The 72,089-nt window shown below is 41.5% G+C and overlaps 1 long non-coding RNA gene across 3 annotated transcripts; it reads right to left on the bottom strand.

Moving 5' to 3' along the window:
• Nucleotides 1-33,852: 33,852 nt before the first annotated feature.
• Nucleotides 33,853-63,524, bottom strand: LOC140484502 (uncharacterized). Of its 3 annotated transcripts, XR_011962208.1 has the most exons (8): nucleotides 63,401-63,524; nucleotides 53,254-53,477; nucleotides 51,606-51,712; nucleotides 43,732-43,838; nucleotides 40,899-40,981; nucleotides 38,675-38,774; nucleotides 37,622-37,708; nucleotides 33,853-33,907 (listed from the first exon to the last, which is right to left on the bottom strand). It is a non-coding gene; the product is annotated as an uncharacterized lncRNA (long non-coding RNA). The 3 variants fall into 3 exon arrangements; XR_011962206.1 differs by lacking the exons at nucleotides 51,606-51,712; nucleotides 53,254-53,477; nucleotides 63,401-63,524 and adding an exon at nucleotides 44,477-44,530; XR_011962207.1 differs by lacking the exons at nucleotides 38,675-38,774; nucleotides 51,606-51,712; nucleotides 53,254-53,477; nucleotides 63,401-63,524 and adding an exon at nucleotides 44,477-44,530.
• Between the last annotated feature and the right edge of the window lie 8,565 nt (nucleotides 63,525-72,089).

Below are 72,089 nucleotides of genomic sequence, written 5' to 3'. Positions count from 1 at the left end.
CACGCCGTTTCACACAGCAGTGTTCTCCCTGTGAAATGAAACGCTGTGAATTATAATTTGATCAATTTGTTGGAGACAGAATTGTGATACAGGGACAGTTCCGCATTATTAAAACATACATCACCAACAATGAATAACCACAGGGATACACAAGCGGCAGAGATTCGCAATGGATTCGATGGGCTGAACAGCTTCTGTCGGCGCGTGAGTGACTCCACACATTGATGCGGTCCCTCTTCCTGTCTCTGGGACAGAGTGGCTGATTGTGAAACAAAGTCTCATTGTTAACTCTATCTTCTGCGTTAAACTGTCTGCAGCCCCGCAGCTCAGGGACGTGGGGATGGCTCTCAGTGAGTGAGACTTTCACTCGGATTGTCTTTATCTGGGAAAGTTGGGGCTCGGATGTTAACTGCTGCCCGATTGCAGCAAAGAAGCTGATGTTAGTGTTACAAAAACCTTTCTGCAGGATTGCTGTGTGAAGATGGATTTTGAACAGCAAACAGGCTGCACAAAAATGCCCTCACATGAATTTACTTGAGCGTAGAGAGTCCGGAGTACACTTGTGTCTTACCCACCAGCTCAACATCTTTATCGCTTCTCAGATAAATGATATTTGAAGGAAGCTACCAATCAAACTTGCTGATTCCGAGCACTTGAGGGAACTGGCTGTGCCAATGAGAGCGAGGTTTCGAGTGTGTCCGCGCTTGCCTCCCCTCACACTGCTTGTCGCTGGAGGGAAATAGCTGAATACCCTGCCGATGGAGACAACTTAGTGCAAACGGAAGGGATAAACAGCACAAGGAGATGGAATGACAGGGCGATATTCTTTAAATACTAGGATGCTTAGAAATCTGAGAACAAATTGGGATGTAGTTGGACCTGAACGAATCTCAGCTGGTTTGGTGTTGGCAATGTAAGAGTGTCGAGGGCATGATCTTCGCTGAGAAGCTTGTGTTAATACTGGCATGGGAGAATGTCTGACTTCAAATCGCCATCGAGCATTGGTTGTTTGACTTCACTGTTGCTCGGTCGTCCTATCAACTGTTTGATAAAAAGATGTAAATCATTAAGTTGCACCCTTTGAAATACCTTTGAGTATTGGGGTCAGAAGTGTCATTGTAGTGGGCATGGCACAGTACCACATGTGGGTAAAGTGAAACAAGTGTGAGAGGATGTTCACCCACAGAATCTCACTCTGAATAAATCCACCATCTGGATATTCGCACAGTTCTGGGTGAGAAACTTTAGGAAGTGGGGACGTGAAATGATTGAATACAGCGCGGAACAGGTTGATGAGAATGGTGCTGTGTACGAGGAATGTCAACAATAAAGGCCATTTGGAAAGTTGGGACAGGTCTCCTTGGAGAGCAGAAGGCCAAAACCTGGTCTGGTTAAACCTTTCCAAGACATGAGTGGGTTAGACAGAGGGAATAAGGAAGGGGGAATGCTCCCTCCGCCTGAAAGGATCGTGAACGATTCAGCAGAGTTTTAAAGACATTAATAAAAGAACAAAAATGTACATCAGGAGAAATGTTTTCACATAGGGAATGGTTAGGGTCTGACATTGACAAAGACGCAGTTTCAATCGAGTTGTTGAAAAACTAATTCAATGTTCACATTGAAAGTAAAAATGTGTAGAGTTACAGGGAGAAGGCAAGAGAATGATACGAAACGAGAAGCACATTTATCTCTGTAGAGAGCCAGCACAGCTAAGGTGTTTTGTTACACGTTTTTTATTCTGACTGGAATCACAGTTCGACTTACAGGATGGAGGGAGTTAAGCAACGGTGATATTGGCAAAGCCGGGACACATGACACAACAGAATGTTATCCAGCACGTACATGTCACAGGGAGGATGGCGATGTCTGAAACTCCTGCAGGATATACTGCGGATCAGACACAGGAAATTTCACTATTCGAACCGAATCAGCCCTATGAAGGATAACCAAGGAGCCGGAGGATCCAGCTTCAGAACTCAATGACTAAAGAAGCTTATGCTCGAGTCGCCCCCACTGCAGTTTCTGTGGCTGTGGCGTGTTCAAATAAAAAGCAGAACCGGGAGTTTGCTTTGTGGGGGCAGGCGCCAGTGCCCATCTTGTCATGTTCGTTTTTGCCTCCCACACGGTAAATCGCGGGCTCAAGCTGCTTTAGGTTCCAGGCAAGTTGAGGCATAAATAAATTGGGTATGACTCCGACAGAGTTAACTGTGGTGTGGGAGAGTGCAGATTTTCTCAAAGTGTCTGTGCTGTCATGGTAGTGCTCGACTCCCGCAGCTTTATGTTCCAGGAAGGTTAAGTATTTACTGGAACCGAATGGAGACAGTTATTTCATTGATGTTGCGAAACAAAGTCCTGTCGAAGCCGTTCCGCTGCAGGGAAAGTCGTCCCAGCTTATTCCACCTCGCCCTTTTCATGTGACTTTGCATCTGCTGTTATGCAGGGGAACAATTGGAAATGCAAGAAAACGGGCAGCGCGGTCGGCTGGTAGTGTGGCCGAGCGGTCGAAACCGCTGGATCCAGGTTCCAGCCTTGAAAGGGGCGCGGGTTCCATTCCCACCACTGCCATTTAACTCCAATGCTGCAGCATTGTTAAAATGCTGTTTCAGTCCCCACTCTATTGATGTTGCAAACAAAAGGAAAATGGGTTTGCTTCCCGTGGGATAGTGCCACGCGGAAAATCGCAAACAGCTCTGCTGTTCCAGGCAATTTGTGCGTTTACTGGAACCGAATGGAGACGATTATTCCATCGCTGTTGTGATGAAACACTGCAGAAACGAACGACTTCCTTACCTTTGCTCCGACTGACCATACTCCTTGAAATTTTCCCAGACCCTCAGTTGAGGATTTTTGCTGCTGGAAGTTACCTCAGAAACCCTGTTAACGAGTAATGTGGTGACTCGATTCGTCGTTATTTGGTTTTCTGGCCAATGGGAAAATCGATCCAATGAATTTCGATGTCATATGTTCTTGAATTTCTCCCATTTCCTTTATTTCCGTCCTGGAGACATCGGAAGGGAAAGGTAATCTAATCGAGACTGTGATTGGTGAAATTCACTTTTTATGGCCCGTTCTTATTATATTCTTTCGTTCTCTCTTTTCAGCATTGTCTGGGAAGTGTTGGTGCACTAAGGCTGCAGTATGTTTGAAAGAGTAGTTTGGAATTGCCCTGTTGTTAGTTGTGAGATTACTTTATGACTCATGCCCTCGGACTGTCTCGCATTTAGCATTCATGCATCTCTGTGTCTGAAAATGCATTCGGCATGCCAGTTTTGTTTGTGTTCCGTGTTAAATGCTTACTGTTTTGCGATTCGCTCAGTATATTACAAGTTAACAGGGTTTCTGAGGTAACTTCCAGCAGCAAAAATCCTCAACTGAGGGTCTGGGAAAATTTCACGGAGTATGGTCAGTCGGAGCAAAAGTAAGGAAGTCGTTCTTTCTGCAGTGTTTCACAATAATACCTTTCCCGTGAGCAGTCGAACACAGTAAACGAATGTGCCACAGACTGCGACGGCAAGCTCTGCTAAAAAGTAATCCTTTAAAGCCTGTGTAAGCAACACGACGGTATTGGGGTACACCGCGTGGAATCAGAAACTTCGGTGTATCTCGTCCATGCTCACCACATAGCCAAAATTAAACAAGTCCCGTTCCCCAGCATTTGGCCCCAATCCCGCTAAACCCATCCTATCCAGAAACACATCCGATTATCTTTGCAATTTTCTGAGTGTAATAGCCTCCTCCACTTCCTCTGATAGTTCATTCCAAACACGCACAACCTTCTGTGTGGGAAATGTGCCTCAGGCCCTTTGTCAATTTCAGCCCACTCACCTTAAACCTATGCTCTCGAGTTTTCAAATCACCCCAACTTGGGTAAACCACATAAATACTCAGTTTACAACCCTTCCATTAGATCATGTCACAGCCGATATGCTGCGGGGAAAGTCGTGCCAGCTTATTCCACCTCGCCCGACGGTCCAAACATTGACGACATCCTTGTCTATATTTTGTCATCAATTTCACGTGTTTTTTTTTACGTTTTCAAGATGTTAATTACGCTGGACAACAACAAGCTATTGGAAACAGAATGGTGAAACGTAGAATTGCTTCAACCTTCAGTGCTGGATGCCACTGATCTGCAGGGTGGTGGTTTCGGCGGGTTTCTGTAGTGTAGCGGTCATCACATTCGCCTAACATGCAAAAGGTCCCCAGTTCGAAACTATGCCGAAACTGCTTTGTTCTTCAACTGCAGCCTTTCACATGCATAAGAACGGAGCTTCCTTGCTTGCTTTCCCATCTACAAACCCGCCTTCGAATTTGCTTGAACGAATCTGCTCTCGGAGTGAAATGTAAGGCAACTCCATTTAATTACTGTGCAACGCATTATAAAGTATTTCTCCAACCTGGTTCTGATCATATGCCATTCTGTTTGAGAGTGTAGTTGCCGCGTTCTGATCCTTCCACAAAAAGCAGTACCGCATTTGCATTCCTTGCGCAGGCGGCCCGGTTCAAAGGCAGGGAAGAAGCTGATGCGCTGGTGTCACAGCGCATCACGAATTCCTGATCTTGTCTGTCTGTCAAACGTACCCCAAAGTCGTCTCTGAAAGGCGTCATTTGGAAGGTGCCTGTCGTTATTCAACGCGCGAGAGTTGGCACCAGAGATCCTGAATCATGTTTTGGAGCAGTTCGCACGTCAGTGGCTCTTTCAATCAGCAACAGCAATGAAAGAATTTACACTCTCAGAGGACCCTTTGGACTTTCACCAGAGCTGCAACTGTCTCACTTCCCCACTCACCCTCCCCGTTTACATTTTCCTTCTCGTCGATGATTTAAAGAAAACCAAATGAATGCGATGTAATTCTGTAGCCTCTCTGTTGTTTCCTCCGTTTCAAGTCCCAACATGGCTTAGGTCTCGGGGCGCACCTTAATTCTAGCGACGCTATGAAAACACCCCTCTTATTCAGTGTGGTAACAGGCCATTTGTCTGAAAAAAATCACCCTCTAAAGAGTAACCCACCCAAACACTTTTCCCAATCATATTTCTTCTCATTTCCTGCTGACTAATACAAATATCCCTGAACACAATGTGCATTTTAGCATGGCCAGCTCACCTAACCTGCACATCTTTGGATTGTGTGAGGACACCACAGCAAAGTCACATAGACTTGTGGAGAACGTGTAAAGTCCACACAGTCATCCGAGGAGGGAATCAAACCGATGTCCCTGGCGCTGTGAGGCAGGATTGCTAACCACTGAGGTACCGTGTAATCTTATGCAATAAGTAAATTCAGTGAAAGATACGAAAAGACAAGTTTCAAATGAAAACTCTCCGATATTGTCAAAGCATGTCAATCTTTCATTCAATACGAATAGGTGTATGGCAAACAAAAAAAAAAAAAATCCCGGCAATTCATAAATGAACAATAATTAGAAATTTAATTTGATCAAAGGTCATAACAATATTTAGACGAATTGCAATTTTTAAAAACAAATGTAGGGAATTAGCTGACTAATGATTAATTGGAAGTGGCATATATTTATTAACGCTGTAGAAAGCGACTTGTTTTTCCCCTCGGAACACAGCAGAATAACAATTTGTGTGTGTGTGTGCGTGTGTGTGTGTGTGTGTGTGTGTGTGTGTGTTTGTGTTCGAAATGTTTATTTTAAGCTCTTTCTAACAAAATAACTGATGACTTACGATCACTTAGCCTTTTCACCTTTTAGACCACAACATTCCAAATATTTTCCGTGAATTTACGAAAAGCAGAACTAGTTAATTCCTTTTCATAGGAACCCAAAGAGAATAAGTAGCGGATATTGTGAATTAGTGAGTCAATGCAAGCATTCAACTGAAGACAACATCTCTTCTTTCCAAAAATGTTCAAAACTTTAAAAAAATCAAAATGTATTGTCATTGTTGAATGAAAGAATAAAGAGATGCTAATTCTTTTTCATTTGATTTTGTTGCATGAAACATCCATAAATTGTATTATGATTACAAACGCAATAAATGTGAGCCTTGAAGTCAAATATAATTAATTGAATTCAACTATGTTTCAACAGGTAAAATAAAAATTGATATTTACAATGATTGAGATTGTGCACTGCAATATCTATCCAATAATTCATATACTTTACCGTAATTTAACATTTGCACAACCTACTGGATTGAATAATGATTATATATTGTTATAAATCAGCAACAATATATTTATCAAAGTCTGTCAATGCATTTAGGAATAATGAAAAATCTCTTTTTGCAAGTGATTGAGCAATGTCTGGAAATGAACTGGAATTAATTCAGTGAAAAGTAGTTACATTTTCCTGAATTTTAAGGCTGAGATTACCGTGACCATTCAAATGAGAAAACATCAGATATCTAATGACGTTGGATGGGAAGTCATTGGTTCCCTTATATGGCAGTTGACCTGAAAAATAAATGCATTTTCAGACTGTACTATTAGTACTCAGAAATAATGGATTAAATCTAAATGTGAATCTCACTATACTTGTTCAAAAGACTTTCTTAAATAATTGTGCCATTACTGTAATGGCAATGACTTGATAATTAATGCTGTCTTTTGAAGAATTAAAATGATTAAATATTTCAAAAGCACTTTGCTGTGATGTTGATTGGTTATTTATTAAGATCAGTAAACTGAGGAATAAGACATAGTATGTAGCTTTATGGATTGAAGAAAAATGAGCCATTCAGTGATTGTTGAGCAAAATCCTTCTTTTTTTAAGTCAAAAATGTACGTAATACAAGAATTATGAATTTCCATCCACTGGATTCCTTGTAGAGATGTGTTACATCGATTTATATGATTAATATTATGATCAATTTTTAAAGGCTTGTGTCAGAATTAGGAAGAGAATTAGTAGGTCATGAAAGTGAGCGAGAAACTGAACAAACAATGTAGTCAATGACATGTGGTATAAACGCGATTTTAATAATATTGTCATTATCGTACAATGATGAATAATGTTGGAATTGAAATGACAAAAAAATCAACATGGTAAAAGCAGTTTTCTTACAATGAACTGAAAACAATAATCATTTTGTAGCACGCATGGTTTGAAATAGTTTTTTTTTAATGTGATATATTTAGTGAAGACTAACCTTTTTGCAAAAATGTAGGAATTTCACAAATTTAAAATGCAGTGTTTGTTCAATTTGTAATAAAAATGGTTATAATTTGAATTGTCTCTTGTACACGCACAACAAAAACGAGCTTAAAGATTATTAGAATGACAAAAAATTGTTTCCCAATGCTATTGTAGTACAGTCAATATCCGTGATAAAGTTGAATTATTGGTTTAAACAATAAAAATCAACATTAACTACTGAACTGAAACATAACACATCAATTGCATTAATTGCATGCAATAGTAATTAAATGTTTCCTGTTGTCATTTGTCCCAGGAACAATAAGATATTCAGGTTATTCCACTGAAAGGTAATCAGCTGATGATGAATATCTTTGTGTCGCTTTATGTGCACTGTTTTATCTGAACATTGATTACAATAACTTTAGATATTTACATGAATTCGGAACACAGTGATAACTGGGTGTGAAAGATCTGATTTAAGATTAGACAATTTTTAGTATTCACAAGATTTGCTGAACAAAACATACTTAAGACATCATGCAGTAAATGAGATTAGAGAGAAATATGCAAATTCAATTTTCAAATAAATGCACTCGGATAATTTCACAGCATTTCAATCTTACATTCAATATAAATAGGTGAATGGAAAACTAAAAACAAATTTCACACAATTCATAATCATATCAATAACAAAAAAATTATATATAGTAGGAAGAGGCATTTGTTTATTTTACTGAAGAAGAACTTGATTTTTTTCTCACATTTACACCTTTGAAGCATCAAGTTCTATATGCAGTCTGAACCTCAGCTGTTCAGAACAAAAGAAAATCAAAGAATATCTTTACTTTGCATATTTCATCATTGTGACTGCAACATTATCAAATAGTTTGCAAAGAATATTGATTGACTGGAATTAGATACATTGTTATTAGCGAACTGAAGAAAATATTTAGGAAATACTGTGATTATTGGAATGAATAACAAATGGAAGCAAAGCTAATGTTGAATTGAAAGGCAATCATTCGACTCTTAGATATTTTCTAATCAACATTCAGAGCTGCTCTGGCACAGCCCTATGCAAGGTGGGAATTGAAATTGTAAACGCTGATCTGGTAACAGCGACACGACCAGAGTTGCACAAGATTCCTTCATAACATTCCCAACCAAGCTGGGCAGGGCTGAAAACTCATCAGACGTTTATTGTGATAATTGGATTGAAATTAACTGGTTGGATACTGTGTGTAATCTACTGAAAATTCAGTAGTAATTTACAATAATGATGGGAGTTAACAAATGTCTTAATTAAACATGATTTTTATGATCACTTGTGGAACGACAAATTGACAGAATTGTGTGATTATTGTGCATTATAAATAAAAATGAATCCAATTATTCTATATGGTCATAAGTTTCTCATTTTCTGAAATGCAAATAAAATGTTTTTGATCTACACGTAAATTGGAAGAAAATGATCAGTTGGTCAATCAATGTGCCTATTCAGCTGAAGACAACTTTCATTCCTTCTGAAAATGTACGATTTCTAAGATGTTACCATTTCCTGTGATTGTTTAATGAAATAAGAGAGATGTGTGCTTCAAAATATTCATGGGGATTTAAATGATTTTGCACATGAAAAATATTCAACTGCTACTGTGATTAAAAACAGAATAAATGTTAATATTGAAGTGATTTCCAATCAAACCAATTCAAAAGCGTTTCCAAGTTTAAAATGAAAAGCAATATTCAGAATGATTGAGTGATTGTACATTGCAATGTCCTTGCATTGGTTATTATATGAAAACACAGTTCCACATGTACACCCCTTACCGAATTGAACAATTATTAGGTGTTGGCAACAAATCGATTTGAAAACTTTTATTAATGAGTTTAAGAATTATGAGGTATCTCCTCTTACTATTCAACTGAATAATGTTCAAAAACGAAGAGAAATATTGCAGTGTAAAGTAACTGGTGTTCTCTGAATTTCAATGTCTGAGAAGACTGTGATCTTCCAAATGAGCAAAAGTCAGATATTTACAAATGATGCTGCAATGGCAATTCTTGATCTTTTGTGGGTGTATTGGTCTTATGAACCAGGTTCTAATATTGTAGTACTCACACTGAGAAATATGGAAGATATTAAAGGCACATTGTGCTTTTTATAAAGCCTAAGTTGAAGAATTGCATAATTATTGTAACTGATAATTGTTTCTAAAATCCTGATAGATAAATTGACTTAATATTTTGAATGCACTTTACGCTGATGGCGATTGTATATTCATTAAGTTTAATAAACTGAAAATTAAAATATAAAACGTGGCTTTAATAATTAAAAAAAACTCAGCAGCAATTGAACACAGTTCAACATTTTTTTTTGGTCGGTTCATGTCTATTTTATTAATGTAACTTTAATCATGATAAATGTTTAGACAAATATAAGGACTAGGAAGAAAATAATTAGGCCGGGAAAGTGAGTATTATTATGAACAAAACATCGAGTTAATGACATTTGGTACAGGGAGTCTTTTTGTAGCAAATGACTAATAATTGTGTGATTATTGTTCATTGGCAACTAATGTTGGAAGAAAATAAAGCTATCTCAAAATGAAATTAAAATAAATATCATTTTGGATGTCACATGATTTGAAAAACGGAAATTGTCACTTAATGTGACATTTGAGCTGAAGAATTGTTTTTCCCCCACCCCCCAACCCCCGTAGTCTTTTCAATAATTTAAAATTTAGAATTTGTTGAACTAAATGACAAATGGATTGTTTTCTTGCACACAAAAAAATTTTTAAAAATTAACATGGAAATGATATCGCTCTGCAAGTAATCATTTCACAGATAACAAGTGTTTGTATTGAATTTAAATGTTACCATAGCTGTCGGAGTGATTTCCCCTGACAGGGAATGAAGACTGAGGAGATCGGCAGAACTCAGGCAAGTGGAAGATGGCTACTCATGCTGCAATCAGTTAATGCAGGGATCATCCCCCGGAGCCAATCTCGGAAGGGAGATCCATGACACACTGTAACGTGTACAGTAAAAAGCAGTATTTTTACACACTTCCTGTATTACAATGTCCACATGCAATGTGGTTACAGTTCTTCCCTCCTTATCTCGACACCCGATCCTGTAGAACACTTAATCTCAGATGGACATCGCTAAGGATAGCTCCAGCTTCCTATTGGTTCATGTTGTTATACAAATGCTATAATCTCCAGACCTTGGGATCTCTCTGTGCATTTTATTTCCTCAGATTACAAAATTAATTGCTGCAGTCCTTTGGGCCTCTCACTCTGCCTTATTTACGATTCTCATGATTATGTAATTACAAACTTTTTAAATGTTCTGAGCAACTTTAAAATAGTAACTATTTCTGACAATCAACCGCAGTCTGTTTCCCTGATAGCAGCTGTGGAAGTTAGCTGGGCTCTATCCGACAGTTGGTGTTTATTCATTCACTGAGACAATTATTCGTTCATTAAGAAAGTCACTGTTGGTCATTTTTCTGTATGCTGGCATTCTCTTATCACTATCTGGAATATCACTGTCTAGAATGGCATACTTATGGACTTGGAGTAAGATTGTACACAATGTTCTCTTTTTTACTTCAGACTGAAACAGACTGTTAGTCTTATTTATCTCCCTCCACTATTTGTGTTTTAATTCCAAGACAGGCTTCTCGGGGCATCCCTACAGCAGCAAATCAATAAGGATTTCAGCACTAAAATAAAAATCAGCATTAGCTACCATTAGGAAACAGTACCACGCAATATGCTTACGTCACTGAGACTTAATTCCAAACTTCAAGCCAACTATATTGCATTTGATCAATGATTATATATTAGATATAAGTAACAATTAGTGTTAAAACTGGTCACTGTAAACTTAAAATGATTAGAAATGTCATATTATTATTCGTAACATGTAGAATTGAACATTAATTATTGGAGTCCAAAACAATGAGAAGTATCTTCATTTGCAAGGCCGAATATTAATTCAATGATTTCTGTGAACATTCAAATGAGAAGATATCAGATATTTCCTGTCAGTGTTGGATGAGGAATCATTGATTGGTTTGTGGTTGTCTTGGCTTGGAACAAAAGCTCCATTTTTCTTTGTAAAATTGGCAAGACGAAATAATGATTTAAATTGAAATATGAATCTCACGATATTTGTTACAAAACCTAAACTGAATTACTGTGTGATTGTTGGACTAACAATGAATTGGTAATCTATTTTAGAACACTGACACATTAAGTGATTCAATATTTCCAAACGGGTTTGCTGTGATTTTGATAACATAATAATTAGTATCAGTGAACTGAGCATTAGAATGCTGCCATGATGTTTTGGAAAATACATTCGATATGCAGTCATTATTGATTGTGCAACATTCTCAGATATTCCTGCAATCTGTACTTGCTGTCTCAGTTTTTCTTCTGTTAAAATACAATATATAATCCATGCAACTTTTCATGTCATCACGATTCAGACATTTGTGTCAGCATTACAAAGAAAATAATTCAACAAGGAACATGGGTATCATAGCAAAAAATAGTCAACAGCATTTATAGAAGAAATTTTTAAACATTGTCTCTGAGTGAATACATGAAAAAGTTTAATGGGGATCTGTTACAATGTACTGAGCCGCAATTACATTTTTATCATGATGACTGGGGGGGAACCTATCAGACAACTCGCCTATATTTAAAAAAAACATTTTACTATCAGCATCTTTAGTCGTAAATAATGAAGTCTGATTAATTGGGTGGGAAAGATGTGTGTAAATTATAAGAAGGTATCTCTTGCATATATTTGGGATGGTGTGAAAGTGTGATGTTTGCTGTGGTTATTCATCTTGAGAACAATACAATGCTGACAAAAAGTTTTGCACTGAACAGTAATTAGGTGGCCTTGAATCCCATCGTGTGGCTTTATGTGCAGTGATTAATTTATTTCAAGAGCTTTGAGATATTTTCCACGATTTGTATATGATTAATAATTTTGTGACAAACATCCACATGTGGTCATGAGCTGGATTTAAAGAATCTACTGTATTGGTGTGAAAACCCTTCATTATTTACATTTCCAAGAGAGGTGTATAATGCTCAGGCACTGGCTGGAAGTCAAGGTGTAAGAAAATCTGATTCACTCTGGAGCTGATTGATTCTAGCTGCTGTTTCATTGAGTTTGATTAATTTTGTATTTGTCCTGATTCCTCTGCCTGTAGGTGAATTTAGAACATCCAATTTCTGTCCAAGGGTCACTTCACATCACTGGAGAGTTAAAATATAATTCATATATTGTGTTAACAATGACTTTTCAATTAAAGTTCGTGTTTTAACAAACAAAACGATTTGAAGTTTTCCAGGAATTTACACTGATATTGACTGGATATTTATGAAGATAGATAAACTGGGAATTATAATCTAGTTGCAGGATTGTTGAATTGTTCAACCACAAACTTAAGAGTTTTATTTTTTGAATGATTTGGAGGCGCCAGTGTTGGAGTGGGCTGTGCAAAATTAAAAATCAAACACCAGCAGGTTACTAACCAACATGTTTTTTTTGGAAGAACTAGCTTTCAAAGCGCTGCTCGTTCATCAGGTGGTTGAAGGAGCAGCGGTCCGAAAGCCAGTGCTTCCGAATAAACATGTTGGACTGTACCCTGGTGTTGTGTGATTTTTAACTTTGTTTTTTTTTGGAAGGAATGTTTTGTTTCTTCAAATCGACAGGCTATTCAAGAATTCTAACTCGCCTTTCGTGATTTTCTTTTAAAAACCACTCATGTATAAGTCATACAATTTTCACTGTAATCAGTATTACAAATTTCCATCAGATCTAAGATGAAAATGAGGACCAACAAATGAGTACTTCCATGAATGGAAAGCACAATAAATTCACTTTACAGAGGCAAGATTCAAATTTGATCTGAATAAGCAAATAAACAATTTGAATGGAAAATATCTGAAAATGCTTACATTTAAACTTGAATGATGTCAAATTACTTCTTTTTGAAATATATGGCCTGAAAACGTGTTTGAAAACATGAACAAATCAAGACTATCAATATGTCTTGCTGTCAGTAACCTTGGCCAATTGTCATAAAGAATAAATACCACTTTCAGCAACAAGTATAATGTGTAATTACTGAACTGAAAAGTAAGAAGATAGCTCTTGTAATTATTGGCAAGAATGATAACCAGATGTTTACTGTGGTTACTGCACTCAGTAACAATAAGATCAAGATCAATGGCTGTTAGAATCATTGGCCACTCGTAATGAAGAATAGACACTGCTTTGAGCAACAAGTATCATTGATAATTACTGAACAGAAATTTCAGAGGACACCCATTTTATTTATTGGCGGGAATGATGACCAGATGCTTACTGTGATGATTAATCTCAGGAACAATAAAACAATTACTCAGATTATTTCCTGAACAGTAATTAGATGGTCATGAAGACCATTGTGTGGCTTTATGTATCGTGCTTTGTGTGAGCATCCACGATGCATGGATGTTTCAGGTTAGGTGCATTATATTTTGTTAGAGTGGTGCTGGAAAAGCACAGCAGTTCAGGCAGTTTCTGAGAAGCAGTAAAATTGACGTTTCGGACAAATGCCCTTCATTAGGAATACAGCCGGTATTCCTGATGAACAGATTTTGCCCGAAACGTTGATTTTCCTGATCCTCGGATGCTGCCTAAACTGCTGTTCTTTTCCAGCACCACTCTAATCTAAACTCTGGTTTCCAGTGTATGTAGTCATTGTTTTTATCTAGGTTAGGTGCATTAGTCAGGGAAAATGTCGAGTAACACAGCAAGGGAGAGTCTTGGTTGGTTACTCTTTAGATGGTCAGTGTGGACTGTTGGGCCAAATGGCCTGTTTCACAATTGTAGGGATTCTATGATTCTATGATTTTGGATTAAATTGATAAGTGAGTGCTAAACATAATACTTAAAGTCAACAAAATATTTTAAGTTTAGCAAGGTACATTGAAGCCATCACGAATGAAGTGAGATAAGTGAGAGAGAGAAAGACAAATTAAATGTTCAAATGAAAACACGCCAATAGTTTTACAGCATGTCAATCTTACGTTCAATATGAATAGGTGAATGGAAAATAAAAATAAATTCCTGAAAATTCATGAATAAGTAATAAATAAAAATAAATTTGATCTAAGCACATACCACTATTTAGATGAATTGCAATATTTAGTTATAAATGTAGGTGATCAGCTGACCAATGAATAACATGAAGTTCCATTTGGTTATTTTGCTAAAGAAGAATTTCGACTGTTAATATTTTCCTCTTTATACTACCGGAGAATAAGTATTTATGTGCTTGAAACGTTTGAACTTGGTTCCTTTAAACAGTAAAATAAATCATGATTTCCATGTCTTAGACTCTTCCAACTTTAAGGTTGCAACATCATCAACTATTTTTCCAAGGAATATAGAACCAGCAGAATTAGATGCATAATTTTACTAGTGAACTGAAGAAAATAAATAGGAAATATGGTGATGATTGAAATGCAGAACAGATTGAAGAATATCTAATGTTGATTTGAAAAGTAGTTCAATGTATACTCAGATTTTTTCTAATGAAATTTCCGAGTTGCTCTGACACATCTCCGCTGAAGGTGAAAATTGAAATCATTCCTCCTGATCTTGTCGTAGAGACACTGTCAGAGCTCCACAAAGACCCGTCATAATGTTACCATCCGGGAAGGGCAGGTCTCCAGACACCACCTTACGGCGGCAACTCAAATGAAAATTAATCAGATGTTTCTTGTAATTATTTGAATGGGAATTAATTGCGTATTTCCTGTGTGTAATGAACTGACAAAATGAATTAGTAATTTACAGTAATGATGTAACAAAGCAATAATGACTTTAATTAAATATGAATCTCGTGATTATTCATGATAAGAAAAATCCTAATCATTTGATCAGTGTACACTGATGAACGAAACTCAATCAATCAAATAGTTCCATATGTTCAATGCTGTTTGTCACAGAATGAAAAGAAAATTAATATGCATTTGCTACATAAATGATTAGGAAAATAAATGAATCAGTCACTCAATGCGGCTATTCATCTGAAGAAAACTTCCCTTCTTTCCAGAAATATTCAACTTCCCAAAGTAAAAAATGAACTGTGACTATTTCATGAAACAATAAAGAGATGTTAGTTCCTTTTGTTGCACTTCAAACAGTCACAAGAATTTTAAATGATTTTGTTCCATGAAAAGTGATTAACTTGAATTGTGTTTATAAATACAGTCAATGTTAACATTGAAGTTAAACATAATTAAATCAATTCAACTGTTTCCATGGTCAAAACAAAAATTGATATTCACAATGCCCACTGCAAAATCTTTACTTTATTTACTTTATGAGCCATAATTTCGTAGTCATACCCTGAACTATATTGAGCAATGATTAGATAATAGCAACAATTGAATTCGCAAAATTATATCATTTCATTTAAGAATACTGAGAATTCTCAGTTAATTATTTCACCGAGCAATGTGAAGAAACGACCAGGAATTATTCTAATGAAAAGTAATTACAGTTCCCTGAATGTTTCAGGCTGAGATTACCGCAATCATTCAAATGAGGAATCATCAGATATTTACAATGAGGCATCGAACGGGAAGTCATTGGTTCCATTATGGGTTCGTTCACCTGAACAGTAAATTGATTTTTATGTTGTAGTGTTCGTACTAAGAAACAATTAATGCAATTAAAATGCGAATAGCACTATATTTATGAGAAAGACTAACTCCAACAACTGTGCAAATTATTGTCATGGCAGTGACTGGAAAATTACGTTGTAATCTAAAAAAAAATCAATATTTTAAAAGCACTTTGTTGTGATGATGATTGGATATTCATTAAGATTGGTAAACTGAGAAATTTAATATAGTAGCTAGCTTTATGATTCAGAAAAATGAGCCATTCAGTGATTATTCAGCAGAATTGCTTTTGGTTCAAAAATGCAGGATTACAAGAATTACATGTTTCCATCCATTGGTTTGCTTATTGAGATGTAGCTTTAATTTACAACTTTTTGTTCATGACCAATGTTTAGACATTCATGTCAGACGTAGGAAGTAAATAAGTAGATAGTGAAAGTGCATATTGCAGTGAACATAAGATACAGGGAGCTTCCATAATTTTGTGATTATTGCACATTGACAAATAACTCGGGAGTAAAATATAATTAGAAATCAACATGGAAAGCAGTTTTTTTTCTTATAACAAATTGAAAGAAATCCTTATGCGTTGCACATAGTTTGAAAACACATCAGTCACAAAAACACCAGTCAGAAATAAAATCAAGGTCATAAAAATCATCGGTTTATGACAATAAGACCCTTATGAAGAGTATTCTGCTCAACAGTAGTTAGAGGACCTTGAACATCTTCATGTCGTTCTTGCAGAGAAAACTCTTTCATTATGCATAAAGAATTAATATCGTAAATATTTTGACATGTGTATCAGAACTAGTAAGAAAATGAGAAGCAATTCACATGATTGTTTTCATGAAAGAAAGTCAAAATAAATTAAATTTACAGAGCCACCTTTCAGTATTTTCTCTGAATAAGCAGGTAAAGGTTTTTAATGCGCAAAATCGACAGGTTTTCACCTACAGTTGTAGTAAGCCAAAGTTAAATTATTTTGTTTTGCAATACTTCAACTGGAACCTTGATTGGCAAGCTGCAACATATGTTGATATTAGCATCCTCGGTCATTTGTAATAAAGCATGGTTATTGGGTTTAGCTAACATTTGTGTAGCTGTAAGTGCCATATTGTGTGACCATTGATTTCATTGACATTGAGATATTTTGCTTATACAGGAAGGGATTCATAATCGCGTAAAGTTCTTAATTAAAGTCATATTTTCTTTTTTAAAATTATGAGAATTCCTTTGTGAAACAATGATTTAGAGATGCCGGAGTTGGACTGGGGTGAGGAAAGTTAAAAATCACGTGACACTATGTTACAGTCCAACAGGTTTATTGGGAAGCCCTAACTTTCAAGATGCTGCCTCTTCATCAGGCGATCTTCATCTCTTCATCTGCTCGGCCAATAGAAAAAGGATTGGTGTACGTGAGGAGTTGGAATGCACAATAATGATAAATGTTTATTGAAACTCTTCTGCAGAATTAAGTTCACAGAATAAACAATATTTGAACATTCTTGAGCTGACTGGAAGTAAAATCCTGTTGTCCACCATATGAATATTACCCGAATGTATTTTGATTAAATAAAATGAATTTCATTACTTAGATACTTTAAAATTTTAAAAACTGCATTGTCCTCAAATCTAAAATTTGGATATAATGTAATATGATACATAATGTTATTAATGACCTGAAGATAATGAATTGCAGATTAAGATATTAATGGAATGAACAACAGACAGAAGCAGATCCAAAACTGGATTGAAAATCAATTCAAACTCTGCTTAGACATATTCTAATCACCATTCCAAGCTGCTCTGGCATATCTCTGTTGGAGAAGGGAACTGAACCCACACCTCCTCGTCTCATCAGTGTGACACTCTAGAGCTCCACAAGTATCTTTCATTATGTTCCTAACAAGGAAGGGTGGGATAATAATCAAATGTGATAACTCAAATGAAAACTAATCACTATTCATTCCGATAATTGGGCTGGGAATTAATTAGACTATTTCTGTGTGTAATGGACTGAGAATGAAATAGTAATTCCCAATAATGCTGGGACTAAGCATATATGCACTTACTTAAAAATTAAAGTCATGACAATTGAAAGAAAGATAAATGCACATATCATGCACTTATTGTAAATTCATGAAAAACATGATTGCGGAATGTGTTTAAAGCCATTTTTCTTGTAATGAAAAGATAGCTAGAATGCTTAGCAGCAGGATGTAATCGCAAAAAAAAACATTCAATGTGACTATTCAGCTGCAGGCAGCTCCCCTTCCTTACACACATGTATAACTTCCAACAATTCAAAATTTACTCTGATAAAGAAATGAACACCCGCATGTAAATTCTTTTTTCTTGTTGACAAAAAAGTCACAAATTTGAAGTTTTTTAGCTTTAAAGTATTTAACTATTCCTGTGATCAGAAATACAATAAATCTTCATGTTGAAGAAAAATATGATCAAATCAAATCAAATCAAAATAAATATCGATATTCACAACAATTGCGAGAGTGGACACAACAATATCTTTCCATGTACTGAGCCATAATTCCACTTTTATACCCCTTACTGGAATGATCAATTATTAGATATTAGCAATAACCAAATTATTAATATGCTGTCAGTGAACTGAATATTAATGAGAAATCTCACATTGCTGTTTGAACGAGCAATGTGCCGACATAAACAGTAATTCTTAGTGAGATGCCTTAGACATCTCTTAATCAATGAGGCGATGTTTACTTTGATTGTTGAAACGAGTAGCATTCAGTTACTTATAAAGAGCATTGGACGGAATTCACTGCTTTTTGGTGCAGAGCTGAAAGATTTTGTTATTGTAGTATTGGCAGTAAGAAATAATGGATTAAATTATGAGGTGCATCTCACCTTACTGAATATTTTCAAGTTTTCTAACAGGTTTCTGGTCCAATCTTCAGTTTAACAAGGTTCATTTTGGGTCAGAACATCAGTAACTGCAAACATTTTCGACACATCTCCATCAAAGTTATTAATCTGATAATTCAGAACAAATATCAAAAAATTACCTCTGTAAATTTAGTTGACTATATTTTTAGATTGTAGTCAAGTTCGTTCTCTACTTATTCCCTTCCTATTTCTGACACCAGTGGCTAAATATGGATTAGATTAAATGTCATACGAGTTAGACGTTCGTTTTCTCTCACAGATCCGTGCAGCACAGGAATTGGTCATTTGGCCCATAACGTTGTGCTGAACATAATGCAAAAGAAACTCATCCCTTCTGCCAACTCTTGGTCCATATCCTTCCAAATTATCAAAATGAACATTAAAGAGCCTTAATGTATCTGCTTCCACCACCAACCATGGAAGTTCATTCCAGACACCTACCACTCCCCGTGTAAAAACAAATTGCCCGTTACATGCCCCTTGAACTTTCCCCCTAACCTTAAATGCATGTCACATAGTTTTTGATGCTTCAACTCTGGGAAAAACTTTCTGACCGTCAACTCTATCTACGTATCTCATGATTGTAGAGACTTCCATCAAGTCTTCCCCCAGTCTCCGCCACTCCACAAAAAAGCAATCTGAGTTTTTTCTCGCTTCTCTGAATCCAAGCAGCATCCTGGTAAAAGCCCTCTGTACCCTCTCCAAATCCTCCATACCTGACCTGTAATGTGGCGAACAAAAGTGAATACAATACTTCAAGTATGCCTTAACCAAAGTCTTATAAAGTTACAACATGGCTTCCTGACTCTTGTAACCAGTTCTCTGACCAATAAAGGTAAGCATACCATTTGCCTTCCTAACCACTTTCAGGGAGCCATGGTCTTGAACACCAAGATCCCTTTCAATAATAAAGCTGTTAGGGTCCTGCCATTAACTATCTACTTTTCCTTAACATTTGAGCTTCCAAAGTGAAACACCTCACACTTGTATGGATTAAACTTCACCTTTAATTACTCTGCCCATATCTGCAATTTATCTTTTTCCTGCTGCATTAGATGACGACCCTCTACATTGTCCCCAACTGCACTGAACTTATTAACTCCCACAATTCGATTTTAATCCATTTCACTTCTATATAATTGTATCACAAACAGAAGGGTTCCAGTACAGGTACCTGTGGAAAAAAGACAGGTAATGAGGGAAATGCAGAATTCTTGAAGAAATGAGGTCTTTTCAATGACAGAACAATTCTGATGAATAATCTAAGGTGTGATTTTTGTTTTTAATTAACCCAATGTTTTAATTCTCAGTTTACTGATCTTAATGAATATCCAGTACAAACTGCTTTGTTAATATTCAATCATTTTAGGTGTTGAGTTCTAACGTTAATTATTGTTTAATTGTTATTTCAATTCACACACAATCATGAGATTCATATTTTAGTTGAATCCATTATTTCTTAGTGCCAGTATCATAATGAAATATTAACATTCTTTTCAGGTCAACACACCTGCAATCAATCAAAGTTTTCTCATCCAACATCTAACTATCTCATTCTCTTTCATTTAAGTTCTCATATTAATGGAAGGATCATTAAACAATCTTATCAATTAAGAGATGGCTAACTATTTTTCACATAAATATTTCATTTTTTTCCAACATATTGCACAATTACATTGCAAAAAGAGTTTTCTCATCATTCTTAAATTTGTTATCAGCCATTTTAAAACTAATTATTGTCAATATCTAACCAGTAAACATTGTTGAAATCCAATATCTTCAGCTGTCGATGTGGATCTATGGTTCAATACATCAACTGATGTAAACAATATTGCACTCTGCAAACTCTTAATCTTAGCAAAAATAATTTTAAGTGTTTAAACTTAGCTGGATTGAATTGGTTGTGAGCAAAAATGCAGTCTGAAGAAAGGTCACTGGCCCAAAAGTATTTACACTGATTTCTCCCCACAGATGCTGCTAGACCTGCTGAGTTATTTTCCAGTAATTACTGATTTGCTTGTGATTTCCAGCATCCACTGTTTTGTTTACATTCTTGTATTGATTGTATTTCACTTCAATTCTAACATTTCTATATATCTGATTATTACAATAAGAGCTAAGTATTTTTCATGTTAAACATTATTTAAATTTTACGAGTTTCATGTGTAAATAAATCAGAATTAACAAATGTTTGTTCTCTGCTTTTACAAGAAATCTTGTATGCTTAGCAATCACAATTTTTTGAAAATGAGGAAAGTTGTATTTCGCTGAGTATTCACAGTGAATGATTAATGCTTCATTTTCATTTCATGTGCATTACAAAGCGTGTTAATTTTTATTTATCCAGATGAATAACATATTGACTTACTTTTATGTTTATTTAATATCGTTGTTGCTTCGTTCCTTCATTATTAGAAATAATTAATTCTTTTTATCGATCCATTACACTCTGGAACTGTCTAATACAATCCTACTCCAATTATAACAATAAATATCTGAGCAGTTTTCCCTGTGAATAAACACAGTAAGTATGTGATTATAGTCCTGCCCTTCCTGCATGGGAATATTATGGAGGGCTCTGGTAATGTCTGTACTAGTAGACCAGGGGGCATGGGTTCAATTCCCACCTTCAACAGAGATGTGTCAAAACACCTCAGAGTTGATTAGAAAATATCTAAGTGTCGATTGAACTTCTTTTCAACCAACATTGTCTCAACTTGTAAATGTTGTTCATTATACTGATCACAACATCTTGAATTTATTTGCTTCGCATCACTGATTAAAGTATGAAAGTTATTACGCTGCTTCTAAATACCTCTCAGCTTTCAATAACTTTGCAGTCTTAAAGATTCTACAGTATATATAATTTTTAAGGTGAAGGGGAAAGATTTAAAAGGGGTCTGAGGGGCAACTTTTCCACACAGTGTGTTTCACATATTTGGATGAGCTGTGAGAGGAAGGGCAGAGGCTGGTACAATTACAACATCTAAAAGACTTTTGGACAGTTTATTGGATAGAAAACGTCCAAAGGGGTATGGGACAAACACAGGGAAAGGTGACTAGTTTAGTTTCGGAAACCTGGCCGGAATGCCAAGTTACGCTGAATGGCCTGTTTCCGTGTTGTATCAGTCCAGCATTCTACAATTCAAACTTCACTGTGATTGGTAAAGGAAAGAACAAACGGGTGTTAATTCTATTTTGTGTCCATAAAAAAGTGACATGAATTTTAAATAATTTTGTCACATGAAATAGTTCGCTCCTATTGTGATTAGAAATATAATGCATGTGAGCATTGAAGTGAAATATAATTAAATCAATTCAACTGTGTTTCCATGGTTAAAATAAAAATTGATATTCACAATCATTGTGAGTTTGTACATTGCAATATCTTCACATTACTTCATGTACTGAGCCATTATTACACATTTATACCCCCTACTGAACTGAACAATAATTAGATATTAGCAACACTTAGGTTTTAGAAAACCTATCAGTACAGTTAGAAGAAGGAGAAATTTAATTTTGCCACATGACTGTGCAATGCGCAGACATGAACAGGAATTATTGCTTTTAAAAGTAGTTACAGTTCTCTGAATTCATAAGGCTGAGATTACTGTGATTATTCAAATGAGCAAAAGTCAGTTTGCAAAGCGTGTTGGATGCAAAATGATTGGTTCCAATGTGGGACAGTTGACCTGAAAATAATAGCATTGTTGCAATGGATTAAATTAAAATATGGATTAAAATAATATATGGATCTTACGATACACGTTAGGAAGACAAACAAATTATTCTGCAATTATTATAAGGATAATGAATTCATAATAAATGTTGTATTCTGAACAAATAAATTGACTCAATATTTTTAAAACACTTTGCTCTGATGTTGATTAGACATACACTAAGATCGGTAAACTGAAGACTGAATTATAATACCTAGATTGATGGGTTGAGGACAATAAATGAGCTATTCAATAGTTATTGAAAATAATTTATATTTTTGTCAAAATGCAGACAATACAGAAGTAATGCATTTCATTCAATTAGTTTACTTGTAGAAACATGTGTTCTTAATTTATGAAATTTTATTCTGATCGATGTTCAAACATTTGTGTCTGAATTAGGAAGAAAATCAAAAGATAATGAAAGTGAATATGAGAGTGACCACAAGATACAGTCCATGATATTTGATAGAAAAAGGAATTTGCATAATCTCATGACTATTTAATGTTAATAAATAATTAACTCCTCAGGTACTGAAGCAGTCCAAGTCCAAGTACAACAAGATCTGGACAGTATCCAGGCTTGGGCTTACAGGAGGCAAGTAAAATACATGCCACACAAATGCAGGCTATGACCATCACGTGTAAGAAATAACCTAACCACCATCCCTTGACAGTCGATGGTGTTACCATGACTGAACACCCACTATCAACATTACCCTGTGGATAATCATTGATCAGGAACTGAATTGGTCTCACCACATAAACACAGTGGCGACAAGAGTAATTCAAATCCTGGCTCCTGAAATCCTGTCCAAACGCTACCAAGCACAAGTCAGGAGTGTGATGGAATACTCCCCACTTGCCTGGATGAGTGCAGCCCTAACAACACTCAAGAAACTTGATACCATCCGGAATAAAGCAGCCCGCTTGATTGGCACTGCCACTACTGAGCATCAGTGGTGGTGAGGGTGGATGCTTGTGGATGTCCTACCTGCAATCTCTGCCTCTTCTTATTAACAAAGATAAAAGAATCTTACATTGCTCAACTTTCTCATCAAAACCGAGTACTGTATTCACCTCAACCCTCCAACCACAAGGGATGAACTCAGATTTCTCCAGTTTCCTCATTTCTCCTCCCCCTACCTTGTCTCAATCAAATCCCTCGAACTGAGCACCGCCTTCCTAACCTGCAATCTTCTTCCTGACCTCTCCACCCCCACTCCATTCCAGCCTATCACCCTCACCTTGAACTCCCTCCACCTATCGCATTCCCAACGCTCCTCCCCCAAGTCCCTCCTCCCTACCTTTTATCTTAGCCTGCTGGACACACTTTCCTCATTCCTGAAGAAGGGCATATTCCCGAAACGTCGGTTCTCCTGTTCCTTGGATGCTGCCTGACCTGCTGCGCTTTTCCAGCAACACATTTTCAGCTCTGATCTCCAGCATCTGCAGTACTCACTTTCTCCTCCAGCCCTCTATTATACCAACCAGCAGCATTCCCACCACCAATAGCAGCTCCTCTTAAAATATTTTGTCAGTAACTTGTAATAAACTGGTTAATACAATTACAACTGAAAATGTGTTGCTGGAAAAGCGCAGCAGGTCAGGCAGCATCAAAGGAGTAGGAGAATCGACGTTTCGGGCATGAGCCCTGCTTCAGGAATGTCCTGAAGAAGCAGTGAACCACATTTTGAAAAGATCTTTCTAAACATAATATAGATCAGGTTAAAACTGAAGTAGGTGTCTTACATAACTTGCTGCAAGGACACAGACAGTAGAATCTGAGGTGATCATGAGTATATGGAGGTGAATGTGGGAGACAAGCTGGGACTGTATTGGAGTAGTCACGATGAGAGGGAACAAATGCTGGATGCAGGGTTTCAGCAGCTAATGGACTGACGCTGAGGTGGGCCATCGGAAACTGAGCAAGTGACCACCATCTAATAGGACAGAGAAACTGATCCATCAGCCTGAAACTGACTGACCACGTGGCTGTCAGTGACTCCAACACAAGTGAATGGAAACATTGCTCAGAACCTGTTTCTGTAACATTCAACACAACCAGGAAATGGAAAGTGAATAATTAGCTGAAAACAAAGCCACTGCTCTGTTAGGGTCAAAATCATTCAATGTTCAGATACCATTAGACTTATAGATAGAGATTGGAATTCTTTAGAAAAACACTTCACTGCTTATGGTGTGTGGTAGAAACCATTGTCAGTGTGAACTGCCACTTATTTCCTTTGTAAAGAGTCTCTGTTTCCCCTCAGAAAAGCAGGTGTGTCACGCACTTACAGACTGACTACAGACAAAGGAACCCTGATCAGGGAATCGCCGGTTAATTAAGCTATTAGTGACAGTCCATTGCACACAACAAGAGCTTAGACCACAACAGATTCCAGTGAAACCAACAATGCAATGAAAAAGGTGAATTAGTTTTTATAATCATGCAGCCTCTCTCAATCAAATAATCCCAGTCAACTTCCAAACATTTTAAAACTATTAATACAATGTGTACATATTTATTTACTTTCCTAATTTCCTCCAAAATATATCTGATAATTCTCTTCAAAATATATTTTAAATGGTCAATTCATAATCGCAATTCATTTCCAATTATTCTTAGAGCAGAACAAATTGCAAACTAAAATCGTTTTCACGTCAATAATGACACTAGAAAATTTGATCTGTCGTTTAACCATATTTTCAAATATTGTTTTGGTTCATTATTGCAGTGAAGCTAAAATTAAACTCTATTTATTTTCTCTGATATCCTTCCATTACTTTATTCCCTAATAACAATGTCCATGGTGCAATGGGTGACAAACATTAAATGAAATTGAATTTTCATTGCAAGAACTTGTACAAATAACCACATAATATTCAGTTCATTCATTGTCGTTGATTATCAGTTATTTTCACTGTATGATCACGTTAAATTCACTTAAATAATCACAGTACAATTCTCACCTTTATAGATATGTCGAACGAATATCAAATTATTCTTATTTCAAGTAACAATAAATTCACATTTGGATCTGTTTTATTCCAGGAATGACAGGATGTGTTACATTATTAGTGGAAACAGGAACAAGTGAAGGTGGTGGCTCTCAGACGTGAGGCCTTAAAGTCAAAGGGGCAGGTGGAAGTTACAGTGGGGGAGGTACCGAGTGCCCTGCTCTCCTCAGAAGGCAGTGAGGATGGTGACACTGACTGGAACGGGTTAGATGGTGAAGCGCCCACGTATGGACAGAGGGACGGCAATGGGTGGGATCACCCACCACCCTATAAGGCCCAGAAGGCTATGTCCATGGCACCACTGGGCATCAAAGCTCAATGTGGATAGACAATAGGGAGCAACAAAGGGAACTGTCAGAAACCAAACATGAACAGTTAACCCGCTGAACGACAGATGTTGGTGAGTTAACACCCAGCCTGATAGAGAAATGGTAATAATGGGCCTTATTGGGAGAATATGGATGAATTAGTTGATGTACAGTATCACCGATGATGGTGTCAGGCCAAAATCTCTCAGGCCAAGATGCCCCGACATGTACATCAGAATCTGTCCCTGCAATGAGAGGGTGAGGGTGAGAGTCGGTTCCCCCAATGCACAGCCGATCAGTATCTCCAGGCATTTACAGATATTACAGGGACACACTGGGGAGGGGACAGGCTGAATGGGCTCAAATAATCTTGGTGACTCAGGGAACCAAGGGTAATATCGAGGATCATACAGAGAGGAAGCCTGAGGTGTGTAAGGACCACGGGGGATTACCAAACCCCAATCTGTGATGATGATATCATTTTTTTTGTTTTTAAACTGGGATCCTATTTAACTGTAATTATATACATGGGACTCCCAGTGGGAGATCATTCTAACCACTTTCTGAATTGGACCATGAGAGCTGAGGCAAACACAGAAACACAGGGGAATAGCTGCAGTACAGGGAGGGTAACCAGACTGGCAATGTTACAAGTGAAGAAGGAAAGGGCACATAACCAAGGAACGTAGGCACAGAGAGGGAGATTGATGTTCACATTGTGTGTGTGCATGTATTCACGTCGGCACATGAATATTCATTGACGCTGTGTTTGCGAACCAGCGAACAAATATTAATACAGGAGCATCTCTATCAATGACTGATATGAATTTGCCCCTTACCACCTCAATTACTACAATGAGACCAGCCGGAGAAGGAATCAAGGAAGCTGGATGAAATAAACTTCTCCCGACGCAGATCATGCATATGGCAAAATATATTCAGATGTGGGGTGTCCGTTTTGAACAGTTAGGAACAACTATTGATGTAGAGACATAAACTGTAATATGGGAACAACCTGAACAGGCCTGGGACAGGAAGCAAAGGAGAGTCGACATCTCCAGAGTAGTTACCTTGCAGGGAGACTGGAACAGTCAGAGAATCTGGGGAGTTGTAGCTCGGACCCAAGCAGCAGTGTGCGTAACTCAAACAGGAATGTGGGTTATTATTTGTAGATCCTGTAAAGATCAAGGGCCCTCTCACTTCCCACACAAACCGGATCCCATTAAAGCTGAGGAGGCAGTAATTGTGACAGTGTCAGATTGACAAAAGCAGTGAATAGTCAGACCAACAGTATCCCAGACTAACTCACAGAAGCAGGACAGCTCATCCCACCTCACTATTGAGTATACGTCCCTCAGTGAATCTGCCACTAAAGAGTATCCTACATTAGCGATCCACACCACTGTATTTAATGGATTGAAATCGCAACAGGATATAGTCTCAGTCCTTGATGTTGTGAATGGGTTCTGGTCCATACCTGTGGACCTGGAATCCCAGAATAGGCTGGCGTTTACTGGCTGAGGAAAACAGCACACCTGGATCCAGTTACCTCAGGGATCCCACAATATTCCACTATATCCCACTGATATATGGCTGATGGAGTTAGTCATATTGATCTTTCCAACACCTCATTACCAGGTACCATCAGTTACCATCATTACCAGGTACCATAACACAGGTACCATCAGTTTATAGAGAGACAATGAAATTCTTCAGAAAAAACACTTCCCTGTTTATGGTGTGTGGGAGAAAACATTCTCAGTGAGAACTGCCACTTATTTCCTTTGAAAAGAATCTCTGTTTCCCCTCAGAAAAGCAGGTGTGTCGCGCACTTACAGACTGAATTACAATGGAAACCTGATCTGAGACTCACCGGTTAATTAAGCTATTAGTGACAGTCCATTGCACACAACAAGAGCTTAGACCATAACAGATTCTAGTGAAACCAACAATGAAATGAAAAAGGTGAATTAGTCTTAATAATCATGCAGCCTCTCTCGATCAAATAATTCTAGTCAACTTCCAAACATTTTAAAACTATTAATACAAATGTATACATATTTATTTCCTTTCCTAAGTTTCCTCCAAAACTATATATCTGACTATTCTATTCAAAATATATTTTAAATGGTCAATTCATAATCACAATTCATTTCCAATTATTTTTAGAGCAAAGCAACTTGTAAACTAAAATAGTTTTCATGTCAATAATGACACTGGAAACTTTGTTATGTAGTTTAACCATATTTCCAAATATTGTTTTGGTTCATTATTGCAGTGAAGCTAAAATTAAAGTGATTTTATTTTCTCTGATATCCTTCCATTACTTTATTCCCTAATAACAATGCCCACGGTGTAATGGGTGACAAGCATTAAAATAAAATTGAATTTTCAATGCAAGAACTGGTACAAATAATCACATATTATTCAGTTCATTCATTGTCGTTGATTATCAGAGTTATTTCCATTGTATGATCACGTTAAATTCACTTAAATAATCACAGTACAATTCTCACCTCTATAGATATGTCAAAGTGAATGTCAAATTATTTCAAGTAAAATCAAATTTACATTTTGATCTGTTTTATTCCAGGAATGACAGGATGTGTTACATTGTTATGGGAAACAGGAACAAGTGAAGGTGGTGGCTCTCAGACGTGAGGCCTTAAAGCCAAAGGGCCAGGTGGTAGTTAAAGTGGGGGAGGTACCTAGTGCCCCGCTCTCCTCAGAAGGCAGAGAGGATGGTGACACTGACTGGAACGGGTTAGATGACAAAGCGCCCATGTATAGACAGGGGGACGACAATGGGTGGGATGACCCACCGCCCTATAAGGCCCAGAAGGCCCTGTCTATGGCTCTGCTGTGCATCAAAGCTCAAACTTGGACAGACAGTAGGGAGCAACAAGGGGAACTGACAGAAACCAAACTGAACCGTTTATCCAGCTGAACGACAGATGTTGGTGAATGAACACCCAGCCTGATAGAGAAATGGTAATAATGGGCCTTATTGGGACAATATGGATGAATTAGTAGAGGTACACAGTCTCACCGAAGATGATGTATGGACCCTCCCTCGGGCCAAGATGCCCTGAAGTGTACAGCAGAATCTGTCCCTGCAATGAGAGGGTGAGGGTGAGAGTCGGTTCCCCCAATGCACAGCCGATCAGTGTCTCCAGGCATTTACAGATATTACAGGGACACACACTGGGGAGGGGACAGGCTGAATGGGCTGAAATAACCTTGATGTCTCAGGGACAAAAGGGTAATATCAAGGATCATACAGACAGGAAGCCTGATGTGTATAAGGACCACGGGGGATTACCAAACCACAACCTGTGATGATGAAATCGGTTTGATGTATTTAAAATATGACATGGGACCCTATTTAACTGTAATTATAAACATGGGACTCCCAGTGGGAGATAATTCTAACCACATTCTGAATTGGGCCATGAGAGCTGAGGTAAACTTAGAAACACAGGGGATTAGCTGCAGTACAGGGAGGGTAACCAGACCCACAATGTTACAAGGGAAGCAGGAAAGGGCACACAGACAAGGAATGTAGGCACAGAGAGGGAGATAGGTGTTCATATTGTGAGTGGCCTGTGTTCATGGAGGTATATGCATAGCCCATGAATATTTATTGATGTGCTGTTAAGGGGCCAACACTTTCATGATTCTAACACCGGAGCATCTTTGCCTTTTATGCCTCACCCTACAGCTCAAATCCTCCAACCATAACAACATCGTTGTAAATCTTTTTTGAAACCTTTCAAGTTTCACAGCACCCTTCTGATAGGAGGCAGGCCAGAATTGCACACAATATTCCAAAAGTGGCCTAAGGAATGTCCTGTCCAGCAACATGACCTCCCACATCCTATACTCAATGCTCAAACCAATAAAGGAAAACATACTGAACACCTTCTTCATCATCCTATCTGCCTGCAACTTGACTTGCAAGGACTATGAACCAGAAGTCCAAGCTCTCTTTGTTGCGCAAACGTCTTCAGGGCCTTGCCATTCAGTGTACCAGTCCTGCCCTGATTTGCTTTTCCAAAACGCAGCACATCACATTTACCTAAATTAAACCCCATCTGATCAATATCTTACTGTAATCTGAGGGAACCTTCTTCATTATCCACACCCCTCCAATTTTGTATGACCTGTAAACTCATTTACGATACCAAATTATTTAAATGAATGACGAAACAAATCCAGAAATAGACATCCATTTCTCAGAGTTTGAATGTGCTCTGTGTAAATCCTGCCCAATGACTCTGTACCAGAGAAAGGCTGCACATGCGCCTGGCTGCACCTTGCCCCCTACAAAGCTGGTGGCTCCGCACGTGTCCAGTGAATTTTTGCCCCAAATAAAGATGGCGGCGCACACTCATGCCTGCAGCCACACTGAGGCAATTCCCCGATTACTGAAAACACGAGACTGGGACGTTCTAATTTGTGTTTTCTGACGTGCACATTTTGTTTGTAAAATCTCTCCGCTCATACAGAATCGCTCTCACCTCCTCCTGATGATTTTTGCGGGTACCTATTCTCTGCCTGTTTACTCGTTTGTCCTTAGTGTATTTGTACAATCACTCTGGATTCTCCTTAAGCCTATTTCCTAAAGCTATCTCATGTCCCCTTTTTGCCCTCCTGGTTTACCTCGAGAATACTCCTACTGCCCCTATACTCCTCTAGGGATTCACACAAACACAGCTCTCTATACCTGCCATACGCCTACTTCATTTTCTTGACCAGGCCCACAATATCTTTTGTCAGGCAGCATTCTTTACACCTACCAGCCTTGGCCTTAACAGGAACATTCTATCTATATACTCTCATTGTCGCAGGCCTATGGAGGCAATGGCAGATGAGGATACAGAAGCATTCATTCTCAGTAAAGAGGTAATGTTGGGAAAGATAACAGCCTAAAGGTAGATGGGTCTCCTGGCTCTGATGGAATGCATCCCAGGGACTAAAGGAGATGGTGGGGAGGTGGGGAGGGAAATAACAAATAGACCTCGTGAAAATTCAATAAAATTTGTTGGATTCTGGGATGGATTTGACAGACTGGAAGCTGCAAATGGGGTGCCACTATTTTTCAAAAAGGACCCGTTAGCTTAAGCGTTTTCTCCCCTACAGAAGTTGAATCTCTCAAGGAAGTAGTGGTGAGATATCCGGGTAGAAATTGTCTCATTGAGCAGACAAAGCATGGATTCATGAAAGGCAGGTCAAGTTTAACGCATTTACTGGAAATATTTGAGGATACGACGAGTGCGTTGGACAAGGTGGACTCGGTGGATGTGGTGTACCTGGATTTCCAGAAGGCATTCTGTAAGTTGCCACATAAAAGGCTGCTGTATAAGGTAAAGATGCATGGCATTATGGGTAATTATCATTGATACAGAATGGGTTAACCAACAAAAAATAAAGAATGGGGATAAATGGGTGTTTGGATTAGTGTTGGCACTACAACTGTTTGCAATTTACACAAATGTTTTGGAGTTGAGGACCAAGTGTATGGTGTCAGAGTTCACATTTGATACAAAGATGAGATAGAGCAATGTCTGCAGAGGCCATTGTCAGTCTGCCCAGGGATACAGATCAGTTACGTGAGTGGGTAAGGGTCTGGCAGATGGAGGTCAATGTTGGGAAATGTGAGGTCATCCAATGTGGTCAGACTAACAGCTAACTGATGATGAAATGGTGAAAACTTGCAGCACGCTGCGGTACAGAGGGAGCTGGGTGTCCTTGTGCATGAATCACAGCAAGTTGGTTTGCAGGTGCAGCAGGTAATTAAGACAGTGAAGGGAATATTGTCCTTCTTTGCTAGAGGGATGGTTATGCTGCAGCTGTACAGGGTGCTGGGGAGACCACACCTGGAGTACTGTGTACAGGTTTGGTCCCCTTACATCAGGAAGGATGTACTGGCATTGGAGGGAGTACAGAGTAGGGTCATTAGTTTGAGTCAGGAGTTGAGGGTTGGTGTATGTGGAGAGATTGAGAAAACAGTCATTGTAATTTCGAAGAATGGGAAGTTGGATAGGAAACAATAAAATTATGAAGGGAGTAGATAAGACAGAAGCAGGGAGGCTATTTCCACTGGGGGCGGGTCAAACTACAGAGCATAACCTCAAAATAAGGGGGAGCAGATTTAGGACTGAGTTCAGGAGGAGCTTCTTCAGCTAAAGGGTTGTGAATCTGTGGAATTCCCTGCCGAGTGCAGCATTTGACGTTATCAACTTGAATGCCTTTAAGGCAAAATGTAGATTTGTGAACAGGAAAAAAATTAAGGGTTATAGTGAGAGAGCAGGAATGTGGAGCTGAGGCCATGAAAATCTCAGGCCTGATCTTATTGAATGGTAGAGCAGGCTTGAGGGGTCAGATGAAAGTTCTTGCCTTGTGCCATCAAAATTGGCCTTTGTCCAATTCAGAACCTTAATGTTTAGATCTGGTATATTATTTTCTGTAACTATTTTAAAACTATTAGAATTATCAGAGACTCCCAACAGTGTGGAAGCAGGTCATTCAGCCCATCACATTGATACTGACCTGGAGAGCCTCCTAACCTCCCATTGTAACATTGCATTTCCCAGGGCCAGCCAACCTACACATCCCTGAACACTGTGGGCAACTCAGCCTGGATAATCCACCAGTCCTGTACATCCCTGAATTCTGTGGGCAATTCAGCCTGGACAATCCACCCAACCTACACATCCCAGAACACTGTGGGCAATTCAGCCTGGACAATCCACCCAACCTACACATCCCAGAACACTGTGGGCAATTCAAACTGGATAATCCACCCAACCTACACATCTTTGGACTATGGGACGAAACCAGAGCACCCGGACGAAATCCATGCAGAAAACCCCAATAAGGTGATCATCCCTTTCTTATTTCCCAGTTCCACCTAAATAACTTCACGGGGCATACTCCCAGGAATACCTTCCCTAAGCAAAAACATAATGCTATCCCGAATCAATAATGCCACTCCCCTCTCCTCTCTTATCCCCCTTTCTATTCTTCCTATAGCATCTATACCCTGGGAACATTAAGCTGCCAGTCCTATCCATCCCTGAGTGATGCCTCTGTAATTGCTATAATATCCCAGTGCCATGTTCAAAACCATACCCTGAGCTCATCTGCCTTCCCCGTCAGGCCTCTTCTATTGAAGTAAATGCAGTGCAACTGCTCAGTCCGACTTCATTCTGTGCCTTGCCCTTGCCTGCCTTGACTATTTGACTTCTGAACTGTACCAGCCTCAGACATACCTCTATTTTCACTATCTTCTTGGGTTTACACCCACTCCCTCACTGGTTTAATGCCTCCCGAGTATCACTAGCAAGTCTCCCTGCCTAGATATTTGACACCTTCCAATTCAGGTACAATCCATCCTTCTTATGCAGGTCAACTCTACTCCAGAGGAGATCAAAATGATCCAAAAAACGTGATTCCTTTTCCCCTGCACCAGCTCCTTAGCCACTCATTGAGCACCTCCTCCTCCTCTGTAATATGGACATTTTTCAAGATGTGACCATTTATTTCTCCACATTCTATATCTCCCATGTACTTCTTCACAGTAAACACTGATGCAAAATACTTGTTTCCTATACTGCCCATCGCCTGCAGCTCCACACAATGGCTGCCTTGCTGATCTTTGAGGGTCTCTATTTTCTCCCTAGTTAGCCTTTTGTTCCTCATGTATTTACAAAAGCCCTTTGGATTATCCTGAACCCAATTCGCCAAAGCTATCTCACGCCCCTTTTTTGCCTCCTGATTTCCCTCTTAATTATACTCCCACTGCCTTTATACTCAAAAATTTTTTGGATTGGAATAAATGCAAAATATAACATCCTGACAAAATAAACGAGGGTAGGACTTACACTCAATAAAAGTAGGGCCTTGAGTAGTGATATGGGAACAAAGAGACCGAGGGCTTCACGTCTTTGAAGTGTGTGTTCCATGTAGACAGGGTGGTTAAGAATGTGCTTAGCACACTTACCTTCATTGTTCAGACCTTTGAGTCCAGGAGTTGGGACGTTGCATTGAGGATTTACAGCACGTTGGGGAGGCCTCTTCTGGAATACTCTGTCCAGTTCAGGTGGTGCTGTTATAGGAAGGATATCATTAAATTGGAGCAGGTTCAGAAGAGATTTTCCAGCATGTTGCCATGAATGGAGGGATTGTGTTGTAAGGAGAGGCTGGATAGGCTGGGAATTTTTTTCACTGGCGTGCACGAGGTTGAGGGGTGACCTTATTAGAGGTTTATAAAATCAGAAAGAGTGTAGATAAGGTGAATAGCCAGGAGAGAGGGGGATTCAAAACTGGGGTGCATTCATTTTGAGAAGAAATGAGAAAGATTTGAGGGGAAAGACATTAGGGTTTTTTTTTTAAAAATTACACACGTGGAATGAACTTCCAGAGGAAGTGGTAGCTGTGAATACAATTACAATATTTAAAAGACATTCAGATAAGTACATAAATAGGAAATATTTGGATGGATGTGGACCAATCAGAGGCAGGTATAATTAGTTCAGTTTGGAATTATGGTTGGCATGGACTGGTTGGATCACAGGGCCTGTTTCCTTGCTGTATAACGTTATGACTCTAATCCTCACTAACTCTAAATTCCTCCATCCTCACAACTCTCCCGATCACTGTCACTTCATCCAGCCTCACAACTCTTCCTTATTTATAGAATTCCTCACCAGCCACAGAACGCTCTCTATCTCATGTCCTCCAGTATCTCAAATCTCTGCGATATGTGCCTTTCTTTAGTTCCAGCCTTGAGGATGCCCTCATTCACTCCGATTGGTTGGAGGACAAACTGGTACGACCTGGTCTTCCAGTACTGCTCTCTGCCCCCTATTGGCCCGCGCTGACATCAATCATCGGGGCCCATTGTGAGGTGAGTGGTGGGATCCTCCCTTTCTCTGCCCTGGGATGAGCTTCGACATTCACAGTCAATGGGGCAGTATCACAGAGCACAGGGGCTGGGGCTATTCAGCCCATTTGGGATGTACCCTCTCCCTCTGGAGATGCTGCAAATCTGTCCCATTTCCCTTCCCATTTGCCCATAGCCCCCCAAATCTTCCCTTAAAAAGTAAAATTCCAAATCTGTTTATGAATAACTGCTGAGTCTGTGTCCAGCTGCCATTCAGACTGTTCCAGATACTCAGAACTTACTGAATAAAATAATGTTCACATATTCACATTATTTGTCAATTACCTGAAAATAGTTATGAAAATTGTGACTTTGTTAACAATTCCCCTCTCTCTGCAGATTAGATATCCTAGAAACAAATTTGCACCTGGTCAAAATCACTGCTTAACCTTCTCAGCTCCAAGGACAATTATCTGTGCTTCTGCTAGCTCTCCACAAAAGAGGAACACATCTTATTTTCATTTATTAGTGTCATAGAGATGTACAGCACAGAAACAGACCTTTTGTCCAATTTGTCCATGACAACGAGGAATCCTCAACAAATGGAGCCCCATTTGCCAGCTATTGGTCCGTGTCATTGGAAACTCTTCCTATTCACGTACCCAATCGGATGCCTTTCAAATGTTGTAATTGTATCAGCCTCCACTACTTCATCCGGCAGCTCATTCCACACATACACCACACACAGCTTGAAAACTTTGCCCCTCAGATCCATTTTAAATCCTTGCCCTCTCAACTTTACTCCATGTGATCTTGTTTTGAACCCACATAACTGGGGGGGAAATGACCCTGGCTGTTCACCTTATCCGTGCTCCTTATGATTTTATAAATCTCCATGAAGTCACCTCTCAGTCTTTGACTCTCTAGGGAAATTACCCCTAGCCTATTCACCCTCTCCCTGGATCCCACATCCTCCAACCCTATCAAAGTCTTTGTAAATCTTGTCTGAACTCTTTCAAGATTCACAACATCCTTTCCAGAACAGGGAATTTCAAACTTAAAACATAATTCCTGAAATGGCTTAATCAATGTCCTGTCCAGTCACAATTTGATGTCCCAGCTTCTGTAGTCAATGCATTGACCAATAAATATAAGCATACCAAACACCACCTTCACTAGTCTGCCTACCTGCGACTCTACTTTCAAGGAACAATGAACCTGCACTCCATGGTCTCTATGTTCCGCAACATTCCCAAGGACTGTACTATTAAGTGTACAAGTCCTGCTCTGATTTGCCTTTCCAAAATCCAACAGCTTACATTTGTCTAAATTGAGCCCGGTCTGCCATTCCTCGCTCCAATGGCCCATCTGGTCAAGAGTCTGTTGCATTCTGAACTAACCTTCTTCATTGTCCACTACACCTCCAATTTTGGTGTCTCCTGTAAACCCACTGACCATAACTCATATATTCACATCCAAGTCATTTATTTAAGGACCCAATATCCATTCCAGCAGGACAATGCTGCTCACAGGCCTCCAGTCCGCAAAGCAAGCCTCCATCACCACCCTCTGCCTCCTACTTTCAAGCCAGTTTTGTATCCAAATGGCTAGTTCTCCCAACATTTCATGTTATCTAACCTTGCTAACCAGTCTACTTTGTGGAACATCATTCAATGTCCATAGAGACAACGTCCACAGTCTGCCTTCATCAATCATCTTTGTCACATCTTCAAAGAAACTCAATCAAGTTAGAGAGAGAGAATTTCCCACACACAAAGCCATGTTAACTAGCCCTAATCAATCCTTGTCTTTCCAAATACATGTAAATCCTGTCCCTCAGAATCCCTTCCAACAACTTACCTACCACTGACGTTAGGTTGACTGTTCTCTTGTTCCCTGGCCTTTCCTTACCACCTTTTTTAAATAATGGCACCCATCTTCCAGCACCTCACCTGTCACAAACAATGATATAAATACCTCAGGGAGGGGCACTGCCATCACCTTCCTAGCTTTCCACAAATTTCTGGGATACACCTGATCAGGTCCCAGGGATTTATCCACCTTGCTACTGTTTAAGACATCCAGGACTTCCTCCTCTGTAATATAGACACTTTTCAAGTTATCACTATTTATTTCCCCAAACTCTCTAGAATAGAATAGCATAGTATTTCTCCCACCTCCTGTTGTTCCATAGATGGCCTTGTTGATCATTAAGGGGTCCTATTCTCTGTCTGGGTATTATTTTATCCTTAATGTATTTGTAGAATCTCTTTGGATTCTCCTTAAACTATTTCCTAGAGATATTTCAAGTCCCCTTTTTTCTCTCCTGATTACCCTGTACTCCCAATTCCTCCGCCTCTGCCATATCTGCTCCCAGGAGAAGCAAATCCACTCCAGGACATCCCAGAAAGGTTTCCTCTTTCAAGGACTGGATTTCCCTCCCACTTGATCAACAATGCACTCCAACGCATATCCTCCACTTCCTGTACCTCCGCCTCCCCCCCACCCCTCCAACCACAATAAGAATATAATCCCCGGTCCTCACCTGCTACCCACTAATCTCCATTAACCTCTGCTATGTCCGCTACCTACAGTCAGACCCCACCACCAGGGATATATCTCCCTCTCCAGCCCTTTCTATCTTCCACAGAGACCATGGGATCTTTGGTGCTGATGAGCTGCCCCACGGATACCTCAGTCACTCACCCTGCCAAATGGCCGAGTGAGATTACCACTAGATGGATAATCCAGACACCCAGATAATGTTCTGGGGCCCAGGGTTTGGATCCCATCACGGCAGACAGTGGAATGTGAATTCAATAAAAATTTGGAATTAAGAATCTATTAAAGACCATGAATCCATTGTTGATTATTGCTAAAAAAAAAACCTCATCAGATTCGCTAATATCCTTCAGGGAAGGAATCTGCCATCCCTACCTGGTCTGGCCTACATGTGACTCCAGACGCACAGCAATGTAGTTGACTCTTTACTGCCCTTTGGGCCCAGTCAGTGATACCCTCATCCTGTGAATGAATAACAAAGAAGATCAAGTCTTGTACACAACCATACTGCTTTTACAGATAAGTGATCTCTGAGTAAATTTGCTTTTCAACTCCCTGCTGACTATTGGGGAAGTGGGGGGTGGGGGGTCAATAGTACCATCCCAATAAGGAGATCATCCCTTTCTTATGTCTCAGTTCCACCTGTATAACCTGCCTGGATGTACTCCCAGGAATACCCTCTTGAAGCCCAGCTGTAATGTTATCCCTTATCAAAAATACCTCCCCCCCCCCCCCCTGCTCTGTTGCCCCCTTTCTATCTTTGCTATAGCATCTGTACACTGGAACATTAAGCTGCTGGTCCTATCCATCATTAGGGCATGCCTCTGTAATTGCTCTAATATCCCAGTGCGATGTTCAAAACCATACCCTGAGCTCCTCTGCCCGACCTATCGGGCCTCCTGCGTTGAAATAAATGCAGTGTAACTGCTCATTCTGTGCCTTGCCCTTGTCTGCCTCGACTGTTTGACGTCTGAACTGTACCAGTGTCAGACTTAGCTCTTCCCTCACTCTCTCTCTGGGTTTACCCACATTCCTTCACTGGTTTAATGCCTCCTGAATAGCACTAGCAACTGTTCCCTTCCAGTGCCAGTACAATCCATCCTTCTGATGGACGTCAATTCTACCCCACAAGAGATTCCAATGATCCAATAATGTGAACTCTTCTATTCCTATGTCATTGATACCAAGAAACAACAGCCTCCCCTCAAAATGGCTATTCTCCCCTTTAAGAATATTCTGCTCCCTCTCTGAGAAATCCTTATACAAAAATTACACATTCGAATAATAAACCTTACACTCACCAGGTCATCATAAAAGGATTACATGACACATTGTAGGTTTGGGGAGACCTTTTGAGAGAATGCGATGATTCAAAGGAGAATTTTTAAGCAGCAAATGGGATTGATCTGGAACACAATACTCACACACACACAATGCGAATATCCATATCCTGATATACTGAGTAATTCAATTAGAGTTTAGCAGAATATTTACTGAGATTACCATCTGAATGTCCACCTGTAATATCCTGTAATATAAGTTTATAAAATCTGTCACTATCAGTTCAAGTTAGAAACTCACACCATCCCCTCCTCGTGGCCCAGGATTACTGTACATATTACCCTTGAGGACATCAGCAGTCAACTCAGAGGGAAATCTGTGGGTTTCTAGGAGATTCAAACTTGAGATCTCATGTGACTGAACACAGCAGTTCTTTGACACATTGGAGAAAATGATCCAAGGGTCAGTGAGATATGGGGAACAAGAATTACTTTCTTTTCTTTCATTCCGTGCTGCCGCTCTGCCTCATCAATAAGACATGGGTGTGAAAGGCTAATGCCTAACGATGGGCAAGTTGTCTCCATCCTGACCAATGGGTAGGAAGATCCTCTCAATCACTCCAAAGCGTATCCCTAAAAAGTTAGCAACTCTGTCTGCTTCCCACTGCCCAGTGCTCCCAGTAAATGTTTGGAAGAATGGGAAGGGGGGGGGGGTATATCTCCTAGAAAAGGCATAACTGTAAAGGTCTAAGAGGATTATGAAAAGAGAGAGATGCACAGGATAAGGGGGCAACAAGTTGCCAGATGGGGTGTAACTTGGGAAAAATGGGAAGTCGCTCATTTTGGAAGAGATAATAAAAGAACAAAGTACTATTTAAATGGTGGAAACTGTAGAAAGCTTTACCACAAAGGGACCAGGGGTAATTGTTCAGGAAACACAGAAAGCTACCACACAGTTACAACAGGGAATCAGGAAGGGGAATTGAATGTTTTCTTTCAAAGGTTTTCAGTATTAGAGTTTGGAGTATATACCAGAGAGTAACGTATGGAAGTGCTGGTGAGACCACCATATCTGCAGTAATGAGAGCAGTTTTGGTCCCTTTAGAGAAGGAAATGTGTCACTTTATTGGAGTCATTTCAGGGAAGATTCAATGAGATGATCCCTGGTTTGGAAGGATTATCTTTTAGATAAAGGCTGAAAAGTTTGGAACTCTACTCACTGGATTTTGGAGAAAGAGAGGTGATCTCATTGAGACAGATGGGATTCTTAAGGGGTTTGACAGGATAAATACTGAGAGGATGTGTCTGAAGGTAAATACTGAGAGGGGAGTCTGAAACCAGATTCTGAGTCACGGAATCAAGGATTCTGTTTTGGATTCAAGTTTAAGGCAACACAGACGTGGGTAAGGGGTTTCAGTAACAATAGAGCTGGGGTGAGGTGGAGAAAAGCAACGTTTAAGAGATTGGAATTCCTGGTGTTGTGATTGTGTGGATGTCTGATCAGAAGGTCACCTTGGGGTCAGATATAACAGCAATCTTGTGAAGAGTGTCGTTCTGCTTCAGAGAGTTCCCAGTGGGAGGGAGGGGCTCAGCAGAAAGGTAAAGGTAGGGCAATGGGCTTAACCATGACAATGTTTCATTGGCTGAAATTACAGCTAATCGAGTAGTGGGAATGTGATAAGCAGTTTGATAACTGAGTAACAGTGGAGTAATGGAGAGGGATGATGGGGAGGGCGAGCTGGGCATCGTCAGTGTACATGTCAAACCTAACACAGTGTTTTTGGATGATATCACCTCCTGGCACTATGTACGTGAGATACAGGAGAGACCAAGGATAGATCGTTGAGGGACACCAAATGCAAGGAATTCAGAAAGGAAAAGGAGAATGGAGATGGAGCAGGATTTTCCAACAACGGTGAGGTCAAATATCAGTTTTTCACAAAATGGGAGAGAAGGACATAACCAATAAAAGACCAACAGACAGAACAAGGAACAATATCCATGAATTGGTGTGTGTGTGGGGGGGGGGGGGGGGGTGAGTGATGAGGCGGCAGCGGAGGAAAGAGAGTTGGAAAGTGAGTTTAGCGAGATTAGGGTAAAGGGTCAAGGTGAGCTCTGATGAGGCTTCAAAAGACACTGGAGAAAGATGTAGGTTTAGGACAAAACCAGGAACACCACGTGAGTCAGTTTGGCTCAGTGGGCTAGTGGGAGGGAGAGAAACAGCAGATCGGATTATCTCAGTCTTAGTGACAGAGAAACGCCATGTGCTCCTCACTCGTTGTTGGAGGGAGGATGGAGGAGACAGGATGATGGGCAGTGTTTTACAAAGAAACAAAACCAGGGTTAGTGATATTTAAAATGAATGAACAAACCTGATGTATTTAGCTTTTACCTAGAATTTTAAAACAAATGGCTGAAGTCCTGGTTCGAATCCCATCTTGGCAGATGGTGGAATCTGAATTCAAGAAAAAAAACGTATTAGGAATCTGCTGATCTCCATGAAACCATTGTCAATGGCGAATAAAATTCTGCCAACCTGATAGCGGCCCAGCCAGCTACTCACTGTATTAATCACTGCAAAGTCTCAACACAGGAATGAAACTGGATGGACCAGTTGGCAACTAACAAGGCACCAGAAATTACAACCACAGAATCAGCCCTCTCGATGGTGCAACGTCCTCCTCACTAACATAGGGTTTTTGGTGCCAAAATGTGCAGAGCTGTCTCACAGACTAGTCAAGGAACAGCCTGACATAGTCATACTCATGGAATCATCCCTTACAAACAATGAATAGACACCACCAAGACCATCCCTAGATATCGAGAGTGTGGTGCTGGAAAAGCACAACAGTCAGGTAGCATCCGAGCAGGAGAATCCACGTTTCTAGCCTAAGCCCTTCATCAGCCTGACCTGCTGTGCTTTTCCAGCACCAAACTCTTGACTCTGATCTCCAGCATCTGCAGTCTCCACTTTCTCCTGAAATCTCTGGATATGTCCTGTCCCACTGGCAGGACAGACCAGGCAGAGGTGGTGGCACAGTGGTGTACAGACAGGGGGGATTTGCCCTGGGAGTACACAGCATTGGCTCCGGAGTCCAGGAAGTCTCATGGCTCCTGCTGATTACCACGTCCCGTCCTCCCTTGGCTGATGAATCACTTCTCCTTCATGTTGAATAACATTTGGAGGAAGCACTGAGGCAATAAAATGGTGTCAATTGTACTCTGGGTACAGGATTTCAATGTCCACAATCGAGACTAGCTCTGCAATAGAATTACTGACTGAGCTGGCCAGGTCCTAAAGGATATAGCTGCTCAACGGAGTCTGCAGCAGGTGGTGAGGGAACCAACAAGAGTGTAAAACATACTTGATCTCATTGTTATGAATTGACCAGCTGCAGATACATCTGTCCATGACAGTATCAGTACGAGCGACCATCACACATTCCTTTTGGAGACAGAAGTCTTGCCTTAAAGTTGAGATAAACCTCCATCGTGTTGAGTGACATTATCACCGTTCTAAATGGGACAGACTTTGAAGAGATGTAGGATCTCAAACTGGGTATCTCTGAGGCACTGTGGGACATCAACAGGAGCAGAACTGTACTCCAGCACAATCTGTAATCTCATGGGTTTGTACATCCCGCACTCACCCATCACAATGGACAGGAAAGGAGGGCATGCCATGAGCAGCACCAGGCAGACTTAAAAATGAAGTGCCAGCCTGGTGAAGCGACCAAGCAGGACTATCTGCATTTCAAACAGCATCAGCAGCAAGTAACAGAGCTAAGTGATCCTCCATCCAATGGAACAGATCGGAGCTCTGCAGTTCTGCCACACCCAGTTGTGAGCGGTGATGGGCAATTAAACAACTACCTGGAGGAAACATCACAGATATCCCCACCCTTACTGATGGAGGGGCCTCACTCATCCATGCACCAGATAAGATGACAGCATTTGCAGCAATCTGCAGCCAGAAGTGTAAAGTGTGATGATCCATCTCAGCCTTCTCCAGTGGTTTCCAACATCACAGATGTGAGTTTTAAAGCAGTTCAGTTGAGTTTGAATAACATCAAGAAATGGTTAAGTAGTGCAAAGGCTACGGGCCCGAGCAATATTCTGGCCATAATACTGATGGTTTGTGCTCCAGAACTTGCCACCCACCAAGCCAAGTACCGCTCCAGCACTGGCATCTACCGACAATGTGGAACATTGCCCAGGGATGTTCAATACAAAAACACAGGGCAATCCAACCCAGGCAATTTCCATCTATCAGTCCACACTCGATCAGCAGTAAAGTGATGGAAGATGTCATCAATAGGGCTACCAAGCAGCAGCTGCTCAGCAACAGTCAGATCAGCGACACTCATTTTAGGCTCCACCAGGGCCACTCAGCTCCCGATTGTGTTACCGCCCTGATTCACAATCTGGCAACTAACTGAATCCCAGAGGCGAGGTGAGGTGAGTGTGATAACTCAGTCCCACTCCAAGACCACTATTTCCAGCTGATTCCACCCTTGTCTCAGCTCATATACTTTCATCCACCTTGTGTTATCTCCAGACTTCATTTTCCAAACACACTCAGGGCCAGCTTGCCACATTCAACCTCCCTGTAATCTCAAGAAAGTCTAAATCTCTGCTTGTTGATTCATCAAAAGGCTCCTAATTATACTCAACATACAGCCAGAGAGATGTACAGTAAAAAAACAGACCCTTCAGTCCAACCCGTCCATGCCGACCAGATAACCCAACCCAATCTAGTCTCACCTGCCAGCACCTGGCCAATGTCCCTCAATTTAAAATTCTCACACTTGATTTAATTCCTGGCTGTGATAATCCCTAGCTCCCTGCACCACACACACTGAGACCTCGACAACCCATTTTCTTGAAGACTCCCAACCATTTGTTAAGTCATTAGTTCACCTGTGTGGCTGTTTCTACAGTTCCTGAAGCAGCTTGGTCTGAAATTCGCAGCCAAAACCTCTCAGGTCTGCTTTCCACCTTTGCGACATCCCTCAAAACCTGCTTTTTGGTAATGCTTTTGGTCACCTGACCTAATATCTCCATCTCTGGCCTTATGTCTAAAGTTCTCAATAGTATTTTTGAGAAATTATAAGCATGATAATAAAACTACAAACCGTTCTTTATTTTGACATTATCTTCAAATATTCACTGTTGCTGTAATGAATACTCTGTAATGTCTCTTACCCAACCACATTGTGGGAGCACCTTCACCACACAAACTGCAGCTGTACAAGAAAGTCAAACATCACCCTCTCCACAAGCAACAGGGCTTTGGCATTAATCACTGGTATCTGTGGAAGGAGCAACACAGTTGATGTTTCAGGGAGTGCAAAATGGATTACAGGGAATGAAAATGGTGCAGAATTTGATCGTCAGAAATGGAAGGAAAATACACTTGCTTGTTGGAAAAAAGAATTCTTGACTGTCAAAAATATTCAAGAAAAAAGTAATCTGATAATAGAGCAGTACATGGTCAGGGGCTGGGCCTCAGTGAAAAACTCATTTGCAAAGGGTCTATAAAAGTAATAATACAGGAGTAAACAGACCAAAAATACACCCATGTTTCGAGACTGAGGAAGCGAGATATTGACAAAGTGGTCATGAGGGAGCCCAGAGGTGAATCAGAGCAGTATTGGTTGTTATGATCCCCGTGACTCTATACTGGAGAAAGGCTGCACATGCGCCTTGCTGCACCTTGCCCCCTACAAATATGGCGGCTCCGCACGTGTCCAGTGAATCGTTGTCCCGAATAAAGATGGCGGCGCTCACTCAGGCGTGCAGCCGCACTGAGGCCATTCCTAATTTACTGCAAACACGGGACTGAGACGTTCAAATTTGTGTTTTCCGACGTGTACAATTTGTTTGTAAAACCTCTCCGCTCATAGCAACACAGTTTTTCTCCCGTTTCCCTGTTTATTTCTTTACTTACCGTATCCTTTCTCTCCATAACTTCCCGAGCATTCATTACGGCGACTCTGCGCCGGGCGCGGGGGTGATCACATGGTTTAGTTTAGCTCCGCCCTTCATTTACTTTGATTGGCTGGAGGACCAACATCCCGCTAGGTCATCCAGCTCCGCCCACCGTCCTTTCATTGGTCCGGTGCTGACATCAATCACCCGCGGGTCACTATGTTGGCTAAAGCATGCGCAGTGTGTCCTGCTTTTGCTGATATGTTGGGTAATGTGATGGGAGAGTTTACTGAGGGTAAGAATTCCCTTTGTGTGAGCACTGCAGTAGATTTCCTTTATTCTTGGAGGGAATTGCCTTCCCACTCATGACTGTATAGCTGTGATTTATGAATCAATACCATCTGAACCAGTACATAAACACCCCATTTTCACAACATCTGTGATCTTTAGCACATTGTATCACACTCTTCTTTGGAAACAAAAAAAAACATGAAACGGAGCCTCAAGGAATCGGAGCAGGAGTAGGGCATTCATCGCCTTCAGCTTGTTCCCCCATTCTATCAGATCATGGCTGGGTCAACCCAGATCTCAACACCTCTTTTATGCTTGATCCGCATAGCCCTCAACTGCTCAATATTTCAAAAATCTATCTGCCCTCTTTTAAAATAATTTGAGACAGAATCACAGATTCCCTACTATGTGGAAACAGGCCCTTCAACCCAACAAGCCAGAACAACCCTCCAAAGAGTAACCCAACTATTCCCCTCCCACATTTAACTTTCACAATTGTTTGGGCGAGAAAATTCTAGCCATTCACTGAGAGAAAAATATTATTTACTTTTTCTAAAATGAATTTTCCCTTCTGTCATGTCCCCTGGTTTGAGACTTCACTGGTGCTAGAAGATCTAGTCAACATCTACCCTGTCAAGCTCCTCAGAATCTTGTTTCCATAAGATCACCCCCGCTTATCTATTCTTGATAGGTCAACCCTTTTGTCCTCAGAGCAGCTAAGTAAATCTTTTTTGAATGGTCTCCGATGTTAGTTTATCCTTTATTAAATATGGGAGCTAACACTGTATAAAGCACTGCAAGTGAGGACTCAGCAACAGCCAGTGAGGTTAACCAATCCTCAGTCCATGCTAATACATTTCGCCGATACAATGAGCTCCTAAATTGTGCAATTAACTTTTATGTAGCACCTTATCATTTGCATTTTCAAAATCCAAATACAGAACATCATTGGATTGCCCTTTATCAGCCCTGCTTGTTATGTCCTCAATGAACTGTCGCAAATTTGTCAAATATAGTTTCTCTTTCACAAAACCCAGTCTACCATGTTTAATGATAAGCTTTTCTAAATATCCTGCAATTTCTTACTTTAATATTCGACTCTGTAGATTCTTTCAGTAGATTTGCTAAGTATGATTCGCCTCTCTTAAATCCATGTGGACTCTGTCCAATCCTGTCACTGTTCAGTAAGAAACTTGACTGTACTCCAATATAGTTAGTAAATGTATCTATATTTATTTTAAAAAATTGATTACTTATAAATGCTGGACCCATGCAATATCAATGAATTAGTGACTCTGAATTTGGGTTATAATGTTTTTTCTATTAATTCCTTTTCGTACTGTGTTATGCAGACAGCACCAAGTGACCACTCTTAATTGTGAGTAACTTTGAAAATAATATATTTTAAAAATGACATCCCAAAATGCTGCCTCATTATTGTGCAAGGAGGATTTTGCATTCAATAGTTTGCAGATAAAATTGAACAGATTTTTGCTGCAATTTGGCCAGACTGCAGGTTACACCAAAGTGGCAACTCTGCTCTCAAATTCTTACTTGACACTGCCCAAGGCGATACTGATGGGACTTCACTTTGCCATTCTGGGTCACCAGCTTTATTTCCAGGTTTAATCCTATAATCATCCTAGAGCTTGTAATTTTAGACAACTTCTCTTTTAGGTACATATGTAAATATCATACTGAAATGTTGCACTGAATGGTACCAAATCTGAAATTAGTCTCTAATCTGACCATTCTACAAATGTATTGGCATAAGTCTATGCCAGTTATTTTTCTGAAGCCTGTGATTCCTGATGAAGGGCTTATGCCTGAAACATCAACGCTCCTGCTTCTTGGATGCTGCCTGACTTGCTGTGCTTTTCCAGCATGACACTTTTCGACTCTGATATCCAGCTTCTTTGGTCGTCACTTTCTCTTTTGAGAAGTTTAAACCAAGAATAACTTTTATTGATCAAAGTGCAATAGGAACCAATTCATGAAATTCAGATATCTCACATTTACCTTAACTATGGGAAGGCTAAGTCATGACTAAATTATTGTCAGTAATTGAAACCATGCTGACAAACTTGTGCAGTATTAGTGCCTCACCTTTACAGTGTTCCCAGATATTGCACAGCTGCAGTATTTTGTTTTGCACTGAGCTATATGTTGTTCTCACTTTTTTCTTTGTGAAAGATTACAAAATTAACTTGGATGAATGAACTTATAACTTCTTTAACCAATGTTGGGAGAAAAAAAATGTCAGTATTTCAAGTGCTGATAAAGTAAAATAAACTAAATCAGTAGAAAGGGTTTAAGATGGATATGGAACAAATGCTGGCAAATGGGACTAGATTAATTTTGGATATCTGGTCAGCATTGGCAAGTTGGACTGAAGGGTCTGATTTTGTGTTGTACAACTGTGACTTCATTCTCTCAATTATTCAAGAAGTTGAATACTTTGAGGAGGAAAAGGAGAATTTATTCAGAGAATGCACGTGAAATGATGATTGAGGTATATCAAACTCACATTGTTTCATGACCTTTTCCTCTGGGTTCTTCAATGAACAAACTTGTTTTGTTACCTGAATAACTATGTATCATGTGATTTGTTTCACATAAAATATTTCATTAGGATCTTGCGAACTATTAAGAAGTGTTCATTTTTAAAATTTAGGTAGCTTGATTATTAAGCAAGAAAAGGTTAGCGTTTTACTCCCACTGAATCATTCCTCTATAAAAGGTAACAAGCTTTTTATTTTTTCTGGACTTTGAATATATGGAAGTCAATTCTGAAAGAAAAAAATCCTCGTTGGTAATGTTCCCACATATGTGGAGTAATTGCTTCTGGTCACTCTTCAGGTTATAGAGGCTCGGAAAGAAATGAGTTGGCCAAAGTTAGCAACATCATTTGGATGGACTCTACTCATTGGGGAAACTTGCAGGATCTGTAGAAGGAACACGTGTTTCAGAGTGTATGCAATAAACCTGAACATTGTTATTTTTTTCACAGAGCTTGTGAACCGAGTGGAGCAGCAATGAAGCTCGATTTGTTTTTAAATTTCCGATCTTGCCAATTATTGTCGGTAAATGCAGGTGACTTTATCAAAGCACATTTCACACTCCCCAGCCAGGAATTTGGTCCCAATTCTGTCGGTCCATCCATTCCTATGGATAACAGGTATTTTAAATGTGAGCACTCCATTTAACTATTTGAATTGAATACTTCAGTGGTTACATCCTCTTGGATTCTTAATTTCAAATTACTCAATGTGATTTTTTTGTCCCCCCTGAATTTGCCAAGCACTGGGCAATTCTGGAATACTCCAAACATTTACAATAGATGCATTCACACTATTGAAGGCAACCTGGCAGATTTGAATACCATTCAGGTAGTCAACAACAATACATAAGTAACTTTATGAATTGCTTACTATACACCAACAACGCAAGCCAAGTATTAGTGAAATCACAGATTCTCTCCCAAGGATTCCAAAATCTAAACAGTGCATTCCAAATATGCTCACTATCACCATCTGGGAGCAGTCTCCCAAAGTGCACCCAGAATTTAGAAAGCACATACACTACCCTCCATAGCTAAATCTGCTGTCACAGGCTTCACTCTTATTGCATACAATGACGTTTATTGTTCAGTTCTTTAACGTGACAAATGATTTTACAAACAATTTATAAAATACTTTAAATCCTGAAGAAATGTGATGTCAGCCCTTTGTAGAAGTGAATGGAAAGTGTGATGTTTGCTTGACCTTTGGCTCTATGTATCAGACTGAACTGAACCTTTAGCAAGATGTGGGATGTTTCCCACACACTTTGTTTAAAAAAGCAAAGATTATACTCTGAGATTTAAATGTTCAATCAGGTTTAATAAAAATCCTTCCAAAAACTGAGTTTGACTTCAGCTCCTTTAAAGAGACATGCTCTTGTCCTTCAATTTTGTGACATGTGATCATTCTTTGGTAAAGGTGGCTGTGTGTAACACTGCAGGATATTGTGCTGAAGTGCCTCATTGGGTGGAGGAGCTTTATTACTGGTGTAACTTGGCTAATTTTGAGATGGAATATTATTGAGAGTTAAATCTTGTTTTTAAACCGAGACGTGCTTGTGTAACTCAAGTGTGGAAACTATGCTCACGTTTGCAATGAACCTTTCACTTTTGGAGATTAGTATTTTTCTGATCGGTTTTGTAAATAAAGTTCACTATAGAAAGCACAGTGCTGCAGAACTGCAGGTCCAGCAGCATCTCTGAGGGGAATAAAACATTGGAAACTCCAAGTCTCATGACCATTTGTCCGTTCAGACGAAGAGTCACTGAAATTGAAATGTAACATTATTTTTCTCTTCACCGATGCCCTCAGAACTGCTGAGTTTCTCCAGCACTTTGTTTCTGGGATTCAGATCTCCAGCACCTGCAGTTTATTGTTTTGTTATAGATCCAATGACTTGACTTGGGGAGCGAGAGGCAGCAACTGTGATCAACTCGGATAAAACTCTCCAACAATGGAAAACAAACACATAGTTCTTTATACTTTGCAAAACACGACTGTAAATAAGAAATGCAATTAAGCTAAGTGCAAGGCGGCATACCACCTGCCTTGTCTCAAACTTGCTGCTCATCTTTGAGAACTAATCTGTCAGAATTGTATTTGCTCCCTTCCTTTGAGATCACAGTCCACAAATGTCCCAGTTTCAATTCCTGGGCCGGGCCCAGTTACCACATTGCAGTGGGGTGGGGAGCTTTGTGTCAGCCTGAAGTTTTTGTTAAGAGCAACATAGCGGGTTGAAGTTGACGGTTTTGGCGAATATTGCGTCATCAAACTTGGAGGAAATCCTTCTTCCGAATATATTGATTAACTGGATTGAGCCTGTTTACATGCTGCCCTGTTAGTAGTGCGGTCATATTCTCAGTTAATAATCACACAACACCAGGTTATAGTCCAACAGATTTAATTGGAAGCACACTAGCTTTCGGAGCACCGCTCCTTCATCAGGTGATTGTGGAGGGCACAATTCTAACGCACAGAATTTATGGCAAAAATTTAGTGTGATGTAACTGAAATTATCCATTGAAAAATACCTTGATTGTCTGTTGAGTCTTTCATCTGTTCGAATACCATGATAGTTTCACTTCTTTCATGTGGAAATAACAAAACCTTTTTTTAAAAGTTGCATTCCTGACAGTGGCCCATCAAATCACTCATTGTATTAATCACTGCACAGTCTCAACAAAGGAATGAAACTGGATGGACCACATTACATCTACCAATGCACTGGAAAATACAACACAATCAGCCCTCTTGACCCTTCTGTCTCACTGTGGGCCAAAACAGCAGCAGAACTGTACTCCAGCCCAATCTGAAATCTCATGGCCTGGTATATTCCCCACTCAACCATTAACATCAAGGCAGGGGATCAACCCTAGTTCAATGGAGAGTTCTGCAGGGCATGCCAGGAGCAATACCAGGCATAACTAAAAATGTGGTGCCAACCTGGTGAAGCTACCCAACCTGCATGCCAAACAGCGTAAGCAACACCAAATAGAACTATGTGATCCAACAACCAATTGTTCAGATCTGAGCTCTGCAGTTCTGCCACACCTAGTCAGGAATGGTGATGGACAATTAAACAACTCACTGCAGGAAGCATCACAGATATCCCCACCCTTACTGATGGAGGGGTCTCACACATCCATGCAACAGACAAGACAACAGCATTTGCAGCAATCTTCAGCCAGCAGTGCCAAGTAGATGAGCCTTCTACATTGGTCCCTGACATCAGAGACATGAATCAACTTGGTTGAAAACTTATTTCAAATCAGATCAAGAAATGGAGAAGTAGTGTAAAGACTGTCAGCCCTACCAAAATTGTGGCAATAATACTGATGGCTGTGCTCCAGAAATTGCTGCCCACCAAGACAAGTCCAGCACTGGCACGGACCGACATTGTGGAACATTTCCCAGGGATGTTCAACACAAAAACGCAGGACAGAGCCAACCCAGCCAATTTCCCTCCATCAGTCGACACTCTCTCAGCAGTGAAGTGATGGAAGGTGTCATCAACAGTGCTGTCTCACAGCTGCTCAGCAATAACCTTCTGTGAGACCCAGTTTGGGTTCTGCCAGAGCCACTCAGTTCCTGATCTTGTTACAGACTTGATTCACAAACTGACATACAGCTAAATTCCAGAGGTGAGGTGAGGGTGATAGTCCAGTCCCACACCAAGACCACTATTTCGACTTCAGTGATATCACCGGACCTCACCACAGTCTCAGCTCATTTACTGAAACTCTCATTCATTTATTTTGTTAACTCTAGATTTCATTATCTAAACCCACTCGTGGCCAGCATCCCACAATCACCCTCCCTATAATCTCCAGAATATTGAGAACTCTACCGCCCAAGTGCTCACTTGTACCAGAACTTGCTGATCCATCAAAAGGCTCCCATTTATAAGCAACAACAATTTACTTTCACACCCTTGACTTAATTCCTGGCTGTAATCATTCCTATCTTCCTGCACCACACACCCTTTCATATCTCAATAACTTAGTTCAGACTCCCAATGATGTGTTTATTTTTGAGTTCAGCTGTGTGACTGTTTCTATTTTTTCCAAGGCAACGTGGTCTGGAATTCCCACCCTCTAAGATCTGTTTTCTTCCTTTAAGGCATTCCTGAAAAATTGCTTATTTGGCAAATGGTTTGGTCACCGGACATAATATTCTCCAGCTGTGGCCTTATGTCAAAAGTTCTCAATATTTTTGTGAAATTAAAAACATGTTGAGTTGTACAGATATCTTCTACTTTTCACTATCATTGAGTGAATAATCTGTAATGTCTCTTACCCGACCACATTGTGGGAGCACCTTCACCATTCAAACTGCAGCTGTACAAGGAAGTCAAACATCACCCTCTCCACAGGCAACAGGGCTTTGGCAATGATCACTGGTATCTGTGGGAGAAATACACATGATGTTTCAGGGAGTGCAATATGAATTATATGGATTGAAAATGGTGCAGAATTTGACTGTCAGAAATGGAAGAAAAATCCACTCACTATTGAAAAAAAAGAATTCTTGACTGTCAAAGATATTGTGGAAAAAATAACCTGATAATGGAGCAGCATACGGTCAGGAGTTGGGCAGCATTGGACAATCCATTTACAAAAAGGTCTGTGAACGTAATAGTAAAAGACTAAACATGAGACTGAGGAAGCTAGATAATGAACAACTGGACATCAAGGAGCCCAGAGGTGAATCAGAGCAGTGTTCAATTTTATGATCCCACAGTCAGAGATGTCGAGCACAAAAACAGAATCTTCAGTCCAACCCATTTATGCAAACCACATATTCTAACCTGAACTATTCCCATTTGCCAGCACTTGACTGACATCCCTCTGAACCCTTCCTATTCAAATGCCTTTTAAATGTTACAATTTTGGTTGACCTTTAGGCTCCTTTTGAATTTTCCCCCCTCACCCTAAATCTATATCCTCTAGTTCTGGGCTCCACCACCCCAGGATAAACACCTTGTCTATTTACGCTATCCATGCCCCTCACGATTTTAGAAACCTCTTCAACATCACACCTCAGCATATGACACTCCAGGGAAAATGGCCCCAGCCTATTATGCCTCTCCCTGCAACTCAAATCCTCCAACCCTGGCAATATCCTTAAAAAATCAATTCTCAAACCTTCCATGTTTCAGTGCCTCTTTCTGATAAGAGGGAGACCAGAATTCCACACAATATTCCAAAAGTGGCCTAACCAATGTCCTGTACAGCTCCTTTACTCAATGCTCTGACCAACGAAGGGAAGAATCCCAAACAATTTCTTCACTGTCCTATCTACCTGTGACTCAACTTTCAACGAACTATGAACCTGCATTCCAAGGTCTCTTTGTTCAGCAAGACTCTCCAAGACCTTACAATTCAGTGTGAGTCCTGTTCTGATTTGCTTTTCTAAAGTGCAGCACCTCACATTTATCTAAACTAAACCCCATCTGCCACTCCGCAGCCCATTGGCCCATCTGATCAATATCCCATTGTATTCTGAGACAACTTTTATCACTGTCCACAATACCTCCAATTTTGCTGTCATCTGCAAATTTACAAACCGTACCGGCTCTATTCACATCCAAATCATTTAAATGGATGAAGAAACAAATCCAAGAAAACAAAACATCCATTTCTCTGGGTTTGAATGTGCACTGGGTAAATCCTGCCCTATGACTCTCTACCAGGGAGGGCTGCCCATACACACCACTGAACTTTGCCCCCAACAATGCTGGCAGCCGCGCACGTGTCCAGTGAATCTTTGCCCCGAATAAAGATGGCAGCGATCACACAATGAGGTTATTTTCCAGTTTACTGCAAAAACAGGACTGTAAGTTTCAAATTTGTATTTTCCGATGTGCACCAAATGTTTGTAAAACCTCTCAGCCCATACCAACACCATTTCCCTCCCACTTCCTGCTGTTTATTTCTTTCCTTACCAACAGCTCTCCATCCACACGTCCCGCACATCCACGCCCACTGTGAGGATGATCACGTGGTATAGTCTAGTCCCGTCCCTCATTTGCTCTGATTGGTCGGAGGACCAAATGCCCCACCAGGTCCTCCAGCTGTGCCCCTGCCTTTCCATTGGTCTTCCGCTGACATCAACCACCAGGGGCCCATTGTTGCCTGGAGCATGCGCACTGCTTCGTGGCTTTTGTTTCTGTTCATCAGTTACAAGAGTGAGACACAAATTTAAAAATCACACAACCACCTGATGAAGAAGCTGCAAAGCTAGTCCTTCCAAATAAACCTGTTGGACTATAACCTGGTGTTCTGTGAATTTTAATTTTGTCCATCCTAATCTAACACCAGCACCTGAAAGTCAAGAGTGTGGGAGGAATGCAAAATATAACAACAAAAGAACTAGGAACAGGAGAAGGCCGTCCTGCCCTTTGAGCTTGCTCTGCCATTCATTAAGATCATGGCTGATCATTTTGTGGACGCAGAACCATTTACGTTCTCACCATATCCCTTAATTAATTAATTCTTTTTAAAAAAGCTACCTTAGCTTTAAAAACGTTTACTGAACTAGCATCAACGACTTCCCTGGGCAATGAATTCCACAGAGGTCACGAAGTTCTTCTCAATTCAGTCCTAAATTTGCTGCCTCTCGTCTTATGGTGATGCCCTCTTGTCCTAGCTTCACCTGCCAGTGGAAACATTCTCTCTACTTCTGTTTTATCTATTCCATTCATTATTTTATATGTTTCCCATTCTTCTGATTTCCAATGAATATAATCCCAATCTACTCAGTCTCTGTTAAGCTAACCCCCTCAACTCCGGAATCAACCTAGTTAACCTCCTCTGCACCCCCTCTAGTGCCGGTACATCCTTGAGCAAGTAAGGAGACAGAAACTGCATGCAGTACTCCAGGTGTGGCCTCACCAGCACCCAATACAGCTGGGACATAACCTCTGCTTTTAAACACAATCCCTTCAGCAATGAAGGCCAAAATTCCATTTGCTTTCTGAGTTGATTGTTGTACCTGGTGACCAACCTTCATGCAGAAGGTTACTCAGGTGCCCCTGCATAGCAAATGATGCAACTTTTTAAAATTCAAGTAATAATCTCTTTTTTAATGTTACTCCAACCAAACAGTAGGACTTTACATTTATGAACATTATATTCCAAATGCCAGACGATTGCCCACTCACTCAATGTATTAATGTTCCTCTGCAAAGTTTCACAGTCCCCGCACACTTTGTTCTGCTACTCATCTTAGTGTCATATGCAAACTTTGACACCCTACATGTGGTCGCCAACTCCAAATCATCTGTATCAATTCTAAATAATCGCAGTCCCAACACTGATCCCTGAGGCACACTATTAGTCACTGATTGCCAGCCGGAATAGTACTGATTTATCCCCACACTTTGCTTCCTGTTAGTCAACCAATCTTCTATCCATGCTAATACTCTACTCCTAACACCATGCACCTTTATATTATGCAACAGCCTCTTGCACAGCACCTTGTTGAAGGCCTTTTGGAAATCCGGGTACACCACATCCACTGGGTCCTTGTTGTCCACCTTGCTCGAAATGTCTTCATAGAATTCCAAAAGATTTGTGAAGCATGACCTGCCCTACATGAACCCATGCTCTGTTGTCCAATGGGACAATTTCTATTAAGATTCCCTGCTATTTCTTCCTTGATAATCGACCCAAGCATCTTTCCCACTACAGAGAATAAGCTAACTTGTGTATAATTCCCCACCTTTTGTCCACCTCCTTTTTAAAAACGTGGCATCACTTTTGCTGCTTTCCAATCTGCTGGGACTGCCACAGAGTCCAGCGAATTTTGGAAAATTACTGCCAGTGTATTTGCTATTTCTCCTGGCATCTCCTTTAGTCCCCTGGGATGCATTCCATCAGGGTCAGAAGAATTTTCTGTCATTAACTCAATTAACTCCAACACTAGCTGTTCCGTAATAATGATGGTTTCCAAATCCTCACCTATCATTGTCTCTTTGCTAATCATTGGCAGGATATTGGTTTCCTCCACTGTGATATCCCATAATGAAATGTTCCTTATCATTTTCCAAAGAACCAACATTTACTTTAGCTACTCTTTTCTCATTCAAAATTTTGCTATCTGTCTTTATAGTCTGTGCGAGTTTATTTTTCTCATGTTCTAACTTACGTTTCTTCATAGCTCTTCTGTGGCTTTCTGTTGACATTTAAAGTTTTACCAGTTCTAGTTTCAGGTTGTTTTTGGCCATTTTGCATGCCATCTCTTTCAATTTGATCGCTTTCCTTCGATACCCATCGCAGAGTATGCCTTTTCTTACAGTCCTTCCTTTTCACTGGAATATGCAATTGTTGAGCACTTACAATAGATAGAACAATAGAACAATAGAATAATACAGCACAGAACAGGCCCTTCGGCCCACGATGTTGTGCCGAACTTCTATCCTAGATTAAGCACCCATCCATGTACCTATCCAAATGCCGCTTAAAGGTCGCCAATGATTCTGACTCTACCACTCCCACGGGCAGCACATTCCATGCCCCCACCACTCTCTGGGTAATGAACCCACCCCTGACATTCCCCTATACCTTCCACCCTTCACCTTAAATTTATGTCCCCTTGTAACACTCTGTTGTACCCGGGGAAAAAGTTTCTGACTGTCTACTCTATCTATTCCTCTGATCATCTTATAAACCTCTATCAAGTCACCCCTCATCCTTCACCGTTCCAATGAGAAAAGGCCAAGAACTCTCAACCTATCCGCGTACGACCTATTCTCCATTCCAGGCAACATCCTGGTAAATCTTCTCTGCACCCTCTCCAAAGCTTCCACATCTTTCCTAAAGTGAGGCGACCAGAACTGCACACAGTACTCCAAATGTGGCCTAACCAAAGTCCTGTACAGCTGCAACATCACCTCACGACTCTTGAATTCAATCCCTCTGCTAATGAACGATAATACTCCATAGGCCTTCTTACAAACTCTATCCACCTGAGTGGCAACTTTCAACGATCTATGTACATAGACCCCAAGATCCCTCTGTTCCTCCACCTGACTAAGAACCCTACAATTAACCCTGTATTCCGCATTCTTATTTGTTCTTCCAAAATGGACAACCTCACACTTGGCAGGGTTGAACTCCATCTGCCACTCCTCAGCCCAGCTCTGCATCATATCTAAGTCCCTTTGCAAACGACAAATTCCCTCCTCACTGTCCACAACTCCACCTGTCTTCGTATCATCTGCAAATTTACTGGCCCACCCTTCGACTCCCTCATCCAAGTCATTAATAAAAATTACAAACAGCAGAGGACCCAGAACTGATCCCTGCGGAACTCCACTTGTAACTGGGCTCCAGGCTGAATATTTACCATCTACCACCACTCTCTGACTTCGACCGGTTAGCCAGTTTTCTATCCAATTGGCCAAATTTCCCTCTATCCCATGCCTCCTGACTTTCCGCATAAGCCTACCATGGGGGACCTTACTAAAATCCATGTACACTACATCCACTGCTCTACCCTCATCCACATGCTTGGTCACCTGCACGAAGAATTCAATAAGACTTGTAAGGCAAGACCTACCCTTCACAAATCCCTGCTGGCTGTCCCTAATCAAGCAGTGTCTTTCCAGATACTCATAAATCCTATCCTTCAGTACCCTTTCCATTACTTTGCCTACCACAGAAGTAAGACTAACTGGCCTGTAATTCCCGGGGTTATCCCTATTCCCTTTTTTGAACAGGGGCACAACATTCGCTACTCTCCAGTCCCCTGGTACCACCCCCGTTGACAGTGAAGACGAGAAGATCATTGCCAACGGTACTGCAATTTCCTCTCTTGCTTCCCACATAATCCTAGGATATATCCCGTCAGGCCCGGGGGACTTGTCTATCCTCAAGTTGTTCAAAATGTCCAACACATCTTCCTTCCTAACAAGTATCTCTTCTAGCTTACCAGTCCGTTTCACACTCTCCTCTTCAACAATACGGTCCCTTTCGTTCGTAAATACTGTTCGTAAAGTGCCTTTGAAAATCTTCCACTGCTTATCAACTGTCCCACCATAAAATCTTTGTTTCCAGTCTACTTTATCCAGGTTCTCCCTTATTCTATTGTAGTTCCCCGTGTTGAAGCACAGGACCCAGGTGTTAGATTTTATGTTCACACTCTCCATATGTATTCTAAATTCAACCATACAGTGATCACTTCTTTCAAGAGGATCCCTAACTCTGAGGTCATTAATTATTCCTGTCTCATTGCACAGGGCCAGATGCTGGATAGATTGCTCCCTTGTCAGTCCCATTTCATACTGTTCAAGAATACTATCATGGATACACTTAATAAACTCACCGCTACGCTGACTGAGCTGGTTCGATCAATCTACATGTAGATTAAAATCCCCTATGATAATAGCTGTGCAATTTTTACAGGCAATAGTTATTTCTTTGTTTATTGCCCATCCCAATGTGATGTTATTATTTGGTGGCCTGCACACTACACCTGTCAGTGACTTTCTTGTTAGAATTTTGAAAGCATCATTCCTGTTTCTCCTACTGTACAGCAATAACAACAACTACTTGCATTATATGGAATCTTTTACAATGGCAAATCTCCTAAGGTGCTTCATGGATGATCAAAACATTGATTAAAGAGAATGATTTTAAAATACATCTTAAAGGAGGATAGAGAAGGTTAGGGAGGGTATTCCACAGACTTCTGCCCTTGACAGCACCATTCATGGAGCGATGCAGGTGGGGTGGGTTGGAAAGGGAACGTGCAAAGGGGAAATGGAGGAGCACAGGCAGTGCATAAGGTCTTAAGGACAGAGGAGGTTCCAGACTGAGTCTGTCTGTCTGAGGGTATGGCTGCCTCATGGAGTTTGAAGCACTGCAATGGGCCCATGCATGTCACATTAGTCGAGGAGAGTATAACGGTGGCTGAGAGAACTTTTTATGAGGACTAGTCTCCTGAGGTAGCGTGGGCTGAGGTTAGAAACAGAAGAGGAGAGGTCACACTGCTTGGAGTTTTTTTTTTTAAAATAGGCCTCTGCAGAGTACCAGGGAGGTGGAAGAGAGGATTAGCAAAGTTATTCTGGATAGGAGTGAAAGTAACAGGGTGGTCATTATGGGGGACTTTAACTTCCCCAAAATTGACTGGAAATGCTATAACTCTAATACGTTGGATGAATCGGTTTTTATCCAATGTGTACAGGAGGGTTTCCTGACACAGTATGTTGAAGGGCCGACAAGAGGGGAGGCCACATTGGATCTGGTCCTTGGTAATGAACCAGAATAGGTGTTTGATTTAGTTGTAGGTGAGCACTTTGGAGAGAGTGACCATAATTCAGTTAAGTTTAGTTTAGCGATGGAAAGGAATACATACATGCCACAGTTCAAGAGTTATTGATGGTTCAAGGGCAATTATAATGCTATTAGGCAAGAATTAGATGCACAGAATGGGGTAGCAAAATGCAGGGTATGCAGACAATGGAAATGTGGAGCTGGTTTAAGGAACAGATATTGCGTGTCCTTGATGGGTATGTCCCTGTCAGGCAGGAGGAAGTGATAAGGTAAGGGAACCTTGGTTTACTGCAGAAACTGCATCTCTTGTTACGAGGAATAAGGAGGCTTAGGTGTTGATGAGGCAAGATGGTTCAGATGAGGAGATGGAGAATTACAGATCAGCTAAGAAGGATTTAAAAAGAGAGTTTAAAAGAGCAAAGAGAGGACACGACCAGTCTTTAACACATAGAATAAAGCAGAAACCAAAGCTTTCTATAGGTATGTGAGGATTAACAAGATGATTAGGGTAGGAATAGGGCCAATCACAGACAGAATGGGAAGTTGAGTGTGACCCTGTGGAAATCGGAGAGATGCTAAATGAACATTTCTCATTGGGTTTTACTCAGGAAAAGGAGACTATTGTAGAGGAGGAGAATGAAGTATGAGATATTAGATTAGAAATTATCAAAGTTAGTTACGAACAGGTATTATCAAAGCTGGAAGGCGTGACAAGTCCCCAGGGCTGGATGGGATTTATCCAAGGATACTCTGAGAATCTAGGGAGAAGGTAGCATAGCCTTTGGATTGGATATTTAAGTTGTCATTGTCTGCAGATTTGGGACCAGAGCACTGGAAGATTGCAAATGTTGTGCCTTGTTTAAGAAGGGCAGTAGAGATGATCCAGGTAATTATAGACCAGTGAGCCTTACTTCTGTTGTAGGAAAGGTTTAGGAAAGGATTATAAGAGATAAGATTTAAAATCATCTGGCAAACATCAATTTGATTTCAGATAGTCAACTTGGCTTTGTCAAAGACAGGTCATGTCTCACAAACCTCATTGAGTTTTTTGAGAAGGTCACCAAGCTTGTAGATGAGGGTAGGGCATTTGACGTGGTACACATGGACAAAAGTAAAGCCTTTGACAAGGTTCCACATAGTACACTGTTGGAGAAAATGCAGAGGCATAGAAGCAAGCCTCACTACGAGAGCAGATTTGTTCAAGCAACTTCGAAGGCAGGTTTGCAGATGGGAAAGCAAGCAAGAAAGCTCCATTCTTGTCCATGTAAAAGGCTGCAGTTGAAGAACAAAGGAGTTTCTGCCCAGTTTCAAACTGGGACCTTTTGCGTATGAGGCGAACGTGATGAGTCCAGTTACTAGTCATGTGCCACCAGGATCTGTTTTGGGACCACTGTACGTATAGGTGAATGGATTAGGAAATTTGCAGACGACACTAAAGTCAGTGTAGTAGTGGACAGTGTGGAAGAACGTTACAGGTTGCAAGGGGACTTGGATACACTGCAGAATTGGGCTGAGAGGTGGCAAATAGAGTTCAATGCAACTAAATGTGAGGTGATGCACTTTGAGAATACAGGAAGGCTGAATACTGGGTCAATGGAAAACATCTTGGTAGTGTGGTGTGCAGAGGGATCTTTGAGTCCATGTACATAGATCCCTGAAAGTTGCCACCCAGGTTGATAGTGCTGTTAAGAAGGCAAACGGTGTGTTAGGTTTCATTCATGGAGGGATTGAGTTCCGAAGTTGAAATACCATACTGCAACTATACAAAACGCTGGTGCAGCCACACTTGGAATATTGTGTTCAGTTCTGGTGCCCATATTTCCGGAAGGATCTGGAAACATTGGAAAAAGGTGCAGACGAGATTTATCAGAACATTGCCTGGTCTGGAGAGAAGGTCTTGTGAGGAAAGGCTGAGAGACTTGAAACTCTTCTCATTGGCAAGAATAAGGCGAGAGGGGATTTGATAGAGACATCCAAGATGATCAGAGGATTAGAAAGGTAGACAATGGAAGTATTTTTCCTAGGATGATGACGTCAGCGTGGGGGGAATGGGGGTGGAACCCTGCTCATGACTCCACCTTCCTCCCCCCACTCCAGTTACAGGCTCCGCCCCCACTCCCAGCTCCACACCGACACCAGATCCCAGCTCCCAGCCCTGCCGAGTTTTCACCATCCCTCCAGACCTTCACATCACTGAGGACGAACGATCAGTCCTCAGCAAAGGACTCATCTTCATCCCCCTCCGTCCACGCATTAATGCATTTAATACACGCCATGACATCAAACAATTCTTCCGTTGCCTCCGTCTCCGAGCTTACTTTCACAATCAGGACTCCTGCCCACCTTCCGAGGACTTCTTCGCCCACGTCCAACACACTGCATCCACCTGGCCACCCCGCGCTGGCCTATTACCTGCCCTCGACATCTTCATTTCCAACTGCCGCCGGGACATTAACCGCCTCAACCTGTCTACCCCCCTCCCCCACTCCAACATCTCACCCTCACAACGCACAGCCGATCCAATCCTTCTGCTCCAATGCCAACCTCACCATTTCGCCAGCAGATAAAGGGGGTGCAGTGGTAGTCTGGGGCACTAACCTTTACACCACTGAAGCCAAACGCCAACTCGAGGACACCTCTTCCTCCTGCCCCCTCGACCATGACCCCACCCCCCATCACCAAACCATCATCTCCCAGACCATACAGAATCTTATCACCTCAGGAGATCTCCCACCCACAGCTTCCAACCTCACAGTCTGGGAGCCCCGCACTGCCCGGTTCTAACTCCTTCCCAAGATCCACAAGCCTGACCACCCTGGCCGACCCATTGTCTCAGCATGCTCCTTCCCCACTGAACTCATCTCTACCTACCACGACACTGTCCTATCCCCCCAGTCCAGGAACGCCCAAAACTTCAGTGCCCCCGGCCCCTAAAGCCTCATCTTCACGATGGATATTCAATCCCTCTACACCTCCATCCACCATGACCAGGGCCTCCAAGCCCTCTGTTTTTCCCTCTCCCGAAGTCCCCAACAGTACCCTTCCACCGACACTCTCATTCGTTTGGCCGAACTGGTCCTCACCCTTAACAATTTCTCCTTTGAATCCTCCCACTTCCTCCAGACCAAAGCGGTAGCCATGGGAACATGTATGGGCCCCAGATGTGCCTGTCTCTTTGTTGGCTATGTAGAACAGTTGACCTTCTGTAATTACACCGGCACCGCTCCCCAACTCTTCCTCCGCTACATTGATGACCGCATTGGCGCCACCTTATCAACTTCACCAACACATTCCACCCTGACCTTAAATTTACCTGGACCATCTCTGACAACACCCTCCCTTTCCTGGTCCTCTCCATCTCCATTAATGATGATCGACTTGACACTGATATTTTTTACAAACCCACAGCTAACTGGATTACACCTCTTCCCACACGAGCTCTTGCAAAAATGCCATCCCGTATTCCCAAATCCTCCGCCTCTGCCGTATCTGCTCCCAGGAGGATCAGTTCCACCACAGAACACACCAGGTGGCCTCCTTCTTTAGAGACCGCAATTTCCCTTCCCACGTGGTTAAAGATGCCCTCCAATGCATCTGGTCCACAACCCGCAACTCCGCACTCAGACCCCACCCCTCCAAACGTAACAAGGACAGAACGCTCCTGGTGCTCACCTTCTACCCCACTAACCTTCGCATAAACCAAATCATCGGCCGACATTTCCGCCACCTCGAAACAGACTCTACCACCAGGGATATATTTCCCTTCCCACCCCCTTCTGACTTCCGCAAAGACCGTTCCCTCCATGACTATGTGGTCAGGTCCACGTCCCCCACAACCCACCCTTCCAACCTGGCACCTTCCAATGCCACCGCAGGAATTGCAAAACCTGTACCCACACCTCCTCCCTCACCTCTATCCAAGGCTCGAAAGGAGCCTTCCAATTCCATCAAAGTTTTACCTGAACATCCAGTAATATCATTTCTTGTATCCGTTGCTCCCGATGTGGTCTCCTCTACATTGGGGAGACTGGACGCCTCCGAGCAGCGCGCTTTAGGGAACATCTCCGGGACACGTGCATCAATCAACCCCACTGCCCTGTGGCCCAAAATTTCAACTCTCCCTCCCACTCTACCGAGGACATAGAGGTCCTGGCCTCCTTCACCGCCGCTCCCTCACCACCAGACGCCTGGAGGAAGAACGCCTCATCTTCCGCCTCACAACACTTCAACCCCAGGGCAACCTTCAACAGTTTCCTCATTTCCCCTTCCCCCACCTCATCCCAGTTCCAAACCTCCAGCTCAGCACTGTCCCAGTGACTTGTCCTGACTTGTTCTACCTGCCTATCTTCTTTTCCACCTATCCACTCCATCCTCCGACTGCTCCCGACCTATCACCTTCATCCCCTCCCCACTCACTTATTGTACTCTATGGTACGTTCGCCCCAACCCCACCATCCTCTAGATTATCTCTCCATGCTTCAGGCTCTCTGCCTTTATTCCTGATGAAGGGCTTGTGCCCGAAACGTCGATTTTACTGCTCCTCAGATTGTCCCTGAAGTGCTGTGTTCTTCCAGCACCACTAATCCAGAATCCGTACCCCACCACATCACTTTGCCCCACAATCGTGGAATCTGGCTGTGCACAAGGAGAAGTGGCACTGTCTGTACTGGGATGCACTGGGGCCCTGAAACACATGGTAAAGACTAAAATCACCAGAGCATTGAGAGCCCCACCACATTGTTTGCATGTTCTATTGTTTTTACACTGTTCCTGCCTTCCCTTGTTTTTTCTTAATAAAGTCGTTATTACACGCACCTGCACAAGCTGTGAAATGAACTCAGGCCTCTCGATCCAATATTCGGGATATTTTCACCACATCACAAGGCAACGACTCTAACTTCCCTTGTCCCTTAGCCTGCTGAGTCGCGCCTGAATCAACTCCGCAATTGGGAGGAAGGGGCGGAACAGGAGGACTCAGCAGCGGCCGCTCGTCTAACCAGAGTGAGTGAGGAGCGGGGCCAAAGCATTCTCAGAGAGTGAACACTTCAGGATTGATCATTCTCAATATATAATGGAGCGTTAAGCCTCTGGAGTGGAGAATTCTGTTGGCTCATGATCTCGAGTCGCTTCAAGAGTGAGAGACGCTGACAGAGGCAGCAATTAGATCCACACAGTGAGGGATAGCACATGGAGTCACATCACCAGAGTGCTGGGTCAAACAAGTGTGCAGGAAGAAAGGATTTTGATTCATGTTGCACTGGGACGTACACTGGAAGTTTGAAGAGCACAGGTCAGGAATGGAGACTGGGATCTTCCAGATCTCTGTGGGCTCAGTGCCATTCTATATGTGTAACCCTCAAAGCATTAGTCTAATTTCCCATTCTGTCTATTTCTGTGTCTTCTACAGGTACTCATGGAGTTTCTGACTCAATAGACTTGCCTACTGCTGGTTGGGACGAAGGTTGGTCAGCCAGAAAGACAAAGTCAGGGAGCCTTCAATAAATCCTGCTGCCAGGTAAGATCATTCCAGTGCACAGAGCAGAAAGTAATAAGGGGAATCCAAACATCAGCTAACAAGACGTGACATAAAGTGCTGGAGGGGGAGCACAGTACAGACACAACCCAGGCTCAATCACCATGCCTGCTGCAAGTTTTGTTGTAATGAGACAGCATCGGGAGTTCCCAGTTATCAGTCCAGGCCTGTGCTTTCTTAGGGAGCATCAGAACAACTGAGGGGAAAGCAGGCCTCCCACGAGAGGATGGTAATGCTGCCTGGGATCTTTCTGTTCCCTATTCCCTCTCCAACACTGTATCTATGGCTTGTATTGAGGACCAGTGTCTTCAATCATTCTAACTCCTATAACAGTTCCTATCTCTGTCATCTCCTCCCCCTCTCACCAATTATTTCACATATTTGAAACCTCTAGTTCAGAATACCATCCGTATCGCTGTAACTTGCTTCAGTCTCTACAACATGCCTTGTCTCGATAGTCTCCTCCTCCAATAAATGGAGACATCGGATCTGTTTTTGTGCTGCATGACTCTTCGGCCGAGGTTTCCTAAATGGAATGAGTCGGGTTTGGCTGTGTTTGACCCATATCCCTTCAAACCTTCTCCTCTCCATGTACCTGCCCGAGTGTCTTTTCCATGTTGTAATTGTACTTGTTTTTACCATTTCCTCTGGCAGTCCATTCCGTCTCTGCACCATCCTCTGTGCAAAATGTTGCCCCTCAACTCCGTCTTTAAATCCTTATTGTCACACCTCACGTTTATGCCTCCTGCTATGGACTCACCTACCCTTGGCAATTCACCTTACTTTGGCCCGACATGGTTTCATAAATCTTTATAACGTCACCCCGTGGCCTCCCCTGCCCAGGAGAAATATAGACTGCAATGTTACCAATATCTCCAACTCATGTACTCAATGCTCTGACCAATGAAGACAAGTGTGCCAATTCCCGCTTTCAACACCCTGTCACCCTGTGATACCAGTCCAAGGAACAATGTAACTGCACCCCTTGGTCTCTCCCTTTTCTACAACACTGTCCAGGTCCCAACCATTACCTGTGTTAGTCCTCCTTGGTTTGTTTGATCTAAATCCAACACCTGAATAAAATTCCATCTTTCATTCCTTGGCCCACTGGCCCAGTTGATTAACATCCCCTTTGATAACTATATTCCCTGCCCACTCTTCCACGAATCTTGGTATTCACAAACATACGAACAGGGACTCCTATATTTTCACTCAGATTGTTAATGTAAATGGTGCACAACAGTGGTCCCAGCACCAATCCTTCCAGCACACTGCTGGTCAGAGGCCTCCAGTCTGAACAACAACCCTCTCCCACCACCCTCTGTCTCCCACTGTCATCCCATTTTGTATCCAGTTTGGCTAGCTCTCCCTGATCCCTTGTGATCTACCCTTACTAACCAATGTATCATGCTACACCCTGAACAAGGGTTTGTGGAAGCCAGAAACAACGTCTGTTGTTCTGCCTTCTGAGCAAACTCCAGTCAAGTATGTGGGACATGTTTTCCCACGCACAAAGTCATGCTGGCTGTCCGTAATCAGGCCTTATCTTTCCAAATTCATGTAAGGCCTACCTCTCAGAATGACCTCCAACAACTGACCCACCCTGATGTCTGGCTCAATAGTCTGTAGTTTCCTGGCTTTCTCTTGCAGCCTTTCTTAATTAATGACACAACATTATAATCATAGTCAGAAAGTCATACCACACTGTTTGGTTAACGCTAACCATACTCTAAAACGGATCTCATCCCACCTGCCTGTTCCTGGATCATATCTCTTCAAACCTTTCCTATTCTTGTACTAATCCAAATGTCTTTTGAACATTGTAATTATCCCCATGTTCACCCCTTCCTTGGGAAGTTCATTCTACACACAACCCACCCTCTGTGTAACAATGTGCCTCATGTCTTTTCTTTTTATATGTCACTCCTCTAAACTTAAAAATGTAGTGCCTTGTCTTGAAACTCCCCTGTCCATGGGAAAAGACAACTCCCATTGACTCTATCTATCCCCCTCATGATTTTATAAACGTCTATGAGGTCATCTGTCACCATTCAGGTTTCAGTGAAAAATACCAACGTTTTCAGCCTTTCTTTATACTGAAGCCTTTCGTACCCAGCAACATCCCAGTAAATCTCCTCCCAACCTTTTCCAGCTTAAGAATATCCTTCCTGTAACTGGGCGGCCAGAACTGGACACAGTATTCCAGAAGAGGACTCACCAATGGCCTGTGTAATCTCAATGCGACTTCCCAACTCCGATATCCAAAGGACTGAGCAATGAAAGCAAGTGAGGCCAGCACCTTTTTTAAAACTATCCTGTCTCTCCATGTTGCAAACTTCAAAGAAATATGTAGCTGAACCCTGAGGTCCCTCTGTTCAACAACATTACTGAAGGTCCTACCATTAATTGTATAAGTCCTGCACATGTTTGTTGTACCAAATGCATTACCTCACATTTATTCTGATCGAACTCCATCTTCAGTTTATAAGCCATTCACACATTTCATCAGGATCACATTGTAATCTTAGAAAACCTTCTTCACTGTCCTCAATGCCACCCTCCAGTCTACCAGCCTATCACATGCAGCTCTCGATGGTACAAATATCTCTGTTGAAGGCCCTACAATTTCTTCACCAGCTTCCCACAATTTCCTGAGATCCATTTGATCAGGTCCTGGGGATTTATCTAAATTTGTGTTTTAAAACCTCCAGCTCCTCCTTTTCTATAATGTGGACTCATTTCAAGACATTGAGTCATAGAGATGTACAGCACGGAAACAGGCCCTTCGGACCAACTCCTGCATGATGTTTCTAGTCACATTTGCCACAATTTTGCCAATATCCCTCTGAACCCTTGCTATTCATACATCCATCCACATGCCTTTGAAATGTATTTCTATCAGCCTCCACTATTTGCTCTGGCAGCTTATTCCATCCACTCTTCGGGAGCCAGTTGTCCTTTAGACCCCTTTGAAATGTTTCCCTCGCCTGGGGAAATGACCTTGTCTATTGACCCTGTCGATGCCCACCATGATTTTAAACACCTTTTATCGGTTAACTCCTCAGCTTCCCATGTTCAAGTGAAAACAGCCCCAGCCCATTCAGGCTTTTCCCTGAAGCACAAACCCTCCAACCCTGGCAACATCTTTGGTCATTTCTTCTGAACCCTTTCATGTTCCACGACATCCTTCCAATGGCATTGAGACCAGAATTATACACAGTATTCCAGTAGTAGTCAGGCCAAACACTGTTTGTTTCCCTGAGCAGCCCAGTCTTTATCCACAGTAAGTTCCAAAGTGAAATATTTGTTTCGGATCTTGTAGTTTCACACATCGTTACCTTCATTGATCATTAAGGAGACCGGGTTTGTGTCGAGCTCTTCTTTTGCTCTTAATAAACTTGTCGAGTCTCTTTGGATTCTCCTTAACTTTCTCTGCCAAAGCTATCTCGTGTTCCCTTTTTACATTCCTGATTTCCATCCTAAGCGTATTTCTTCAGCCCCGATTGTCCTGAAGGGATTCCCTTGAGTCAGCCAATTATATCTGACATGTGACCCCTTTTTTCTTGACCACAGCCTCAAAACTCAGCCAGTGTTTCCTAATTCAGTCAGCATTGAGCTGCACACTAACAGGAACACGCTGGCGCTGAACGCTCCTTTTATCTCGGGTTTAAAATATTCCTACTTGCCAGACTTCCCTTTATCTGCAAATAGCCTCCCCAGATCTGCTTTAGAAATTCATGTCTAACACTATCTTGCTCCATTGAATAACTTTAACTTGTGGACCAGGCCTGTCCTTTTCCATCGCTATTTTCAAACTAATACAATTGTGGTAACTTTCCAAAGTGCTCCCCCACTAACACCTCAGTTCCGTTCCTGACCTTGTTTCCCAAGGGGAGGTCAGGTTTAGCCCCATTCTCCAGTTGGGCCACTTACATAATGACTGGGAGTTTTCGGAACACACTTAACAAATTCCTTCCATCTAAATGCTTAGCTTAGTAACAATCCCAGTCCAGGTTTGGAACGGTTAAGATCCCCTATCATTACAACCCTATTACTCTAAGAGATATCTGAAATCTCCTGACATATTTGCTCCTCCATCTCCCATTGCCTATTGCTGTAGTCCGACCGTAGAAAACTAATGACCAATTTTTATTTCTCAGTTCCACTAATATCGTTTAACTGGGCGATCCTACGTGAATACTCCCTCTAGGTACTACTGGGATGTTTCACCCAATCAAAACCACAGGCTCTCCTCCTCTTTTGCCTCCTGTTCTATCCTTCCTGTCGCATCTGTCTCTGGAACATTGAGCTGCTGCTCCTGTTGCTCCCTCAGCTGTGTTTCTGTAAAATCTATGCGATCCCAATCCAATGTTCCCATCCATGCTCTGGGTTCATCTACTTTATCTGTCTGGCCCTTTGTATTGAAATAACTGCAGTTTAATCCACCAATTTTCCATAATTGTCTGCTATGTTCTTGCCTGCCTTGTCTACTTATATTCCTCTCTTGAACCTTTGTACCAGCCTCAACTTTCTTTCTGGCCTTACGAGTCTTTGGGGTCACACAGCCTTGCCAGATGAGTTTAAATCCTCTCGAGCAGCTCCAGCAACGTTCCCCACCAGGATGTGGGTCCACCTCCAGCTCCCAGTTCAGATCTATTCCCCACCCTGTCTACCTGTGCTGACACCTTCAGACATCCAGGGACTTGCCCACCAATGTCCCTGTTTTCGTCAGTACTCCAGGAGGACCTACCATTCATGACGTATATCATTCGTTTATTAGACTTCCCACAGTGCATCACCTCACAGTGATCAGAAGTAAACTCCATCTGCCATTACTCTGCTTAGTTTATCATCTGATCGATATCGGACAGCAAACTGAGTCCATCCCCCTCACTGTGGACAACACCCTCACCTTTCATGTTATCTGCAAACCTACTAATGTTACCTTCTGCTTTCACATCCGAGTGATTAATGTCCATAATGAACAGCAATGGCTCCTGCACAGATCCCTGTGGTACACCCGCTGGGCAAAGGCTTTCAATCACAAAACCAACCCTCCACCAATTGTGGACCCAATTCACCAACTTACCTTGGATCCCATGGGATCTTCCCTTTTTGACCAGCCTTCCGTGTGGGATCTTGTCAAAGAGCTTAATGAACTCCATATAAACCACATCATCTGCACTGCCCTCATAAATATCAGAGGACAGTCGTCTAGCAAATCCATACAGATAATCCCTCATGAAATTGTGGGGGTATGCGTTTTTGGCGAATACGTTGTATAGGTGTTCTTCTTCCTCTTTTGCAATTCTGGTGTACTGCAGTGTGTTGTGGCCCTTTTGAACAGTGTCCTGAAGCAATTTCTTTTGTGTGTGTTCGGGTGGTTGCTTTCGTAGTTCAGGACTTGATCTGTGTGCGTGGATTTCCTGTAAACCTTTGTGGTGAATTCTCCGTTCGGTGTTCTCTGTATCGTCACGTCTAGGAATGGGAGTTCTAGTGAATCGGATTCCTGTGAGTGTGGCGTTGATGATCCGGTGTGTGTTCTCTATTTCTCTATTTCTCTATTTCTGTGTTTTTAATGATTACAAAGGTGGCATCTACATATCTGACCCAGAGTTTGGGTTGAATTTGTGGTAAGAGTGTTTGTGCTAATCTTTGCATTACCGCTTCTGCTATGAGTCCAGAGATCGGTGAGCCCGTGGGTTCATCTATTTGGTTGTTGAATGTGAAGTGTGTTGTGAGGCAAAAGGTTGAGTAGTGTGAGAATGACGTCTTTGTTGATAGGTCCAACGTCCTGTTGTCTGTTCTGTATGTCCAGCAGGTTGGTTATTGTTTCTCTGGCTAGGGCTTTGTCAATAGAGGTGAACAGTGCCGTGACATCGAATGAGACCATAGTTTCTTCCTTGTCTATGTGTGTATTTCTGATGATGTCCAAGAATTCCTGTGTTGACTGTACAGAGTGTCTGGATCCGCTGATCAGGTGTTTCAGTTTCTGCTGTAGTTCTTTAGCCAGTTTGTGTGATGGTGTCCCTGGTAGTGATACTATGGGTCTGAGTGGGATGTCTGGTTTGTGCACATTGGGGAGTTCATAGAATCCGAGGGTGTTGTTGCTTTCAGTTTTCATTCTCTGTCAGTCAAACCTGGTTATCTGTCCATTTCTTTATGTAGGTTTCTCAGTGTGTTGTTTATCGTATTGGTGAGCTGCGGGGTGGGGTCAAACTCCACGCAATTTCATCCACAGATGCCTAAGGAAAAGACAACGGAATGAAGACATGCCATGACCCAAAGGACTAGTCATACTACCATACATCAAGAACATTTTGGAACTGACAGCCAGACTACTGCGACCACTCGGACTCAAAGAAGAGGTGATGGTGATGGAGCGAGTGTGAGGGGGTCAGGGTGATGGTGATGGAGCGAGTGTGAGGGGGTCAGGGTGATGATGATGGAGCGAGTGTGAGGGGGTCAGGGTGATGGTGATGGAGCGAGTGTGAGGGGATAACTGTGACGGTGATATAATGAATGCGAGGGGGTGTGGGTGAGGTTGATGGAGTAAGTGTGAGGGGCTCAGGGTGATGGTGATGGATTGAGTGTGAGGGGGTCAGGCAGACAGTGATGCAGTGAGTGTAAGGGGGCCATAGTGATGGCGATGGAGTGAGTGTGAGCTGGCTTGGCTGACAGTGATGGAGACAGTGTGAGGGGGTCATGGTCGTTGTGATGGAGCAAGTGTGAGCTGTTCAGTTTGATGTAGATGGAGTGAGTGTGAGGTTCTCAGAGTAACGGTAATGGAGTGAGTGTGAGTGGGTCAGTGCGACGCTGCTGGAGTGAGTGTTAGCGGGGTCAGGGTGATGATGATTGAGTGAGTGTGAGAGGGCCAGTGTGACGGTGATGGAGTGAGTGTCAGGAGGTCAGAATAATGGTGATGGAGTGAGTGTGAGGGGTTGATTGTGGCGGTGATTGAGTGAGTGTGAGTTTGTGAGGGTGCCGCTGATGGAGTGAGTGTGAGGGGATCAGGGTAAGGGCGATGGAGTGAATGTGAGGGGGTCTGGTTGACAATGATGGAGTGAGTGAGAGGGGTTGAGTGTGGCAGTGATCGAGTGCGTGTGTTTGTGAGGGTGATGGTGAGGGAGTGAGTGTGAAGGGATCATGGTGACGGTGATGGAGTGAGTGTGAGGGGGTCAGGGTGATGGTGAGGGAGCGACTGTGAGGGAATTACTGTGAGGGTGATGGAGTGAGTGAGGGGGGGTCAGGGTGACGGTGAGGAAATGAGTATGAGTGTGTCAGGGTGACGGGGATGGAGTGAGTGTGAGGGGATCAGTGTGACGGTGATGGAGGGAGTGTGAGGGGATCAGTGTGACGGTGATGGAGGGAGTGTGAGGGGATCAGTGTGACGGTGATGGAGGGAGTGTGAGGGGATCAGTGTGACGGTGGTGGAGGGAGTGTGAGGGGATCAGTGTGACGGTGATGGAGGGAGTGTGAGGGGATCAGTGTGACGGTGGTGGAGGGAGTGCGAGAGGGTGTGGGTGAGGTTATGGAGTGAGTGTGACGGGGTCAGCGTGACGGTGATGGATTGAGTGTGAGGGGGTCAGGGTGACAGTCATGCAGTAAGTGTAAGGGGGTCATGGTGATGGTGACAGGGTGAGTGTGAGTGTGTAAAAGTGATGGTGATGGAGCGAGTGTGAGGGGTTCAGGGTGAGGGTGATGGAGTGAGTGTGAGCTGGTGAGGGTGACTGTGATTGTGTGAGTGTGAGTGGTCAGTGTGAGAATGATGGGGTGATTGTGAGGGGGTCAGAGTGACCGTGATGTAGTGAGTGTTAGGGGGTCAGGGTGACGCTGATGGGATGAATGTGAGGGGGTCAGGGTGAAGTAGATGGAGTGATTGTGAGGGGATCAGGGTGACAGTGATGGAGTGAGTGTGGGTGGTCAGGGTGACGGTGAGTGTGAGAGTGTCAGAATGATGGAAATGAAGTG

Source organism: Chiloscyllium punctatum, chromosome 13, assembly GCF_047496795.1.
Source record: "Chiloscyllium punctatum isolate Juve2018m chromosome 13, sChiPun1.3, whole genome shotgun sequence".
Classification (NCBI taxonomy): domain Eukaryota; kingdom Metazoa; phylum Chordata; class Chondrichthyes; order Orectolobiformes; family Hemiscylliidae; genus Chiloscyllium; species Chiloscyllium punctatum.
Note: the sequence above shows the minus strand (reverse complement) of the source record. Positions and strands in the feature narration are given on the sequence as shown.